This window comes from Peromyscus eremicus, chromosome 3 (assembly GCF_949786415.1).
Source record: "Peromyscus eremicus chromosome 3, PerEre_H2_v1, whole genome shotgun sequence".
Taxonomy (NCBI): Eukaryota; Metazoa; Chordata; class Mammalia; order Rodentia; family Cricetidae; genus Peromyscus; species Peromyscus eremicus.
Genome location: NC_081418.1, coordinates 66,641,597 through 66,713,685, shown reverse-complemented (window position 1 = coordinate 66,713,685; position 72,089 = coordinate 66,641,597). Strand labels below are relative to the sequence as shown.

At 43.8% G+C, this 72,089-nt stretch overlaps 1 long non-coding RNA gene across 2 annotated transcripts; it reads right to left on the bottom strand.

The window, feature by feature from the left end:
* Nucleotides 1-46,981: 46,981 nt before the first annotated feature.
* Nucleotides 46,982-62,430, bottom strand: LOC131906949 (uncharacterized). 2 transcript variants are annotated; one of them, XR_009378247.1, is made up of 6 exons: nucleotides 62,240-62,430; nucleotides 57,623-57,702; nucleotides 57,295-57,443; nucleotides 56,338-56,450; nucleotides 49,225-49,428; nucleotides 46,982-47,638 (listed from the first exon to the last, which is right to left on the bottom strand). It is a non-coding gene; the product is annotated as an uncharacterized LOC131906949 (long non-coding RNA). The 2 variants fall into 2 exon arrangements; XR_009378245.1 differs by lacking the exon at nucleotides 49,225-49,428.
* Nucleotides 62,431-72,089: the final 9,659 nt, after the last annotated feature.

Below are 72,089 nucleotides of genomic sequence, written 5' to 3'. Positions count from 1 at the left end.
CACTTCCCCGCCATATGCAGGGTCATGGACTCGATCCTCAGCAACCAAGCTTGATGAGACGTGTCTAAAGAGGAATTCACAGAAAAAGTTACACTAGTAGAGAGTATGCACGTGGAATAGGGAATGCCACCATTAAAAAGGGCCATCAAAGACCCCAGTGTCCACCTTAAATAAATAAATAATAAAGGAAGAAGAATAACAGTAAAGCCTGATGTAAACAAAACCGGGGTAAAAATTAAGATCAGAGTGGAAATCACTGAGGACTCGTACTAGAACTTTGTCTCTGTGATAGTGTTTGTCCCAAATTGGGAGGAAACTGGTCCCCTCCCCAATACTGCTTGGGGTTGAGGGTCGCAGAAACCAACTGAGGAGATTGATAAGATAATTGTCAGCCAGGCTGAAGAGGAGGAAGTAGAAGATGCAAAGGCTTCCACTAAGGGCTGGGAGAGGTGCCACCCACACAAGTTTGCAGCTCCCACGCAGGATGATTAGAAGACCCAGAAGAAATGCATGGAGTTTTTGATGGATTCACGATGTGCCCAAGGTCACTCAAGAGAAGAAATCCTTCATAGGCCTAATTGTAGTAACGAAATGGAATTTGTAAGAGTACTTTCCCATGAACACAACTCCAGCCTTAGATGGTTTCACTAATGATAGGACAAAACAATAAGGAAGAACTCATACAAATTGTACCAAAATTTCAAGTAAGAGGGACAAGTCCTTACTAGCTTTTTGAGACCAATATTATCTGAAACCAAAACTTGACAAAACAATATAGCAAACCATACAAAGTGCCGTTTCTCCCTAAGTTCATCTATAGTTTCTACTGTCTCTATTAAAATCCCAGAATTGGTTTTGTTGTAAGAAAGTAGATTCTCAGGGACTGGCAAGATGAAGCAGTGTGTCCAAACACGTGCTGCCAAGCCTAAGTACCTAGGTTCAATCCCTAGAACCCACAAAGTGGATGGAGAGAATCAGGTCCTGCATGTTGTCCTCTGATCTTCCCAAATTTGCCTTGCCATATACATGCACACCCTCAAACACACACACACACACACACACACACACACACACACACACACACACAAATAAAACACTAAAAAGTAGTTTCTGATATTCATGGAAAAATGAAAGTCCTTCATAAACACAGGTGTAAAAGCTCTTAGGAATACTTTAGCAAAATAAATCCAACAATATATTAAAAGGGATAATACAACATGACCAAGGGGCGTCATGCCAAGGCTTTGTGAGGCTCTGAACAGATACTCAATTGTTTCAGCAGCATGCCAATTACTCTTTCTCTCCACTAATTCTTTTGCATTTGTCATGGATCCATTTTCCAGAGCAATATGGAATTATTTTGAACCGTTCATTTAGTTCCACTGATTTATTTGTCTGCCTTAGTTCCAAGGCTCCACTGTTTTCATTGCTATAAATCTGAATTTAGATTGTATAACACTCCCAGCTTTTTAAAGGTTGACCAATAATATCCAAATCAAAATAAATCTCCATGTTACTATTCTAACAAACACCTGTGTGTCTCAATATACACATAAAGAGTACTTAAGATTCGTTATTTTTTAAAATCTCATAAAACCAAAGCTAGAAAGGAACACCTCAACATGCTGAAAGATTTCTACTGCAGAAAATCCTGCCACTTAATTTTTATTTAGTATTGTCCTGGAGGTTCCACCTGGTACAATAAGCAAGAAAATAAAGTAGGTTGCCTCACACTTAGTCACTGCAGACAGGCAACATGGTTATCTACATAGATGATCCTATGGAGTCCTCAAGAAACAACCCAAGTAAGCTCTATGCGAGATCAACATACAAAACTTAGTCATATTTCTTTATACTCACGATTGAAAGGCAGAAAGTGATGATTCTGGATTCAATCCCTGGAACCCACAGGGAGGAAGGAGAGAACTGTCCTTGCAAACTGTCCTCTGGTCTCCATATGTCTGCTGTGGCACCCACAAGCCTACAAACACAATCATAATAAATAAAATGTGTTTATGACATTTTTAAGTAAACGAGTCCTATTTATAATTCTACCAGAAAACATAAAACATACAAGGGTAAATCTAACAAAAGATGTGTAGGACTATGTCTCAAAACTCCTGAAATATTAGTATGAAAATCAATAGAAACAAGAACTGGGGGTGTGGCTTAGTGATAGAGTGCTTGCCTGGAATTTACTAGGAAAATACATTAGAAAGGGTCCAAATAAATGGAAAATTACATTGTATCCATGGGTCAGAAGACTCATAATTGATACGATGTTGTGTCTCCCCAAGTTCACTGGTAGATTCGTCACTATCACTATTCGAATCCTCAAACGTTTTAAGAAAGTAGATTCTAAAATTCATATGAAAAAGCAAAGGACTGGGATAAACAAGATGGCTTGAAAAGAATTACTTTGAGATAAAACTGCACAATGAAACTGCTGTAGTCAATGCAAGTAATTGATTTTTTTGTCAATGTGTTCTACCACTGAGCTATATCCCCAGCAAAGGACTGACTTCTGTTTTATTTTGTCTGCTGAAGCAGGGTCTGCATATGAAGCTCTGGCTGACCTGGAACTTGCTATACAGAACACACTGGCCTCGGACTCACAGAGATCCTCCTGCCTCTGCCTCCCTGGGCCTAGCAGTACAGGCATGCACCACCACACACAAGGCACCAAGAAGATAATGTCCTACTCTATCATAGCCAACAAATAGCATTTGCTTGGAGAGGGATGTGGCTTCCTGGGTGGATAAATAGGGCAAACCTAATGAGCTTGTACATTTTAAGCACATCCAGGTTGTTCTAGTCCAGTTACACCTACATAAAGCTTTATAAATGTATGGTTTACCTGTTTCATACGCCTCTCCCACACTGCGCATGCTCCCATCGAGGTTGCCCCTCCCACCTGCAGTCCCGCCGCTCCCCCTTCGCTGTCATCCTGCTGCTTGTCTTTACATCCTCTCTCTGCACCCCCTTTGTCCTCCTATTTCTTGTATTGCTCCCCAAGCCGGATGGAACACATCCAGGAGTCATCCCAGAAAAGGTGCACGTGATATAAGTTTCCGATGACTTCTGAGGAAGAGGTTTACTTGTCCAGGACTCTCATCCCCTGAATTCCCAGGGGAAAGAACTGACTTCTTTAAAGCTCGGCTCACATAGACTGTGACCGATGCTTCGGGCAGTCAATGGTTTGCGTTGTTCTCCGATCACCCCAGGAGAAAGGCTGGTGCTCGGGAACCAGGAATGCCAAAGATTAAAACAAAACACTATCCCTGTTTGTACTTCCTGCAGCTGTAACCTCACGTCTTGGATCCTAACCCTTGATTTCTCTGAGGAAAGGTCTGTTGCTATCTCTAATCAGAAACAGTGTCCCGGCAGAGTGTCTTGGTTGGTGCCAAATCTCCTACAACTATCATTGCCGTTGTGTTCTAGACTCTGGCACACTTCAAGCTGCTTTATGTTTTCCTGACTCTTCGGTACAAATAGTCAGATACTCCACAGCTGGAATATCTAAGTATTATCTCCAGTCTGTAGTCTGAATCTGTCTGACTATGCTCTTCCCATGGTGTGAAAGGTAACGGGGGAACTTCATACTCATTTCTCAGATCTTGTCATCAAGAATTTTCCCAGGGAGCAGTAGCCCTGGTGTGTACCTTATCTATATATTTGCTGTTGTTTATAAAATGTTTTGGATATGTGAGAATCTTGTTTTTTCACTTATTTATTTATTTATTTGTGTGTGTGTGTGTGTGTGTGTGTGTGTGTGTGTGTGTGTGTACGTGGCATAGCACTCATGTAGAGGATGACCTGTGGGAGTCCATTTTCTCCTACTACCATATGGATTCCAGGGATTAAATTCAAGGCATGAGTGGCAAGTACCTTACCAATGAGTATATTGCTGGCCTATGAAAATCTTCAATTTCTGACCCTGCCAATCCCTCTATTCCACTGCCTCTAATATGTGGCTGACTATAAAATTCTGAACAGGAAACAGTTTCATTGTAGAACATTATTTTAAGGTGTATTACTTTTGTTTATTTTACATTTGTTTAACTCTGTGAAGCTGTGTTACTGTGCCTGTCTAAAACACCTGATGGTCTAATAAGGAACTGAATGGCCAATAGCAAGGCAGGAGAAAGGATAGGCGGGCCTGGCAGGCAGAGAGAATAAATAGAAGGAGAAATCTGGGAGGAGAGAGAAGAAAAGAGATGGAGGAGTGAAGAAGGAGCCAGAGAAGGAGGAGGACTCCAGGGGCCAGCCAGCCAGCTACACAGCAAGCCACAGAGTAAGAGTAAGATTTACAGAAGTAAGAGAATAAGAAAGCTGAGAGGCAAAAGGTTGACAGGATAATTTAAGTTAAGAAAAGCTGGCTAGAAACTAAGCCAAACTAAGGCTGGGCATTTACAATTAAGTATAAGCCTCCATGTGTGATTTATTTGGGAGCTGGGTGGCAGGCCCCCAAAGGAGAAAAAAACAAACAACAACACAGTTTTCCCTTTACAGCAAGTAAATCCGTTATCTGTACTAGTTCCTGTTCAACATTTAATTCTACCCAGATTTTGACTTTGCCATGCAGCCTGATTTTGTTGGGCTTTTTGCAAATCTAAAAAAGTATGCCTGACCCAGTAACCTGCAATTTCTCCCTCTCACACACACACACACCTTGACATAACCTTCAATTTCATACACACACACACACACACACACACACACACACACTTTGACATGGATCATTTTTCATCTACTAAAGTAAATTAAAGAACTTGGTTGATAGGCCCTTTCTACCTTGGAGAATCACATATTTTAGTTCTAGGAAATTTCCGTTGAGTTATTTTAAAGAATCCCTTCTCTTCCCCTTCTTCCCGACACCCTTGAGATAAGGTGTTGCTCTATAGCTCAGGCTGATTTGGAACTTGCTGTGTAGCCCAGGCTAGCCCCATACTCATGCTGTTCCTGCATCTACCTCCCAAGTGCTGGGGTTACAGTTATGACAAATTATCTCTGACTCAATAAAAATCACACTTGCTTCTTTGTTTTTGTTTGGTGTTGGTACTGAGATCAACACTATCATCTGTCACTAGAGCCCCGGCCCTGTGCATCTCTTCACTTTACCCAACTGTCACTCATATGCTAATGTTCAATTCCTGGACTAACCCTGACTTGTTCCATACTTCCCTGGTCTCCATGTCATGTTTTTCTCTTTCAATGTTTTAGATTTCTGAAACTCTGACTTCAATTCTTTCTTATGAAATTTTCATGTCTGATATCAGTTTTAATTTCCAAGATCTTTGTCCTTTGGCTCTTCTTTTAATGTAATCTCCAATTCATTGACTCATAAAATGTGTTCTTAGTTCTCTGGGGATGTTAATGAAGTGTTATTGGCTATTATTGGGTTTTTGTTTTTTTACATCTTTCTTCTTCCTGTATTGTCTCTGTTTCTTTGTTTTGGATGAGTAGCTTCTTTTTCAGTGTTTTCAGACAGGGCCTTACTCTTTAGCCCAGGCTGGCCTCAAGCCCATGGTTCTCGCACCTCAGTCTACTGTGTGCACAAACCTCCAAGCCTGGCAAACTCCTGTCTCTCATGTTAGAAGTCATTTTCAAATGTTTCTTGCTCTTAGCAAACCAGTTATGTTTGAGGGTGGGGCCCTTGACTCATAATTGGAAACTTCCATGGAAAGCTACAGCTAATTCACCAGCTCATCCTCTAAAGAGGCTGTAATTAAAATGCAAAGGACAAAGTTCCTCTGAATGTGCACCTAATTTTACATTCGAGTTCAGGGATCATGGATCCAGAGCTCCTTAGATAATAACACTAAATGCCTCTTGTTTTTTCGTCCCTGAAACTGGCTGGTGGACAAATAGTTTTCCATCTTTGGCTTACACCTTGAAGGAAAGGGAGTGCACCAGCAGCCAAGCTACCTGTGTTATCCCGAAACATTCCCAGCATCAAAATTACCTTTCTTTGTTTAATCTAAAATATACCTTTCCATAATTCTATCCATTTGTCTTATTTATGCTTACTGCATACATTAACATTCAATGGACTTAAAAATCTTTTTATTGATTCTTTGGTAATGTCATACAATGTATTTTGATCATAATTCACACCCCAACTCCACATTCTCTTTTGCTTTTTAAACAACATACTGACTCCAATCTGTGCGTCCATATAGGAATGGGGCCACCCACTGGAGAATGGTCGACCTTCCAGGACCCACACCCTTAAAGAAAACTGATTCTCCTTCCCCCCGGAAGCCATCTACTGTCAATAGCTCCGCAGTTAGGGGTGGGTGCTCAAAAACTGTCCCGCCCTCGTGGCGGATTGTTGATTGGACTGATGTTGTACAGGTCTTGTGCAGACAGACACAGCTGTTGTGAGCTCATGAGTACAGAGGTCCAGCTATGTCCACAAGACACTGTTTTGCTCTGGTTCTCCACAACCTGACTTGTGGTTCTTAGACTCTTTCTAGCACCTCTTCTACAAAGGTCCCTGAGCCTCAGGGAGGGGATATGATACAGATGTTGCATTTGTGACTGACGCCTCCACCGACACTTACTCTCTGCACTTTGACTAATTGTGAGTTTCTGCATTAGCCCTATCCACTGTACAAAGAAAGTGTTCTGGTGAGGTCTGAGAATGGCACATAGAAGCATGAACTTAGAAGGAAGTTTGGTACTGTGTCCATTTAGCAGAATAAGAGTAGTGGGTTCACCCTGGGGCCTGCAAGCTCCCCAACTGTAGAGTTTGGGACCAGATATACAGTACTCCCTGGGGAGCAGATGAAGTCCTAAGTGAATGTGTGCTGTTGACAAGAGCATGACATGTCCCAGGCCCATAGGAATGGCAAAGCCTTCCCCAGGTCATGTTTAGGGAAGTGGCAGAGCCTTCCCTGGTCTCTATGTGGATTTTGACAGTCTGCAGAAAGGATAGACTCCACCTTCCTCTTCCAGATGTATACAACCTGAGACCGCTCCACTACAGAGCCTACCACCAAGACTAGCTACTCCTTCCTCCTCACACTGTGCATAGCAAATGCAATGAGTTTCTGGGTTGCACAGTAGGTTCCATCCATCAGGGTGAGCACAGCCCACCCAGTCCCAACTTTGCTGGATGTATATCTGGTGTTTCTTCAGATCTGGCATCTCTTCCTTCCTGAGTTGCCCCAGTCATGTTTCCAGGAGGAAACCATGCTAAACATGACAGTACCGGGTCTGTGTTTCCTACAAAGAACTTAACTTCCTTCGTGGGGCTGTTTGACACAGGTGCAGATTATGCACCAATAATTATATTATCCAAGGATGATAATTCTATCATGATATAATATATGATAATATGATATGAAATCATGATATGATAGTTCCAGCATCCTTGGATATTACCATACATTCAATATTTCTGTTTCTCTGAAGATGTCTATGAAAAAAAACTGTTGAGATCAAAAAAAGAAAAAAAGTGTCCCTCAGCCAACCTTTCACAGACATTTCCGTGTCCTTGGACTTGTATTGTTCTTGAAATGTGGTTGTACCGACTGAAGCGACCAGAGAGCACAGGCTGGCTTATGTGTGCTGGCAGTAGATGCTCAGGGAAGGCCAGACCTGGTTAGACTAGGGTTAAAGAAGGGCTTGAACTTGGAGGGACCTCAGGCTCTCTAGACTTTTCATAACCTTAACCTTAGGTTCTCAGGAAATTCTTTGGCTTTTAATACTTCATAATGACTTAATTCATGTCTTTCTTCCCCAGCCACTTACCACTGCCAGAACTGAGAAGATCAAGCCTGCTGCTTCATAACCATCCACACAAAATACAGAGGACAGTTCTCCTGCCACAGGGCAGCCAAGGAGCTTCGTGAATTTTCCACAGACAACAAAATCCACTTTGTTGACTTCTCCACACAGCTGAGGAGAGGCTCACAATAAGCCTTCACCAGTCCACAGACTGTGTGCCTTCAGCAGAGGTGGAAAACTCCAGCATTCAAACCTATTCTGTAAGTGACCATTGTGGTTCCCATGGAGGCCGCTCCTCGGCTCACTCTCAGAATGGAATCAAGACTCCCTTAAGCAGTCCATTCCGTATGTCACACATTTTCTCCTTTGCTTTCAGATCACAATGGTGGATGAACTTCCAGCCTCTAGCCTGGCTCCCCACAGCATCTGGCTCGCCTTAAGAGAGCAGTGACCAGGAACAAACTCAGCAGGAGGCGCAGCACAGGGAATTGCAAAGGCCAAGACAGAAAAGTCTCCCCTCCCTCCCAAGGCCACAAGCTCTGCAGATGTCCCGGCTTCAGAGCCCTGCACTGCCAGCCAAGAGGCTGGCTCTGTCACACTGCCCCCTCCATGTTCTTGGCAATGGATCTTTTTGCTGTTATTCCACCTGGTTCTCTTCTGCTGCCTGGCCCAGTGTTTGCTTGTCCTGCATCCAAAGATAAACTTCCTGAGAAGGCCAGACCATAGACATCCGAATAGAGAGAGCATTGACTGAGGGAAGAGGAAACTTAGAAAGGACCTCTCCGCTTGCCTTCTCCATCACAGCTCCTTTGACTAGGTAACATGGTGCACGTGGATTCTTGTGGTCCCAGGGCTGAAAAGAACTATGGAATACATCAGGGCGCACCCATTTCATCGTTGAACTTCACTTACACCATTCCAGGTCTCTTTACTCTCATGATTAGCCCCAAAGTTACGTCCCCCCCCCCACTAAAAAAAGTACCATAATTGCAGACAGTGTTATTAGAATTTCCTTCTAAGACATTCACTGGAGGCAAGATGATTTTCATTTGATATGAAAAGGAGTGGAAGGTGTGGGTCTGTGTGCTGGAGACAGGAATTCTGTCTCCGTTTCTAATACTGAGGTTCCTATCAAGGAATTAGACTGCTTGAGCACTCTAATTTGTCAGCTTCTGCTGCATCCCCAAATCAGAAAGACCTTGCAGTTTGCCTCTTAGGGGACAAAGACAGAAGACAAAATGATAAAGAACAATATTATGTTTTCAGTCTGTATTCATCTGGGAAACATCCAGAAGAGGTGGTGGGGGACGGGAAAATTCACTGCAGCCTTCTGGAGAGGTCAGTCCCTCCCACATCAACCTAGTGCTTTTGGTCCTGCAGGCTGCTCGGCAGCTTTTGAAATGCAAGCTGTGTGAATTCCTTACTGAATAATACACAGAAGCAAACAACTCCCCAAACAGAGTAGGAAGGGAGGTGGGAAGGGCAGGGAGTGGGAGACACACACTGAAGACAAAACACAGCACAGAGCCAACAGTGACAGCTGGCTGCCAAGCCAGGGGACAGTAAAGCACACTTCCGAGATGTAGGAGAGCACGATTCCTTATCATCTGAGAACAATTTGCTCTTTCCTATCCCAGAAATGAATGTACATAGGGACAACCACTGCTACCCATGTGTTCAGCACGCCACTCAGAAAACCAAGCACAGAGGCAACACAAGGAGGTGGCGTGGCACTTTATAAATGTGCTTGTCTCTGCCAAGGGCCTGTGAGGACATAATGGATGCATCTGAGCCTCGTTTCCGCTTGGCCCAGTAGGTGATGCCCACAAAGCCAAGAGCCAGAAGCACAATGGGGATTGGATTGGAGAATGGACCTTTTCCTTCTGTTCTCACACCTTTCAGTAAGCAGCTGTGCCCTGGGAAAATGAGGTGATTTCAGATTTGGAAAGCTGCATCCCTGACCCCTGGGCAGAGCCTGTCCAGAAGGTAGGCGGCTGGCAGAGACAGGTAGATGTGAGTGTCTGAACCCCAAACACTAGCTCTGATGGCATATGGACCCTTGAACCAGCTGCTGGGAAGGGCTGCTGCCATGCCAGCAGGCAGCCGCTCTCTCAACATGGAAAGTCAAGGAAGCGCCTCCTTTTGTGAGAGGTTTCTGTTAAATAAGATAATTCTTAAATTGTAGTGTAACCTAAAATATGTGCTGCCAAGCCACCCGTTTCAAACTTATTTTTATTACCTTCTAGAACTTTCCTTAGAGACTTTGTCTCTATTCATTTCTACTGGTAGTAGGGTCTCAGACCCACCCCCACCACCCGCTCCCAATGGCAGTAAGAATAGAAGAACTGAAGGTGGACGGTGTGTAAAAATTCTCACACCAAAAGAGGCATCACATTCAGTTTTTTCTGGTACTAGAGACTGAACCCAGGACCACTAAGCTATATCATTGGCCACTTGTTTTAATTTATTCTATTATTTTACTTTGAGACAGGGTTGCCTCAAATTTGCAACTCTCCTGCCTCAGCCTAGGGTTATAGTACCTAGGAGTACAGGAATACTCTACTGCACCTGCTTACCACCAAATTAAGTTTATAACAGTTTCAGTCCTTTACAAAAGAGTATAAAACATTGTACTAGTTAAGCCATTTAAGTATTATCCATCAGAGAATCTGTTGTCCTTTCCCTGAAGGGCTGAGTCATCTCACTTCTTGACATGAGGCTTGGCCACAGACCGTACACAGAAATGGCATGCCATGCGTCCCACTTCCAGACAGATGATTGTCACTAGTGTGTGACTTGCTATGCTCTCTTTTTTTCTGACAAGAAACTATGCCCAACAGAGACTTCTAGAGTCCTCAGAATGAAGACAGTGTGGCTCATTGGATGCTTGTTTGTTTGTTTTAGTTTTTTTTTTTCTTGGTCATCCAGACAGCGGTTTCCTGAGCTCTTCTCTTGTACTATTATTATGTAGAGCCCATGAGAATTAATTTATACCATCTTCCCTCTGTGGCAGGATAAGTAGATAGATATATTCAAGTCTACCTTCCATGTGTTAGGTGACTACTTAACATTCATTTTCTCCTTCTGGCTTCCTGTGGCAATTTCTTGACCACCTGCCTGCTCCTCTTTATGTCCACCCTCTCAGAGGAACCAGCTTATGGAACTACACGGCTAGAATATAGCAAAACCAATTCTGCTTTGATATCATCTTCAGTAGCAGGGTGTTTGTTAGAGGAACTGAAGCTACTGGAAGGTCGAGAACACCCCAATCAGGAAAGTGGGGTCGAAGAAATCTGAGATCGTGGGTATCAGCTTCTGCAGCATGGATGTGTCGTTCTCAGGAGACTTGTGCTGTGGTTGAGATGTTACACTTGGGATTCGTTTCTTAACTCTTCGGCTGTCTCCAGTTTGAACGAGGAAGAGTCAGGAAACCAGAGCCTCTCAAACTGTGGATATCAACCGACATAGAGAACTTGTAACTGAAGGGGGTGAGGTGTGGAAAACGTTCCCAAACTCCCAAAAACCAGAACTTAATTATGAACGTGGTATGCTCCTGCAGCGTTCCCCAAGCTGCACTGTGCAGAGTGAGCAGAGCAGGGCCTTCTCCCAAGTTGGCTACTGGATTCCACCTCGAGGATTATAGATCATCTCTAGACCTCATTTCCCCCATCATCGGGAACAGAGGGACAACATGAGGTTACTGATCGCTGTGCAGCCATTTCTCAAGTGAAATACCAGAGGAACCACTTCCTGCAGTATCCACGGAGCTGGATCCCAGCATGCCCCATAGCAGCTCATCTGGGTCTGTGAGGCACAGTTCAAAATCCCATGAAACTGTCTGTAAAATGTCCCCTCCACTTCTAAAGTCACAGGACTCTAATCATTTTCCAAGCTTTCAGTCTGCATGAGTGAATGTTCCATGCTCTTCTTTAAAAAGAAAAAAACAGTGCTCTAGGGCCAATTAACGTTTGCAGACACACCTAATGAAAAAGTGATGGGGTCTGTTAGAAGTAAGCCAGCTTCCACATTTTGAAAGCACGCTATTCTTTGACCTAAAACTTAGGTTCCAAATGACATAATGCTCCGATATGTCTTTGCTCCAATAGTACTCTTCTGGCTGGAAGAATGCCACAGAAGAATGCCCACAAGCACCATAAAAGTAAAATGAACAGGTGCTTTCCCGGGGCCAGCAATTAGACTCAACCAGAACCTGTTGACATTGTCATAGGGGGACATAAAACCAACATTATTACCAAAGAGGGAGAGAACATCATAGCATTTACCAGCCCTGGCTCTGTTAAGTGGAGGGCCAGCCCTGGTTAGGGACCATTTGGCATAATGTAAGAGGCAGTTAGTGCAAGAAAACAGAGAGAAAAATGCATTATTGCTACAACTTTCTTTACAGCCATCTCATCGTCTGTTTTCCAAATGAGCTCTCATGTTTTCCTTTTCACAATATAACGACTTTACTGTTTGGGTTACTGTAAAGGCCGGACCTTGAAATCAGACTGAAATAGCCCATTGAGATGACAAGGTGACAGCAAGGAGCTCAAGAATGTCTACAGTTTTGACATGCCCCACCTGAAGCTTTGGAGTCTGGGGTCGCATCTTACTTAGGGATATTATTGCTGTGATGACCAAAAAAAAAAAAAAAAAAAATTGGAGAAGAAAGAGTTAATTTGCCTTACAGATCCCAAATCCATTGAGGGAAGTCAGGTCAGACACTCGAACTGGGCAGGAACCTGGAGGCAGGAGCTGATGCAGAGACTGTGGAGGGATGCTGCTTACTGACTTGCTCCTCATGCCTTGCTCAGCTTGCTTTCTTATAGAACCCAGGACCACCAGCCCAACATGGTCTCACGCACAATGATCAATCTCTAACTAAATGCTCTACAGGCTTGCTTACAGCTGGATCTAACAGAGGCATTTTCTCAATTGAGGTTCCCTCTTCTCAGGTGACTCTAGCTTGTGTCAAGTTGGCATAAAACCAGCCAGCAAAGGTAACAATCCCTCTGAGTTATTTCTCAGGTTGCCCTGCGGCCACAGATCCTCAAAGCACAGGAGTTCTATTTAACCATGATTGCAACTGTGCCTCTAGAGGCCACCAGCTTTTCAGATAATAACTGAAGCCTGAAGCCTGTGATTCTACCTGACTACCCAAGCCAGCAATGCCCTCTCCTTTTGTCTCATTGCTTTGCTGACCTGATTAATTCTCCACAGTGTTAATTCCCTTGAGGAGTGCATTCTGTCTGCTCGGCAGAACATTCTGATATGTATCACACACTTGAACATATGTATTCATACACTTGGATAGTCTAAGCTTCAGAATTTGGGCTCTGGCCCTGTGTCATGATGAGCTTTAGGGTTTTGTGTGTATAAAGGGGCTCCTCATCCTGGAATGTCCTAGAGCAGATACAAAACCTTTGGCATAAAATGCGGCCTACAGTAGACGGTCAATAAGTGCTACCCTCCTCCCCTCCTTTCCCAGACGAATCCCACGTGTTCAGATCTCACAGGTGGTCATTAGTTCTTGTCGCTGGTGATCACAAATTTAATAACAGTACCTGAAGTAGAGAGAAGAAAACTTACTGTGTCAGAAGATAAGCATATTCTTATCCTTCTCCTCCTGTTCTAAGATCTGTACTCTGCAAGATCCCAGGGCTTCTGTTTGAAAGATTTCCAACTGAACACTGAAAATGCTGCTGAGGTCGTTTAGTTTCTAAACCTAAGTTGGCCTATATTTAGGGGTGGGGAGCTGGTAATCGAATACTGCTAGTGATCACTGTGAGTGAAGACTACCCACAAAGAAGCGTACAAGCTTGTCTAGGCCTCCTCCTTTTCTGGGGGACTATTGTGTTGGTAAAACACAAGTTTTTAAAGCAAAATCCTACTGAGCAAGATCTGATGAAATAAAACCCAGAGTTTCCATAATCTCAGCTCAGGCCCCTCCAGGGAAGGAACCACCAGTTCAGATCCAGGAAGTTCAGAGATTTCCCTCAGCAAGATTTTCAATTATCAAAGAAACTATTTTTCTAGGACTTTCACCCAGGACTTCGCTGTGAATGTGTCCTTTCCTATGTCTGGAGTTGTCAATTTTGACACTGAGAGATGAACCCTGTAACAGGTGATTAGGCCATGAAGGCACCACTGAGGCTAAATGGATAAGACCTCATATATAAAGAGATGGTTTGTCCTAGCTTGTTTTTCTGCCTTCTGCCGTGTGAAGGCATAGCACAAAGGCCCTCACCAGACGTTGATCTTGGATTTCCAACCTCCAGAACTGTGAGAAATCCGCTGCTGTTACACATGCATTGCCCAGCCTCCGGTCTCTTGTAGCAGTGCGGACAGACTCACGTCAGGTTTCATCTGTTCAGAAGCCTGCTGCAGCATGCCCAGAAGACTTTGGAGAGCAGAGCCTGTTCCCTACGACCTTGCTTACCCTTGTCCTCTACACCTTCCTGTTGACACTTAGCTCAGTCTCACGGTGCTCTTTATTTTGTTTGGTTGATTCAGACAAGCTATTAACACCCTCTATACATTGTTGCCCATTAGGATACAAGGTAAGAAAAGTTGTTCCGGTCCAAACTCTTCATTTGATCTGAAACTAGAAGACGTAACTAGAAACAAAAACCCAAGTTTCCAGGTAGTCAGTGTCCTTCTCTCCCACAGCTCACATGTAGGCAGGTAAAGACACCCCAGAACTGACTTCTCTGTTTTGTTCTTTTTCTACTCTCTCTCTCTCTCTCTCTCTCTCTCTCTCCCTCCCTCCCTCTCTCTCCCCCCCTCTGTCTGTCTCTCCCTTTCTCTCCCCACCCCCCATATGTGTACTCTACATGTACCCTACATACCAGAAGAACATCTCATTGAGGCATGTTGTCCCTCATTCCTAAGCAGTCAGTCATTTCGATGTTCCATTCACAGAACTAAACATTGCTTCCCACCAAGAGTGAGACTCGGGAGCTGGCTTGAGACAGTCCACCCATGCATTACCCACTCCCCAATGCCTGCTGTGCTGGAAACAGGTTGGGTGCTGCAGACACAAAGACGAACCAGACACAGTCCAGCCTTCGAGCTGCTTGTGCAGTAGTGTAAGAAACAGACTTGCCGCAGAGATGTTCTGGGGAGTGACAGGGGGGTTTTAAGAGAAACAAATGTCTGCCTGAGACCATAAGAGATGGAGAAGTATATTTTCAGGCAATGATAATGTGAGCGCCTCCAAATAGCCACCAATTAACTTTGTTCCTTTTTCTCAAAAGCCAGAAGTATCTCAAATTTCAGTTGTTCACATTACTCAGAGCCACGACAGAGGCACTATGAGAGGGGACTAAGGAAAAAAGGCAATTCTGTGCCTTAGCACGTGTCCTGTGAGTATCCATATCCTACCCCAACAGCAGCTTGTCTTCCTAATTGTGTTTTCTCAAAGCAAATGCTAACATTGTGTTTTATCCCCTGAGCACACACCAGCTGGATAGTAGGAGGAAGCCAGTTCAGCATTAAAAATTGACTGCAAATATTTAGAGGGCAGACTAAGCCACAGGCAGATAACCTGGTGGAATATAGCATTATTTATAACCAGGGGCCAATTGTTCGAGCTTACCCTGCAGCCCATCCCCCATCCCTGCTGAGACTATGGTCCTGTTAGGAGTCTTAATTGACCCTTCTTATGAATGTATCAGTAGAAGTATAGAAAAGGTCATGTGGAATTTAGAGGACATTAGTGAGACCTGTGTAAATTTAGAGTTGTTAGATCATTTTCTAGTGAATAAAACCCAAAATTTGCCTTTCGCTTTGTGAATCATCTTCTCGCCAGCAACTGCCCACTGTAAAGATTCTCTAAGGCCCCTAAAGTGATGGGACATTAAGTGTGTTTCATGGAATAACTGCATCAGCTTAAATTGCTATTTACTTTCACCATAGAAGCTCTGGATGAATAGAACGGAAGACGGTGCCGTTTTCATCCACTAAAACAAATCTTTACTGAGGAGAGAAAGAGGAGAAAAAAAACAAACTGTCAGTCGCTGACACTGTCATTGGTCCACCACTCAGTAAATAAACATAACGTCTATTAGTTGTCATGGAAACGCTCTGTCTGATGCTGAGCCTCAACGCTCCACAATAAAGAAACCCTGATATTTGAAGCTCGGCACAAACAACTCCTTTGGCATTTCTCATGAGCTCACCAGCTAGCGTTTTTCCCTGTCGGCTTCCTTCCTGGGACATGAATGCATTTGCTCCGGAGAAAGACGTGTATCTTAGAAACCCATCAAAAACATTTGAATGCAGTACCTCGGCCATCTCTGCTCCTGCCACTCCCCCCCACCTCTCTCTTGACCTCTCTGCCTGAGAAGAATTTAAATGGCACATTTAGTCACTGCACATTGTGCTTCCTGTGCTCCATGCTGCATAAAAGGGATTGATTGAAGCATTTACAGTAACCGTGTGGGCAAGAGGGACCAGGTTTTCTGCTCAGCACCAAACGTTCTTAAATACATAATAAGCAGCCACGATGTGGGTGGTAGATGAGCATGCTGGCATTGTCTCTTCCTCAGTAAAGAATTTTTCGTTAGTACAGACTTGATGTGCATTTCCAACATTCAATAAGAAAGCAGCTCAGATGTGTGGACATAAATAAAGGATGCTTAAGCCTTGAGCTTCTGAGATCCCCCAGGGTCTCAGAAACGTTGATCAAAAAAGTCAATGTTTCTATAAATTTTTTTTTTCTTAAATCATAGAATTTCTAGCACATCACAAAGCAGGAATGGATGAGTTTTAAAGGTTCCAGCTGAGCACCACTGAAGCATCAGGGACTCCATTGTTAATAATCAGCTGAAACGCTAGCGCCAGCTCACATCTGAAAGCGGCGCGCAAATATTCAGCATTTCTAAAGCCCCCGAGACTTGACAAGCTGGGCATAAATCAGAGTGATTTGAATTCCTGATTTCCTGGCATTTTTCCCGTGATAATCCCCACACATCCCTAACATCACACTGTCACCCTGTCAGAGCTGAGGGCCAGGGTGGATCCCAGCAGCTGCAACCCCAAGTGTCGAACAGGAAAGACAGCTTCTGCTGCCCTCCAGGCCTCAGAATACTTCCTTCTGAACCCTTTAAGATCTTCCACTAAGTCTCCGTAAATGAAGCCAAGGGCAGATTTTATTTATCCCAATATTCTAATAGGCCTTTTTCATCATTGCATGTAACTGTCTCTAGATTTTTCTAGACCTTATTAATCCATCTCTGGATGTCCACAATGGTTTCAATGGCCCATGGTAAGGAAGCAATTGAAGAGGGAAAAACAAAGGGCTTCTGAATGATGAGGTTGGTCCCAGCTTCTTAAAATGAGCACAGATACCACTTGCATCAGGAAGCTGAATGAGCCATCTTGAACCAGAAATCCCTATGGAGATGCTTCATCAATTTGGCAAATGTCAACAGGGGAGCTAGGGAAAGTACCCTTAGTGTCTGAAAGTAGAGTCCAGGGATCTGCATTGTGTGACCACAGGGCCAGGCACATGTAGAGACCAGTTAACACGTGCTGTTCTGACCTGAATGTACCATTTGTTCTATGTGTTCCTCCAGAGGAAAATAATTGTTCATGTTGTGGGACATTTGTATACTGTGTGGAGATGTATTGCTGTGATTGGTGTAATAAAAAGTTGAATGGCCAATAGCTAGGCAGGAGAGTGTAGGCGGGACTTCTAGGCGGAGAGAGAACTCTGGGAAGAAGAAAGGCAGAGTCGGCAGCCAGACTCAGAGGAAGCAGGATGGACAGCATGGAGATGAGGTAACGAGCCGCGTGCCAGAACGTAGATTTAAAAATATGGGCTAATTTAAGTTATAGGAACTAGTTAGGGACAAGCCTAAGCTAAGGCTGAACATTCATAATAAATAATAAGTCTTCATGTCGTTATTTGTGAAATGGCGGTCACAAATGAAAAAGTACATCTACACATTCACAGTTTTATTTTCTTATTTCCTAAAAATTACTTCTCAGTCAGATTTGTCCCTTACTTTCCAGCGTTCTCCCTTCCAGGGAGATGACTTGAAGAGGCAGTGTTCCTGTCTCTGGACAGCTCTATAGAGGGTGCCACTCACCTCCACCAAGAGACGTCGGATGTCATGATGTCACAGTGTCACATCAGGAGCTTGGGGGTGGGACTTGGAACCTCCATGGCCTTGACCACACCTCTGAGCTCTAGCTTCTTCACAGTTAAAAATTTTTACACAAATTATGTGCCACATACAGCCAACCTCCTGGATTCTCCAATGCTGGCTAGTCATGGAGTGAGAAAGGGTAAGATCGGCACGTGCGCTTGGCCGGTTAATAAACCTTTACAGTACTCATAGAATGTAAAATTCAAGGTGTCATCATTCCGTATATGTTGTTTTATGTTGCATTTTCACCCTAGCCTAACAAAGTTCCCCGTATTTTAAAACATGCCAGGTAAGGGCTGGTGAGATGCTCACTGGGTAAAAGTGTTTGCCACCAAGTGAATCCTAATGACCTTAAGTTCACGCCTTAGAACGCACAGCAGAAGAGGAGAACCAAGTCCTGGTAATTGTCCCCCAGCCTCCACAAGTGTGCCATGACATGCATGCATCTACACTCATGTGTGAAATCATAATAAGTAAAATTTCAAAAGTTTAAATACAGAGGGTGAGAATAAGTATGAATAAACTAGAATGACATGCATGCATGAAAATATCATAACAAAATCACGACTTTGTACATTAACTTAAAAAAATCAATTACATGAAATATGGCTGACTCTTGACCATGGATGCCTCCAAGTCTCCCTCCACATTCCTTTATGATGCACAGTGTGGGCAATCTGGTTTCAGAAGAAACCTCAGGGTAAGAAAGATTTAAACGGGAGGGGGAGAGAGGCAGCCTTGAGGGAGCAAGAAGAATCAGACCCTCAAGAGACTGACATGTCTACACATTTCCCTCCTGGATGTAGCTCAAATGTATTGTGTGTCCATACCTTTTTGTTCTTTTCAGACACCATGGGAAAAAAAGATTTAAACAGCTTAGGGTGGTGTTTTATTCTGAATGCTCCATCCTCATGCATTTCATATGGAATGGAAGCAGAGGAGAAGTGGAATGGGGTGTTGGGGTATGAGGGATGTCATGGCAGGACCAGCCAGGCAGTATGGACTTACCATCCTCCTGGCTCGTGGGCCTGCCTTGGGACCCAGCACCAAAGCCAGCATTGGTTGCCTCCATCATGCAGGCCTCCAGGGATGCACTAAGCCTTCTCTGGGGCCAGCAAGGTGTGGAAACAGTTCTATCACCTCTCAGTGCAAGGACCGAGTGTCATTTCTCCAGGACTTTCCCTAGCAAAGTAAGGAAAACAGGGCCAGTTTCTACAAAAACATGAAGGCATGGGAGGCCCTTAGGTCCAGATACTCTCAGCTAAACTTGCCTCCCTTCTGAGTGTGGCTTACTTGGCACTGGTCCTGGGACCAATCTAGAACCTCTCCCTCTCCACTGTCTGGACTGGTTGTCTAACACACCCTCCATCTCTTAGCCAGGAGTCAAGTTGAATTCGCCCCACTTCCAGGCCTGGCTGGACTCTCAGCTTTCCCAAACATCCTTCCGGATGCCTTCCTGGAGAGATATGTGGGTGAGAAGGGACTTTGGAGACAGGCAGTCAGGGTTAATTCTTCAGTAGTCACTAACAGACTATGTGACCTTGCACAAACTAGTTACCAGTAGTCCCTGAGTCCCGATATCTTCCTGATAAAAGGAAGTGACTGTGCTGACTTCATGAACTGTGGCAAGATAAAGGAAACCTCAAACAGCCTCTTCCCCAGTCACAGGGCAAAAGTCTCTGCCTTCCCCACCTCCATCCCAGCCGGCCATCCTTCTGCCCCCCCATCCCCTACCCCCCCCCCAGAAACGTGTTTGGATTCTGATTCTCTCTTCATGGGGTGGCCTGCCCCAGTCCATGAATTTAGCCTGAAAAAAGTGTTCAGGGTGGAAGGAAGAAAGCCCAGTAGCTGGAATTCCTGGGAAAAAAATCAGTAAATCAAAATGAGATGAAATGACTCAAACTAGAGGTTGGAAGAAAAGAAAAAGAAACACAGTGTAAATGTGGAAATTTGAAGTAGGGGCCTGGAGCTCTTGACACAGTGAGAGCTGCAGAATGGGGGCTCAGTCATGAGAGGAAAGGAAGGATTATAGTGTGGATCTGAGAGACATGGACCCATATTGCCATGTCCTGCTTTTATGAACATTGGGAAGCCATTTTGCCCATAAGTCAGTCTCCGCACCCCACCCCCATGTGCGTGTGTGTGTGTGTGTGTGTGTGTGTGTGTGTGTGTGTGTGTGCCTTTTAAACAGGGTTGGAGACACCTTCTAATTAAATGGGAAAACATTGTAAAATCTAGACAGCAGCAGTATGAACCATTGTTCAACATCACTTTAATCACTGCTATGGCTGTGAATCACTTAACCATTTTGGATTTTTTTTTTTCAATTTTTAGATAGTGAGCCAAGGTGAGCTACAGGCTATTCATACACCCTGCTCTGCATCCCTCAGGGGATACGGAAGAGGTTCACACAGACTAAGTGCAGGCTGGCATTTCCCTCAGGGGATACAGAGCAGGTTCACACAGGCTGAGTGCAGGCTGGCATTTCCCGGGGAAGGCTTCCTACTCAAGTTGGTAGCATGGTGAGGATTTCTAGAGAAGCAGGTCTTAAATGGTCACACAATTCCCACAGGCATGGAAAGGATTACAGGACAATTTTTGTCATCAAAATGATGGGATGTAAGCTACTATTACACAGAGGGATTATTATTATCAACATTGTTGTATTACACAATTAAAAATAGAAGAGTATTTGAGTGTTCTCATGACAAAGAAATGACAAATGATAAGATGATGGAAACCTACGTATCCTAAATTGATTATTACACAATGTAAAATCATACCAAAAGTTCCACATAGCCATAAGGAAAAATAATCACTGATTAAAAACACAAAAAATAACTGGAGAGTAGTATTGGTACTAGAGGATGGGAAACAGAGGTTTGTGTGTGTGTGTGTACATGTGTGTGCATATGTGTGTGCTTGTGTGTGTACATGTGTGTGTGCATGTGTGTGCATGTGTGTGTGTGTGTGTGTGTGTGTGTGTGTACAGTCAGTAGAGAGCAAATGCTGCAAGGATTTGTACAGCAAATATCCCTCCATACATTCAAGCAGAACATTCTTTCTCAAGGAGGGACTAAAGGCCACCAGAGGTCCCTGCGGCCCTTTCAGGAATGACTCAAGGTCAAAGCGCTTTCACAGCAACACCACCGTGTTATTTTCACTTTCCACTGAAACCCTAAGACAAAAAGAACCGTCAGGTGAAATGCTGGTGCTGTGGCATCTGTGGCAGCTACTGCATGACATGCAGCTTTACTGCTGTTCATCTCGATTAAACAAACAACACAACGCAATTCCAGCTTTCATCCTTCATGAAGCATCAAAACACTGACTGAATTAATTCTTAACTCTTGGAAACACAACTTTTAAAATACAGAATGTTGTATCTGAAAATACCACTTTGACTTTCAAGTTCAACTGGCCTCTTTCCTTGGAATACCATTTTTTTCTCAAATAAATGACTGACAGATAGGCTACAATTACTTGTATTTATTCAGAGGAACTTTTTGTTTGTTTGTTTGTTTTTCAAGACAGGGTTTCTCTGTGTAGCTTTGCGCCTTTCCTGGATCTCACTCTGTAGACCAGGCTGGCCTCGAACTCACAAAGATCTGCCTGCCTCTGCCTCCTGAGTGCTGGGATTAAAGGTGTGAGCCAGCACCGCCTGGCCTAGAGGAACATTTTGAAGATTATTTCTTCAAGATTTCCAAGGAAGCAACTAAGTGTACTGGCTGTTGATAATAAAACTCAAATATTCTAGAAGAAATAAAAAATAAAAAGAAAGAAAGAATAAAAAAGAAGGAAAGGAAAGTACAAAAAGGAATTATAGAGAAAAGCTAGCTGCCCCAATGAGCCTGACATTGGCAGCATTAGAGCATTCGAAAGCCTTTTTTGTTGAAATCAGTAGCAATATTGACAAATGTCACATTGATATAGAATGCAATGTGTCAACACTGAGAAGCCTCGTGTACCTTAGTGAGCCCGTTTATAAATAACTAATGCATACTCCACAGTCCTGCATGGTGAAAAAGCTGCTCCATATGTGAAATAAAACCGCGGACTTCCATGTAACAGCGTGTTCACTGGTATGTGTCCAATTAACACTGGAAATAAAGGACCACGAACTGTTGAGTTGTATGTCTTGTCAAAGAACAATATCTGCAATGATCTGAAAACCAGGTAATCACATACTCTGGCCTGTTCCAACTATTTTTCTGTATGCAGCTTGATTTTCTTCAAACACTTCTGGCAAAACACCACATAACAACAGATTAAATACAAAAGGTATGAGAATCTAGTTGTCTTCAATTACGCCAAATATCACAGATGTTTGCAAAACTGGGGGACAACGTTACTCTCTTCATCAAATCACCACGCTGTAGAAGATATAGTTACTTTTAATACACATGTTATGGTGTTGTAATGGGATTGTTGTAGGGGTATTTGCTCCTCCCATGACCTTGGGCTATATGGCCCAGAGGAGGCGGTGCTTCCTGCTGTTGTACAGGACCTCTAATAAGGAGTTGGAGAAGGGTCCCATCCCCCTTCTCCCTGCTCCTGCCTGTGAGGTGGATTCGCTCCTGGTCAGATAGGAGGAGAACTTCTGCTGTCTACTCCATTCTGTAATCGTGAGTGTATTACCTCAATTTATATCTTAATAAATTCGGTTACCCATTTAATAGACTCACATGGATTGATCATAATAAATTGTTTTTAAGTAAAAAAATTATCATTTTTAGTTTTCATTTTTAGTACACTAAAATCATACTAATAGATATAAATCATATATGTAAATGCTATTAGAGACCCATGATAATTTTTAAGAGCATAAAGAGGTTCTGAGACCAAAAAACATGAGAACTTTTTTCCTGATAGAAGAAAAAAATATAATTTTCTAAGTGTAGAGCTTAACTCTATTTTACAGAGAAACAGAGAACTTCAGAATGTTCTACTGTACATGGATGAACTTCGAGAAATCCAGTGAAGGGTGAAGTAATGGTAGATTCTGTGTTTCTCAGTTTAAAACACGACCAAGTGTCACTGATCACTCCATGAACTCACACCAGCAGTAGCAATACTGGTCATGATGGTAGCCAAGCCAGCGTGTCCTTCCTGCACGTGTCTCAGCCCTGTGGTTCAGTGGATGCAGCGTAAGCATCCCGCACTTGACTTGGTCTTCTGCTGTGGTTGCGTGCAAGGATGTGCAGACTGAAATACACACTGCATTATTTCACTTTTTACGATTAAGCCATCATGCTATTTTAATTACGCATCTAGATAATTTATATCAGAAACCTCATGACCCGTACAAAAGGGTCATTAGGTCTGAGAAGTATCGGTTTCACAAGAAATGAAGGTCACAACAAGAGTTCTGAGGTTTCTTCGTAGAGGTGATAGCTGAAGCCACAGGGAAGGGTCAGCTTGTGAGATGTCTGGTTTGCAGTGGCGTACACCTACAAGTGATGGAAGAATGAATACCCTCCCTGGGATAGAGGCAAGTGCCAAGGTGAGCACTGCCCATGAGCATGCGTCCCGCTGCTTGTTCTCGGCCACAGACCGATGCCTCGTTAGCGCTCCCATCCCTGCTTGCTCACCAACTCCAATCACTTCCTTTCCCTCTCTGCCTCGTCTTACCTTTCTTGACTGAAAGACACTTCAACCCATCTCCAAAATACATTTGAAGTGTGGGAAGTGAGCTTGAGCTTAAATTCCTGTTACTCTCAGTCTCTCTTCATCACAGCTAAAGTCTCTGTTTCCTTCCGCCCATGAATTTTGAAATTCACTCAACCTCACGTTTTTATAAAATGGCCAACAGTGTCACTCTCTTCACCCATGATTAAAATCCAGTTGTTTATTTATAGGGCCATTTGTTGCAGAAACCTCTTCTTAAAAAAAAATAAATAAAATAAAAATTAAAAAAAAACTATAATTGCTTCTTCAGATAGTTTCCTTCTATCTGCCAGAAGATGTCATTTTGGAATAAGGCCATTCAAACGGGCTCAAAGCTGAGTGATAAGTCAGCCCAAATGAGGTCAATGTAAATGACTAGCCACGACGGGGGGAAATCGGTTAAATTAAAGCCAGAGTAAGGAGCAACATATCACGGAGTGAGAGGTACACGTGTCAAATGAAGGAGCGTTATGAGGATTAATGAGTCCGTTATTAAAAAACGCTTTGGGATTCCTGGATGAATGGCATTGTTGAAAGTGGGGGCAGGGCTGGCAGTTACAGACTGCCGTTATATCAAGGACTTAGAACAGACTCTGGGGAAATATAGAGAAAGCAAAATGGAAGAACCTAAAACATGTCTTCCTTATTGACTGTGGTCTTTCTTCTTTCTTTAAACTACATTCAGCAGCCTAAACACTTAATTCAGCAGAACATGCAGGCAGATGCAAAGTTCGACAAAGTGTAACATAAGCTGCTACATGGTGCTGCAGTCTATGAGAGAAAGACCCAACCAATTCAGAATGAACATAGTCTCATTCTCCACTACGGTTATATAATAAGCTCGTGTCAAATGGAGAGGGTCAAAAAGTTCTCTCCGATGAAGCACAAATGTAGCCAGAGGCAGGGGCACAGCCCCACCCAGGCTCTTCCCTTCTGGGTTGGACTGTCATCATTGCTAGTTCTAAGTATCTCACAGGTCTCAGCAAGCATGGGGGACCTGCCTTTCCCACCTGGAAGTTTGCACACTGAAGAACTCCCTCCCCTTTGAGAGTTGCACAAAACTGTGCTGAGGTTCCCGGTGCTGGTGTTTGCAGTTTCAAACACACTCCCTGCTCTCTGACGGCTTAATGAACAGTTTGTTGACGTGGAATCTTAGTTTGTCTAACTCCATTCGGTCTGTTGGGGCCGAGTGTAGAAGCTCAGCCTAAATCAATGGCCTCCCATGCATTTTATTTCAAAATAATGAGGACTACATCATGTTATCTATGGAATGGTCCAGAGAAATGGCACCAAATTACACCATATAACCCCTCCTTAACATGCGCACACTTGAGATTTTAAATGTTTCAGCAGGCCAAGAGTTACTTCACTGCAGGACACAACCAATTCCAGGATAATTTCCTAGGCTGCCTACTGGTGTACCCTGAACTCTTGCAACCCTAGCAAGCTAGGTCCTGCCACCTGTCTTCAGCCGGCCAGTTAAAGAGATAATCAATAACCACAGAGCAGAAGAGGGAGACTTCTTCAGTGGGGCTGTATTGGAAGGAGGAAGAATAAGGAGGTCCAGTGACTCCTCCAGTGTTGAAATGAGGTTCAGGTTCAAATAGAAGGCAAAAAGGATACACAGTTAAGCAGCCCCGGTCAAGGTGTGGTCCCACCCATCACGGACCCATCATAGTCCCAGCTCCAGTCTCGCCTGCGAGGTGGTCTACAAGTTGTCAGAACTGTGTGTATTCCCTTTCCCAGGAGACAAGTGACCCCTCTGGCTGGCACCAGGGTCCAGTCCCTTTCCTTCTCCCAGCATGGGACTCCTGAGGAAATCCAGTTTCATGGGTTCATTGTTGGAACAGTCCCAAAAGCCAAAGGGTGGAGTATTGCTTCCAGCCCCGGCAACTACAACACTGGGAAAGCAAGGAAGATTCCGAGTAAAATTTAACGCCAAAAAGGTTAAATGTCTGTTTGATGGAGATTTTTCTTTTAATTCCCAACATTTTATAGTTCAGTTAAATGTGTTGCTATTGATAACTAGGTAAAGTAATGTAAAGATTGTATATTTACATAACTTATTATATATATACTATTATAACATACAGCTTATATATAACATAATATAAATACGCAGATTACTTGGTTCAGCGCTACTACTTGCAAGGGATTTGTTCTATGATTACCCAGCCCCCGCTCCACAGGTGACTATAGTTAGCAAGCTCTCTTTGGTCATCTCAGACATTGTCTGTGGTTTGCAGACATAATACTGTAGCTAGAGTTTTCCTGCCTGGCCCACGGTCAGGGCAAATCTCTCTCACCCGCCAGTCCCACAGCCGCTTAGACCCGAAAAAGTAAACACAGAGACTTATATTGCTTACAAACTGTATGGCCATGGCAGGCTTCTTGCTAACTGTTCTTACAGCTTAAATTAATCCATTTCCATAAATCTATACCTTGCCACATGGCTCGTGGCTTACCGTGATCTTCACATGCGGCTTGTCATGGTGGCGGCTGGCAGTGTCTCCTGACTCAGCTTCCTGTTCTCTCAATGCTCCTCTCTGTTAGTCCCACCTATACTTCCTGCCTGGCCACTGGCCAATCAGTGATTTATTTATTGACCAATCAGCAACACATTTGACATACAGACCATCCCACAGCATAATACATTGCTTCTTTTAGAGAGCTTTGCCCATTCTATAGATTCTACTCTGTTTTGTTATTTCTTTTTTACATGTAACAATATTTTGAGATCAGCCTTCATCAGTAAATACAAACAGTTGCTTATACTGACTCCGTAATTTTGCACACATATATAGACCATAATGGATTCAATCTCTGATAGCATTTAAATTTTAATGTCATCTTGCTATAAATAATATTTTAATGAATATACTTGTGAATGAGGTATTTCCTACATGTGCAATGTTCATCTAGGACTCTTTGATTAAATGTCCTATACGTTTAATTTTATTAGATATTGTTCAATTACCTTCCATACTTAGCCTCCCAACCTTATGATGAAAATGTAAGAGTTTATCTATTATTTGAGGATAGAAAGGAGTGAATGGCACCTAAAGAGGTCACTGGAATTCCTGTAAAGGGAAAGTGTTTGCTCCTGGTGTGCAGGCCCCTCGAGGAGCCCTTGGAGGAAAACCTGATAAGTGCAACGATGTCGACATTAATGAATAGGTGAATGGTATAGTTTCAGTGGAGAGACAGGAAATAATCCTTGGCTAAATAGCAAAGCAGAGAACCAGGAGCTGGGGTAGTAGGCATGGAGGGAGATTTAGCCAACAGGAAACTACGAATGTATATTGTCTGTCTTTTGCCAACAGCCTATCCACTGTAATTATTACAGTAAAGAGAGAACTGGAACAGTGTCTCTTAGGCAGCATGTTCTTCCATGAGAAAATGTCAACTGTGTCATCCAAAAGCACCCACATTGACTTCTGCTGTTTTGTAGAGTAGGGGTGGTTAGCTGTAAAAATGTAGCCACTAGATCAAAATGTCAGCCCAGACTAATGCTCTTGGCTGCTCTTGGGAACAGGCTAATTGCTAGAACTGCCTTACTGGCCATCAGTCCATCTGACCATCACACTGGGAGAAATGATCAGATGGGTGCTTCAGTAGACAGTCTATTCTGAATGTCAGAGGCTACCCCAAAGTCACACAAGGCACAGAATATTTGGATTTAGTTGTTGGTTTAATGATCCAAGGAAATTAAGTAATTATTAAGAGGTAAGTAAATTTTCAAAAGAGAGCATACACTTATATAAAATATTATATGCATTATTATAGCACATACTACTAAATAATCTAATGAGTATATGAGTAGATGTACTTAATGAAATGCCACTACTTACAAGTCACTGTCCCCACTTGATTGCAAGACTTCACAATAGGTGTACTGTTATCTCCACTTTACAAACAAGGAGATTGAAGCCTCCATACATGAATTCTGCCATAATTAGTCAGCTAATGAAAATTGTGACCCAAGCACATAAGACTCTCAACCCATCCTTCTAGTGTTCCGAGAGGCTCTGATCACACGGGGAGTGAATGCCACGGTTCACTCAGCACTCACACCATTATGGCATATTTCTTTCTTGGAGCTGCCTCACTAAGTCAGTGGATGGCAGTGTGTATGACATGCAATTAAATCTGGGTCTCACATTCAAGCCATCTCTTCTAAATAACACGTGATCCCTTTTGTACAAAGGATGGATTAGACTTCAGCTCTGGGAATGGTACATTTGTAGTGCTGACTTTCCTTGCAGAACATATCTGATCACCCTGGGCGTTGGGGATGTTTCAACATTTACACTCGACATTTATCACAGTGTGGTTGTTGCCTGTAACACTTTTTTTTTTTTTTTTGTACCTGGATCATTAGAGAGACCACTGGACATTTTAAAACCAAATTGAGTTTAAACACATTTCCTTGACACATCTGTTTTGTTAAATGTATCCCATGAAGCCAGCATTAAAAGCAATACCATTAAGAGGGCAAAAGGTAAGCTCATTTAGTTGACCAAATTGTGTAACACAATGAATTAATATGGTAATGCGTCTTTGGAGACCACAGCAGATAATGGGGGTGAACAGAGGAGCTTGAGTCTGGTTTTGGAAAAGCAAAGCCAATTCATCATTATGCTGTAACAATATAAGGGAACATTTCTCATCTCCGGCACACCTCCCCCAGTTCTGAATGCCTGGGTTGTTCTTCTTGAACACCAACTTTGACCGATAAGACTTGGCTTCCTCACACTGCTGTGTTTCTGATGCCCAGGGAGCGCTCTCGTTTGTGTTTGGAAGCAAAGCAAATAAGGAAGATTTCAGTCCTAAGTGAGAGCTGAAAGGGGTGGGGGGAGCTGCCCCTCACCCTTCAGAACAGTTAGCATAACACTCCTCACACAGACAGAAGGCAGAGGGAAATACCACAAAAGATTCCAGCTGGCGGTCTCTTCCGGAAAACATTAGAAATCACACACTATGTGAACTGTCACTCATTTCTTGGAACCCATTCTTCTCTTAGCGGCTTGGGTTCTATTTTTACTTTGTCAGAAAGACCCCGATGAATGCCTACTGTGCCTAGTCAGCAAGGGTGTACCCATTACCCACCTCAGGGAGAAATGCTATCTAAATTCTGTTTTCTCTGGACTATAAAATCAAATATGCTCATTCGAAAAGCTAAGAAGACATGAACAAGTATAAGGGAGAAAGTACAAAATCATTGGTAATCCCAACTCTTAGAATACCAATGCTGTTTTAATGTATCTATCTCTATATCATGTGCCATTAAATAGTTTTCAAAATATAATTAAGTTGCTGTGATAAAATGGTTTCAAAATACTTCTGAAGTTTGAGCATTTGGGTCTCTGATTATCATCATCATCATCATCATTATTATTATTATTATTATTATTATACATTTTGCAATGAGAAAGTGAAGAAAAACACTCTGATATAAACATGATACCATATTGGTCTCTTTCAGGACAAATTTGTGAAATCAGGGTTTCTGGGCCAAGAGGCATGACCAATTGTGATGTTCTTCCATCAAATTCACTGGCTACTGCCCAACCCTTCTTCTGAAGGTCTCAGCAAGTTCTGATGCTTCCAACACCTTCCTGAACCCTGGTTCCTGTGCTCTGTGGTGCCCAGTGACCAGCCCTGGACTCTCTGCTTCTGTCTTCACAGCCCCTTTCTGGGACCCCTCTGTGTGACCATTGATGTTGAAGTTCCTTAGGCTCCTCCTCCTCCATCATGCTCAGTGAGCTCATCTACACCCAGGACTTGGCTTCCCATGCCAAACTAGTATGGCGGCACTCATCTGCAGTCCCAATATTCAGAATGCTGAGGCAGGAGGGTCAGGAATGAAATCTAACCTGGACTATGTAGTAAGTTTGAGTCTAATCTATGCTGGATAGCATTGACTCTGTCTCAAAAACAAACAAACAAAAAACAAAAGCAAAAAACGTAGAACAAGACAAAACAGGCTTTCCATTGTTAGCCCTGTCTTGGGCTCCTTTTCCAGCATCGAAGATTTGCAACCTAGACTGCTGGACTCCTCTCCAGCCAGTGTCTTGTGGACAGCTGCAATCATTGCCTCATCACACCAGTTCTGAGCTCCCAATGCCTTATTCCAGAAGAATGATGAACGTTGCTGCTGATTGTGTGTATCATGTCCCTGCTCCTGGTTTATAAGGACTGGATCCCTAGTAACACAGTTAATAGGATCTTGTGTATTGTCCAAGATATACTATACAAATGAAAGTCTCCCCACTGATATCTGGACCACACCATTTATTCTCTGGGTGTTAACCCTAGCATGTGGCTGGACCCTATGTCTCTGTTCTGCCAATGGTCTCTGCTCCGGGTGCTAAAATTACTCAGCTCATAATAAATATTATAGAGGTAACAACATCAAAGCTAAAGAGTGAAATAGACAAAGTAATACAGGGTAATAGCTTATGAGACATGCTAAAAATGATGAATTGAAGGAAAATCAAGTTTATATTTTAGCTAAATTTCCTCCAAGAACCAGGATCTGCAAAATTTTAGTCATAAATTAGACCTGGAAAAAACAATGGTAGAGAATGGAATTTGTAAGATTTGATATGGATCAAAATGAGGGGTGGATGATTTTAAAAAACTCAACAGTGCATTAAATATTTAAAAATAATTTCAGGTGAGCAGTGGTGGTGCATGCCTTTAATCCCAGTACTTGGGAGGCAGAGGCAGGTGGATCTCTGAGTTTAAAAGGCCAGCCTGGTCTACAGAGCAAGTTTCAGGACAGCCAAGGCTACACAGAGAAACCCTGTCTCAGAAAAGCCTAATAATAATAATAATAATAAAGAAATGAAAATGGAGAAAATGAAATCATTTTAACTATACCATGAAAACCCATTAAGAAAACAGATCTCATTAGATTCTTCACTAGAGGATAAATGATTTCCTGTGAATGACAATGTGATGAGTATGACTGTTACTTTTCCTCTTCCCACCCACATTCTACAGAGTGAGACAACCAAGCCATACTCAGCATCCATCCACAGGCTCCCAGTGAGGCTGAGTAGCAGGGTTGTGCCCCATATAGGAGATTCCCAAAGGCAGGGCCAACCAGAGCATCATCCATGCACTTTGCACAGCTCTCCTGCCCTCTTCCCTTAGTACCACACCTAAGCCTTCTATGAAGACGATCTTAAAACTAGGCCGTGAAAGCAATAAAGCTTCTTGGAAAACATCTGTGGCAGTTGTTCTCAAAGAAGAGCCACAGAACTGCAAAACCAAATGCCCACCCAATGTTGTCTGCAGAGTGGATGAATAATCAATACCTTACTCTTGTTGGTGCTGCTAAATGAACGGTAGTGTTTTCTCACTCTGGGGCCTCCAAATCAATAGATTCAAAAATTCCAATTATTGCCATGGGGGGGAGGGGAGTTGGGCATCATTTTAAGATTAAATGAAGTCTTCCAAGCCAAAATGGATACAACCAATGCCTTCACTTCACACCTGGCGAACAGGAAAGCGAAGCCCCTCCCAGGCTCACTTACAGACCTAACCACAATGCCTGCCTGAATATTCTTATTCCGGTTCACACACCAAGGGGTCTTTCTATCAGATTCATATCTAATGGAAGTCAAATATGAACATGGCCTTGTGGCTTCGATGAGTCTTGGTAGTGTCTATTTCCAACCTTGTTGGAAGCAGGAAACTGAGTTCTAAGCAACGGAAAGAATGGAAGCCACACCCACAAAAGATGTCTCTCCTGCTAAGAGGAAACAAGCTGCTTTGGAGTTTTGGTTTCTCTGTCTTCCATGAGCTGAAATATGAACACAACTATGACCAACGTGACCTTAGTAAAGAAGTTAACAGCTGCACATGATGAGGGAGCCTCTGAGTATCAGGCATCAGTCTAGAATACATTGTGGAAGCTCTGTGCAGACCATTCACTCTCAAGACACTGTCCTGTGGGAACTGTCATGACCCTCTGTCTTCAATGTAATCTGTGGAGTGAACACATAGCAACATCAGCCAAGATGTACTCAATTCTAGATTATTCTGCAGTGTCTGATGGGAGTGACTACTCTCGGGATCAAAAAGATGAATCTGGTTCATGTGATAAACCTAAGCTATAGATGGCAGCTGCCTGTTATAGGGATCTCTACTACATAAAAATACATTCTGTTAAGGGACTGGAGAGATGGTTTAGTGGTCAAGAGCATTCACTGCTCAGAGGACCTGACTTTGTTTCCCAGCACCCACACGAGGCAGCTCATAACCTCCTATAACTCCAGCACCCTCTTCTGGCTTCTGCAGGCACCAGCACTCACATGCACATGAGCACACACACACACACACACACACACACACACACACACACACACACACACGCATAGTTTTGAGAAATAAATCTTTAAAAATATTTTCTAAATAGCCTGTTCTCATAACCTAGTGAAAGAATTATGTGAGACGACAGAGAAAACACAAGAACTACGCTGTGCATTCGTTGAAAACTATTTATAATTCAAGACCTTGATAACATTTATTCAAATCATATCTGACAGTATTAAAATATTTTCGTTTTGATCTTTAAACACTTCCCGCACTCTCTCTCTCCTATAATAAGGTTTGTAAAGGACTTTCTGACATACGAGAGAAGAAAGGGAGTTCAAAGTCCTTTTCCCTTCTTACTATGTTTTTCTTGAGCTCCCAACTCAAAGTTACACTTGGACTTCTAGCAAGAAGCAGTGAGTTGGGAGAGAAGGGACTGTAAGCCTGAGTGGCTGAGTCCTCCTGAGAAATAACCTTGCCTTGGAAACTCCTTTGCAGGCCGCCATCAGTGCCCCTGTTGGCCTCCCAAATGAAGGACTTCCCACCCAGCTGATGCAGACCTAGGAATCTCAGAAAGCAGAGAAGGGACAGTTGTCTCCTTCTTCATCTTGCCCACACACAGCTACTCTGTCCTGGAAGGCACCACGTCCTCTCACTGAGCCTCCCAGGGCATCTCCACAGACTCAAGGATTAAATGAGGCCTCCCATTCCTTTCTAGTTTAACAAATTCCATTATGTATAATAGGATTATTTCTCCCTTAAAATGGGAAGCGCTTATGTCTGCTGAATCTCTCTTTTCCTGTCTCTTATGTCTGCTGAATCTCTCTTTCCCTGTCTGTCTGTCTGTCTATCTGATGAATCTCTCTTTCCCTGTCTGTCTATCTACTGAATCTCTCTTTCCCTGTCCTGTCAGCTGGATCTTTGTGCCTTTCTTTGTTGATTTTCAACTCTCACAGTTCTCAGAAGAATTCAAGATGGCCAAGTGGCCTCCTCAATGCAGGGAGCCTCCTTTTGCCCATACCTACCCCATAGACCAGAGAATGTCCCTTTTCAGATGAGCAGCCAGTCAGCTGGAACCCGGACCATTTTCTGTCTTCAAAAATTTGTTGCAACAGATAGAACTCCAATAAATGGTCTTTGGATTTTTTCACAGTTGGAATGAGTGACTTATGTGCATAGATATATGAATACAATTTATATATATATATATATATATATATATATATATATATATCAGTATATGCTTTTTAATTGTCTTACTACATATTTCCATACCTACTATTCTTTCCATGAAAATGTTCTATGCTTATGATTTTTTGTATTGTGCAAAAGAATTCAAAAGGTGAAGTTGACTTAGATAATGTGTATTAGCATTTCTAAACAAATGATATGAAGCAAAACAAAATTTTCCTTAAAAAATGTAACTTCATTGACTTCAATATGTGAAGAGCTCAAATCAGTTCAGTCCAGGAGCTCCACCTAAAATACAGAGCTGGAGATGATTTCCTGCTTGCTCAGCCTCTCCACTTTGAGCCAAAGATGTTCTGAGCTTTTTCAACTACTGCTTGAGGAATTTAAAGTCTTTCACCAAAAGTAACCTTCACCAAGCACCATTCTTGTCTCGGCATTTACCAATAATCAGCACTTCAGTTTTGTAGTCATGAAGCAATATTCATTATTTTAAAGCTGTATTATAAAAAGTAATAAACATTTAACAATTTGAAATACATTGCTTACTAAAAATTTGTTCACATTAACTTAAAGCTTGACTTGGCCTAATTGTATCTTCAAAAGAACAGTACCTCGGGCTAGGGAGATGATTCAGTGGGTAAAGTGTTTACTCCATAAGCACGAGGACTGGAGCTCAAATCTCTAGCAGTTCAGATGATAAATACCGGGTGGGTGTGATAGCCTGCGTGGGAGAGCCTGTGTGGGATAGCCTGTGGGTGGGATAGCCTGCTCGTAATCCCAGTGCTTAAAAGAATGCAGATGAGCCAAGAGCAAGCCTCTCAACATGAAAAGCTGGCTATGGCAGTGCATGCCTCCATACTGATGTGCAACAGCCTGTACACATAGATGTGCACACACATATACACATATACCACACACACACACATGCAAAGAGAGAACATTAATTCAGGCTGCAATGGTTTTATGGCTTTGTAATAAGACAAAGTTGTGAAAAACTTTTCCACGGTCACTTCTGTCCTAAAATCCCTCCTTACTTAGAGACAACAAACTTCATTGGCTTTAATTATAATGATTCTCCTCTAAAATTTTTATTATTGGCTTTTACATAATATAAAGACCAAATAAAACTGAAATCTCACATCACATTAAATTATTGTAAATCCTGAGGAAATAAGCAGGTTATAACTTTTAATGGTGCATTGTCTTGATGATATAAAAAGACATGTAGATACAGACTTAAAATGTATTTATTTATTGTAAGTGTTCTAATGTGTATGTAAATCTGATGGTACATGAGCATGGTATTGTGGACATGCATGTGGAGGTCAGAAGTTGACAATGGATGTCTTCCTCCATCTCTCTATATCTTATTTTTTGAGACAGGGTTTTCTCTTGGAACCTGGAGCTCACAGATTCGGCTAAATTGGTTAGCCAGTAAACTGCCAGGATCCTCCTGTCTCCGCCTCCCCAGGGTTAGGACTATAGGCATGTCCTGCCACACCCAGCTTTTCATGTGGGTGCCAAGGATGGAACTCAGGTCACAGTGAAGCGTTTTACTTATGGTGCCATCTCCCAGACCCCAATTAATTTATTCCTTTTCAGTTCCTAGTCATGAGACAAATGGTTTTTTCCACTGTGTGCTCCCTACTATAAGGTAGTACCTCAAGACAGGCCCCAAACCAGGGGAGCCAGCCAACCCGCACCTAAAACCCCTAAAACCATGAGTCAAATCTTTTTTAGTTGGTAAGTTGTTGTCTCTGGTATTTGTTACAGTGATTAACAGCCGACTAACGGAAGAGCTGAGCTAAATACCAACTTAAACACGAGAATGCCTTCCTCTTCTACAGGAGGCAAAAGTTAACACTGGCTGTCTCCTGGCTCTAAAATACATAGAAAAACCAATATATTTTTGGAGACCATCTTCAGGGAAAGTCAACCATTGCTTATCAGTGTGTGGTGGTTCAAGCATTCACTTTCCTGCATGGTTCGACCTCAAAATGTTAAGGATAAATATGTGATGCTCCTTCTGGACAAATGAAATTTCGGCAGACAAAATTGCTTTATGACCAAACTAAAGTCTATTTAATAAAAAATCTTTAATAAAGCTGTGGTCTAAACCCAGTCCGAAGCAATGACAAATAATAATGTTCTACTTCTCATCAGAACATTATAATCAGATCATAGATATAAGCCAACACTGTCCCCGTGGTTTTAACGTTTAAAGTTTACATGGTGAAACTCCGTAATGTGACTCAGAGCCATGGGAAAATCAATATAGAAACACAAAGGAAACAACCCTGATTTCCTTACTTCACACAGGAGGATGCTGGCTGGCTTTGCTCACAAAGGGCAAGGGTGCCCATGAGCACACACTCACACAGAGCTAAGTACACCTTCAAATTTACTCTAGGAATGAACTGATTTTAAACTAAATTAATTTAATTTTAAAGTTTCAAGTTTAAAATGGTGAATTCACTAATCCCTCCTCTCTATATTTAATGACTAAAAGACACTTATGATCGAAGTATGTGGCTGTTCATACAGGTTTCAGGTTCATCTAAAAGAAAAGCTTTTGCTGTATCAGGACCGCAGTATGAACATAGTTGATCTCCATCTTGAGGATTGTAGATTGTTTACTGGATCAGAAACTGGACCAGAAACAAGAATACATGTTCATAATGGCCTCAGCCATACGCTAAGCTGGCTCACTAGGTCAGGGCATTTCTCTCTCTGTGCTCCTAAGCACATTCCTAAAGCTGCAGTGTCACCCCAGAACCCATGTGTTGACACTTCCCATTCCTTCATGTCATCTGATGCCAGTGGCTTCCTTTAATCAGTCACGTGACTGTGTAGACCATTATGCTCTGATTCTCACAGGAGAATTATACTTCTTGTTCCCTTGTTCCTACTTCTTGACAGGTTTTTCTAGGGGAATTCAGAAAAAAAAAAAGTTTTCTGATAAACATCGGGAAATGTCCCCATTTGTAAACATTGGGTTTGACAGGAGAAAAATTTCAGGAAAACAACAGAGTGTTGTGACAGCATTTTTTTCCATTTTCAAACAATGCCCAACAAAAAGACTCTCGAGTCATTACCACGAGCTCTCTGCCCCACCCCATATGGGTGCCATATCCTTTCTCTCATTCCAAATCCCCTGGCTGCTCAGCTCACATCTAGCTCCCCCTTGGTCACATAACTGACCCAAAGAAGGCTAGGACTAGAGCAGAGTGCTCAAAGCATGCTTAGGGCAGCTCCCCAGGTCCTGAGCACGCTTGGAGAGCTTCTCAGATTAACAAAACCCATCTCTACTCACAGACACTGCAGCGCCACATCTAACGGTTTAACCTGGCTTTTTCCAAAATAATGTTTGTTTGTTTAAAAGAGTCGATTTTACTGCTGACCAGGAAGTAGAAAAGGCTTAAAACTTTCTGACTTTGATAACTCTGCAATTCTTGGTAACTCCCAGCGGGGCTAATCTCCTGGGGCCTAAAATCCAATTCACGTGTGATCATGGGAAAGTGGTACCTGAGACCCTGGAGGCTGGCCAGGATGGCCTCGGCTCTGCTCAACACACAATTCAGCCTTCGGAAGCCCATCCACGGACAGTGCCAGCCTCCCGTTCTGTCTACCAGAAGCCCTGCAGGAGCTGTGGACAAACTCTCTCCTGCTTTTTTTTGTTGATCTCTTCTCCTCAGAATGAGTTCCTGTGCTGCTGGAAACACTTCCATAGGGAATGAAAACTGGACCCGGATTTTCTATTTCCTGCTTTTCTCCCTCCTTCCTCACATCATTTTCTTCCTATCATCCTTCCAGTAGTGTTCCTTTGCGTAACAAAGAGAATTGTTTCGGGATCTGTTCACAGCCTTTGGCTCCCCACCCCCACACCCCCACCCCCGTTTTCTTCTGAAGCAGAGAGCTCAAGTCATCACCCAGTGTGCAGGGCACTTTACCAGCTCATCGGCGGTGTCTTCTCCCGCCCTCCTTAGAATGCACGTCCCCAAAGCTCTGGGCTTGCCCTATTCAGTTCCATGGCAGGCCTTCAAAAAGGATTTCCAGCTACAGAGCATCTTTGCTGGAATCGAAGTTCTCCTAACATATGAGCTACCCATGTCCCCCAGAGTCACTGTTCAATCCTTTGAATGTAAACTAATAAGTTCCAGCATATAACATTCTGCTCTATATGTAAAATATTCCTAATAATTATAAGAAAGGAATTCAACTGAATTGTCCATTACCAACACATGAACGATGTTCTTATATGCAAGCTTGGAAAATAAGTATTGTCTAGGTAACAAACAGGAGACAGAGGAAGTATATCCTAGAAAGTTTATGTTGCCTTTGGTCTTAAATACAAAGCATGTTCCATCTCATACAGGATATATCTTTTAAAGGATCTTGAGTCTTATTCAAGTATAAAAATGCTTCCAGGTTTTTAAAAATAATTTCATATATGCTTATTTTACAAATTTTTCAAATTTCATGCTTAGCACTGTCAGAACAAATCTCATTAATAACCTTACTTTCCATAGTGTAGAACATTCATAGAGGACATTAGCAACAAAAAACCAAGGTAACTAATAGCCTACATGTTATCAGGGATTTGTTCCCTTGTTCTACACTTATTGTACCACCTTATTAATTTGGAACTTTATCTCCAAAGTGATAAGTGAGGTGGAAAATATTCCTTCAACATACACTAGACTTCAGAAGCACAGGCACTGAAAAACTCAAAACAAAACTGCCTTATGAAACTGGCCATTTAGGTAATAGAGATCTACCCATTACTTTCTTCATCACTGTGACCAAATCCCTGAGAAGAAGCCACATTAGGGAGGGTGGGCATCTTTCAGTTCACAGGTGACAGGAGACAGCCTATCGCATCAGAGAAAGCATGCTGCAGGAGGGTGAGGCAGGTCACCAATCGTGTCCATAGTCAGAAAGCAGAGAAAGATAAAGGCCAGTGTTCAGCTCCCTTCCACCTCACTATCCCGACTCACATCCCAGCCGTCAGTGGTACTTCCCACATTCAGGATGGGGCTTCTCTCTTCAGCTCAACCATTAGAGACACACCTGGTTGCTGTGGGATGTATGGCAAATGTGTTGCTAATTAATCAATAAAACACTGATTGGCCGTTGGCTAGGCAGGAAGTATAGGCGGGGCAAGGAGAAGAATAAAGCTGGGAAGTGAAAGGCTGAGTCAGAGAGACACTGCCAGCCGCCACGATGAGAAACAGCTTGTGAAGATGCCGGTAAGACACGAGCCATGTGGCAAGGTATAGATTAAAGGAAATGGATTAATTTAAGCTATAAGAACAGTTAGCAAGAAGCCTGCCACGGCCATACAGTTTGAAAGCAACATAAGTCTCTGTGTTTACTTGGTCGGGTCTGAGAGGCTGTGGGACTGGCAGGTGAAAGAGATATATCCTGACTGTGGGCCAGGCAGGAAAAATTTAGCTACAAATGGCGTCCAACGTGGTGGCAAGAGTTTCCACCTAAAATCTGAGAAAAAAGATTCTAAAACGGAGCTAAAAACAGTTCCTAATTGTCTCTCTCAAATGAGCAGCAGCTGCCGGTTTGAGCTACTGGTGGGTTCCTAGCATGTGTGCTCGACCTGCAGTTTGGCGGGAATGAGGCCTCTGCAAGTGGCACATTAAGCTGCATGGTGGATTTAGACTTTGCTAGTACAAAACAAAAAAAGAGGTTTCTGGGCTACACGCTGCTTGGATAAAAGCATAAACCCACGATAGCTCCCAGAGCTGGCGGTAAACGTAGCCATGTTGGGAAGCTGAGGTGGGCGGAGCCAGCAGCCACAGCTACTGCAGGTTAAAGCAATAGATTCACAATAAGACAGATTCAGATGTAATAGTTTACAATGTGTGTAAAAATGTACATAGGCTTGAAAGAGAGAGAAAAAGGAATATATACAGTTATATAAAGAAATAAATGGTTTTTAAAAATAAAGTCTTTCAAGAGACAGTAAAGGTAGTATTAAAAAATAAGCCACGTAAAAATGGATATTACACAGAGAATCTGGATTGTGTTGTCTTTGGGATTTTTAACTGCAGAAAAACATTTGATTGTAAAAGCTGTTGAGTTATGCCAAAATGTATATTTTAAAGGTACCTTGACTTCAAAATTTGGATATAAGGATATGTTACTTTGGAAAGGAGTCTCTGCTTTTGTTCCCACAGAAAGCCAAAGGCTATGGAATTGTTCCAGATTAAGATACATCAGGTTTGACCAGCCAAGACGCCCTGAAGGTCTCCAATGACACCATGGCCCAGATGATCCAACATCCAGAATGGTTTGAAGGCATCTGGCTCAGACGATACAGCCTCATGGACTATTCCATAATTCTAAAATTTTCTTTGTTTCCCCATAAGATACAGCGCCCCCTTCCAGCAGGAAGTAGTAAGAGAAGCTACGCCCAAATTCCCAAATTATATGTAATTTTACTTTGTTAAGGTTAAAACCTTCCTTTTTGAAAAAAAAAAGGGGGGGAAGTGCTGTGGGATGTATGGCAAATGTGTTGCTAATTAATCAATAAAACACTGATTGGCCGTTGGCTAGGCAGGAAGTATAGGCGGGGCAAGGAGAAGAATAAAGCTGGGAAGTGAAAGGCTGAGTCAGAGAGACACTGCCAGCCGCCACGATGAGAAACAGCTTGTGAAGATGCCGGTAAGACACGAGCCATGTGGCAAGGTATAGATTAAAGGAAATGGATTAATTTAAGCTATAAGAACAGTTAGCAAGAAGCCTGCCACAGCCATACAGTTTGAAAGCAACATAAGTCTCTGTGTTTACTTGGTCGGGTCTGAGAGGCTGTGGGACTGGCAGGTGAAAGAGATATATCCTGACTGTGGGCCAGGCAGGAAAAATTTAGCTACACCTGGTGGTGTGTTCTCATGGTGATTCATGGGTGAAAGTGAGTAACAATCACAGAGGGAGAGGATGGACCATTGTTACAACTAAGAGCTTTCAAATAAAGAGCCCAGTGCCAGATGTGGGCTACCTCTCCTCAGTTGTTTGGGAGGGGTATCCTGGGAACCCACAGACAACACAGGTCATTTCTGTTGCTTTTGGTTGCCCACCAGATTTTAGTGGTAAGAATCTATTGCTGAATATACACACACCTTGGTAACAGGACATGGAGAAGTCAAACTGGTACTAACCAAGGAACTTCCTAATAGTTAGCTTTCATAGTGCCAGAAGGTGCTACACAGGCTGCTGGGGATGGAGAGGGGAAGTCATCAAAAGTCTTACTAAACTGCAAACCCTGTAACCTGTAATAATGTCCAGTGTGACAAGATATCTCCATGGGTACACTAGTCATAGAAGTGAATGAAGTAAGTAACTAAACCCTTTCTGATTGGATTTAAGCCCATTACAAAGGAGAAAATGTATGCCTACTACTGTAAATCTGGCCAAGACCCCATGGTTGAAGAGCTGAGAGGCTCCGGATGTGAACCTACTACTACTACTACTACTACTACTACTACTACTACTACACTGAATGGACACAGTATTAAACTCATCTCTAATTGATGAACTCACTACTTATTTTGCTTCATTGGCCTAATATCAAGATGACCTTTAAATTCATATCAATACCCACATATCAGTGCAGCTCTCAGACTTTATTGCTTTCTCTCTGCAGTGGATGGTGGCTAATGAAGAAACTCACATCTGGCCAGAGTATAGAGTAAGTTGTCTATGGAGTATTCTGCCACAAATGGGACTTTTATATCATGCCTTGTGCCCACAATACTAAGGGACTATTGAGGAAAGGAAGCAAAAAGAGTGTAGAAGCCAGAGGTCAGGGAGCACTGGAGTGAAACTGTGTCTTCTGGACACAACAGGATCACTGTGCTCACAAACTCACAGTATCTACAGTTGTTTTCCAATTGATATTCCAGAATAAAGTGGGGAGAGGTCCCAGGACCCACCCCTAGCTGGAGAGCTATTGACAGTTGATGATTTCTGGGAGAAGGAGTGTCCATGTGGTGGTTTGAATAGGAATGGTCCCATTGGTTCATCTGTTTGAATACTTGGTCGCCAGTTGGTAGAACTCTTTGGGAGGGATTAGGAGGTGTGGCCTTGTTGGAGGAGGTATGCCACTGGGGTTGGGCTTTGAAGTTTCAAAAGGTTCATGCAATTCCCAGTGTCTCTCTCTGCCTCCTGGTTACAGATAAAGATGTGAACCCTCAGCTGTTCTTCCATTGCACCAGTATGGACTCTACCCCTCTAAAACCATAAGGCAAATCAAGCACATTCTTTTTTAAGTTGCCATAGGAAGGGAACTAAGACAGTCCATTTACTTTCTGAATGTGACCCCTGATGGGGGGACCCTGCTCTGGTGGATAGCCCCCACCCATGAGTATGTAAGAAGCACACACTGGACTCATCTGGTTATTTTTTAAAAAGAAGATTCAAAGTTGGAAGGGTAGAGAAGCAGAGAGTGGATCTAGGAAGAATTGAGGGGTGAATTTGATCAAAATAATTGTATGTCTGTAAAAATTCTCAAGGAATTAATAAAAAAGGCTACATTAAAAAAGACTGAGATCTTTGGGTCAGGTAAACTGATGTGTATCTTGGGTCTACCATAGCTAGCTGAGGGACCACTTGCTAACTCATTCTTCCTCTATAAAGTGACAATAATATCCACCCTGTAGGGCCATCATGACAGGTAAACTAGGTCTCTTATACACTCTGAGAGAATAGACTACTGTCTTATTTACAGTCATGACCTCAATGCCTGGTAAAATGATCAACACATAGTAGGTATTCAAACAAGTATCTGGGTACTCATGAAAATGGGTAAGGTTCTCAGGAAATGTTGGGAAGCAATTTCCACATGGAAACACTAGATCTCACAGGAAACAGATCAGTGAAACAATACAAGTTCATAGTGACACTTTGCTCTATTTAAAAGTGGTATCCTACAAAAACACCACGGTGATGGGACATGGGTGAAAGATGAACCCTTGAGTATGATGCATTGGGTATGTTCAAAGGGTTACATGATGCTTTCAATGTACACTTCATGAAGAGAATGAGTCACTTGGCAGATCCAGCGCTGTAGAGTACATGCTTCATTTTTAGGATGTTAGGCTGACCTTGGTATCTATGGACGGTGTCAGGTGAAAGGATTTGACTCTTAAGTCAACATAATCCAGTCTATGCAGTGCTTACAATGATGAGCTTTCACCAAACTTGGCCACTGGGAGAGCAGGGCATTCTGAAGAGGGTGGTTAAGAGCCGCTTCATCAGAGACCTGCCCATTTCTTGCTGCCCTACTTGCAATTCCTGTGGGGCTGCTTACTCTTCCTCTGTGCATCGCCTCCTGCTCAGTGGTCACCAGCACACAGGGAGGTGAAAAGAGAGACAAGGAGCTGCCGTTTCCTCTGCAGGGTTTTGGAAACTTATTTTATTCCCTTAGCAACTACGGAGCACCTGGGGAGCCCCACTGAAGCAGGGTCTGCAGACAACAAAGGTGGAAATAAATGGGAGAAATGGGGGGCCAGCTCTTCACGTTGCTCCCAAACTGGAATGGACTCTAGAGGAATGGACTCTATTCTTTCTTTGACATTGGTGGAGGAGTACAGTACAGGTATTCACCTGCCTCTGCATCTCTCCCTCACATGCCTGGCATCTGAAATAGCACCACTTCACTAAAGAAGAACTGCTGAGGTTAACAAGCTTGAGTTTCCCATTTTTAGCAGATGTGACACAAAAGTCCACCGTGACCTACTCCCTACTGACGCGAATGCAGGGCCACACCCCAAACACCATGGTTAAGTTCAACCCAGACACAAGGCCCACAGACTTCTTGTCAGCCTTCTTTAAATGATGCAAGAGTCATTGGTTGGAAATAGTCTGCAAAAGAGGAGAGACTTGGCCAACAAAGAAACGAATAAATGAGTAAACATGGCCTATGATTTCAGCATTGCCCACCCTTGTGCAGCTCCTGTGAGTTGTTACTTTTCTGCTGTTCTCATCCCTCAGTTAAAGTAATCATTGATCGCAGAGAGGGAAAAAGTTTTCACTCTAAAAGCAGTTTGGGACCCAATTATTCACCTAAAACTAAAGCAAGCCCTACTGTAGCAGATAGTTTAGATATAATTGTACATTTGTCTCTCCCACACAGTGTAGTTTTAATATGGCTGGAAGCATCATGTGAGCTTATGTAATGTGTATATATTTGTCTGCATCGGGCACTTGTGAGTACAGTCTTGCATTTATCCCGTTCTGAAGTGTAACCAAAGTCATGAGAGGTGATTTGCAGCAAAGATGTGAACCAGGCACAAACATGATCTGTTATGTTCAGAACTCACTTTCCCAACACATTCACGCAGACACGAAAGTTCATGTCCTTCAAAGTCTGGAACACTTGAATTCAATTATGGTTGCTCTCAGCCAGATAATTTGGAAGAGTTTACTTGGTGATATCATTGTCACACTTGTGACTAAACATATGAGAGGACTCGGACAAATGTGGCAGCCATAAACTCTGGTGCTGGAGCTTTGCTGTGACTATGTTTCTCAGAAAGCTCCCCTCTCAGGTCAGGGGGATTGTAGTAGGACAGGCCCACAGGGTCGAGGAAATTGGCTCAAACAAGTTGCCAAGGCATGCACATGATGTAGTTCCTTATGAGCCAACAAGATTAGGATCCAGCAACAGGGAATTCTCTAAACCACCAGTTCCTCACATGCTTGAGCCAGAGCCCATCATTACCAAGTTCACAGAAGAACTTTCCTCACCAGCAGAGTTCCCTTGAGAGACCTAGTAGTAGTTGTGGCTTAAGAGTCTCAAAATACGAAAAAATGTGCAGTTTGCACAAAGGTTTTGGACAGTGTTTCTACAGGTGAAGACAAGTCCAAGATTATAACAATCCCTACAGTTGAGGGGCCAAAAGCATACACAGAAGAGGGACTCTTAAGAGTTCTCTAACATTCTTATACATGTTCAAGAACAGCCTTTTGGACAGGTCTAAATCCACTGGAGAGTGAAGTTTAATTCTTGTTTATTAGGAAACATGAGAAGAGTTGTTGAGTTGGAACAATGTGTGTTAGTGTTTCAGGTTGGATGACTTCATCTAATACTTGGGCCTAATTTTGAAAGCAGTCATGAGAACCCCTCATCTAGAAATGAGCATAAGAAGGGAGGGTGTTAAGTAACTTACCTAAAGTCACACTGTCGTGAACATAGTGAACGGTGGGCCTGCAGTCTGCTCCAAGTCCTTCATGGAAGATGGCGGGCTTGCCACTAGAGGAAGAGCCTTCTTGTATTAGTTACCCTCTGTTGCTGTGATAAACCCCATGACCAAGGCAACTGTGGAAGAGTTTATTCTGGCTTACAGTTTCAAAGGGATGAGTCTATCACGGCTAGGAGGCAGAGCACCAAGTGACGGGCAGGGCAGCAGGAGAGAGCAGAGAGCTCACGTCTTCAACGCAAACACAGAGCAGAGGAAGTGAACTGAAGTAGAGCAAGGCTACAAAATCGCAAAACCAACCCCTGCAAGGCCACACCTTCTCAACCTCCCCAAACGCCACCACCAACTGGGAATCAAGTGTTGGATTACCTGGCCTATGGAGGAACATTTCTCATTTAAACATACTGCTTGTGCCTCCCTTTATTTCTTACGAGTTCTCAAAAGATCGTCCCATTGCTCTTGACTTCCATATCCTTCTGAATATCCACAGAGGATGGATAAGTGTCTCTGGGAAAGTGGACTCTTCTAAGATGAGAACTTGGTAACCTGGTGTCTTCTATAGAACCCCTGGGACATGTTGCCTTGGATAACCACTCACCCTCATAAAGCTTTAAGATCCAGAGTCCTTGGTTTGGAGATTAAGGTTTTTTCATCAACACTGAAAGAGTCATTGCTATCCCAACCAAAACTGCTACCAAAATGTTTCTCCCTTAAGAAAGATTATCTAGAGGCTGGAGGTGCAGGTTACGGGAATAGCATTTGTCCAGCATGTACAAGACTCCAGGTTCCATCCCCAGCACTAGGAGGAAGGACAGAAAAGAACTGACATTGTGCACTAGTTATTTTTGTCAGCTTGGCATGAACTAGAGACATCTTGCAAGAGCAAACCTCGTCTAAGGAAAGTGCCTCCATCCGACTGACCTGAGAGCAGTCTGTGGGACATTGTCTTGAATGATGATTGATGTGGGAGACCCAGCTCACTGTGAGCAGTGTCATCTTTGGGCAGATGGCTCTGGGTTGTGTAAGAGAGCAAGCTGAGCGGTCCAGTAAGCAGCATTCATCCAAGGCCTCCACTTCAGTTCCCGCCTCCAGGTTCCTGCCTCAACTTCCCTCAGAGACCGACTGTAGTGTGGAAGTATAAAATGAAACAAGTTGCTTTTGGCCCTGATGTTTATCATAGCAACAGGACACAAACTAACAAATGCTGACAACCTCGCCACTTGGTGGCGTTATACATGATCTCCCACTGAGCGTAGCCCTCATGGCCATCCTGTCATTCTTATATTAGAAAGGGGGGAAATAAAAAGGGAGGTGCAGAGATACTAGCCACACTGCTTGATTATCAGCAGAGCTTAGATTCAAACTGTGTTTGAATACAAAGATACATTTCTGTGTGGAAGGACAAACACTCAAAAGTGAAAGGTGATGGACATGCTTATTATCTTGTCAGCTGTGATCTTTAGCCCTTAATGACCAAATCATGTCCCCAGCCCTACACTTATTTTTTTAAACCATTAAATAGTTTACATTTGTATCAATATATCACACCGTACCCCCATATATATGCATAATTGTTATGTGCCTATTAAATCTTCTAATTAGGACATTTGAAAACATTAAAGTAAAAGAAGAAAAGCCCAAAATGCCAGTTGTGGAAGAAAATCTTCCCAGTGAAGCACCAAATCCCTCAATGAAAGGCAAGCCTTGTTTTCCTCGGCTGGCTGGTAGAACTGGCTTGGCCGGGGATTACACCTGGATAGGAGCATTTGCTCAGAGTATCCTGTGTGATCATATGCAACTCCCCTGACGCGAACCCATCAACAGAGACATAGCTAGACCGGGCCTCGTTTCCTTAGGTGACAACCTGTTAGCACTGCTCACTGGCCACACTAACGCAGGCCTGTTTGTGGGCTCCTCTTGCCTGCTCATGTGGCTCCCGGAGAGCGGAGAGCGCTGCTTTCATCCTCTTGCATGAGAAAGGCTGATACACTTGCCCGTGCTCTTCAATGCAGAATGAGCACAGCCCACCCAAATCCAGCCTTCCTGTAGCCATGTCCGTGCATCTGTCCTTCCTTCACTCCGCTGTTATCCCAGCCAGGTTTCCAGAAACAAGCCTTGCAGAATGTAGCAATACAAGAAACATCCACACACAGCTTCTGAGTCACACGAGCCACATTTCAAGTACTCACTAGCCACACGGGGCTACTGAACTCCTGCCCTGGTGTGCCTCCTGCAGCTTTGAAAAGATACTGAAATACTGATCAAAACCAACTTGGGGAGATATTTAATATTACACTCCTAGGTAACAGTCCGTCACTGAGGGAAGTCAGGGCAGGAACCCAAAGCAGGAACCTGGAGACAGGAACTGAAGCAGAGACCACAGAGGAGTGCTGCTTACGGGCTTGCTTGCCAGGGCTTGCCCAGCTCTTTTTTTTTTTTTTTTTTTTTTGGTTTTTTGAGACAGGGTTTCTCTGTGTAGCTTTGCGCCTTTTCCTGGAACTCACTCGGTAGCCCAGGCTGGCCTCGAACTCACAGAGATCCGCCTGGCTCTGCCTCCCGAGTGCTGGGATTAAAGGCGTGCGCCACCACCGCCCGGCTCCAGCTCCTTTTCTATACAGCTCTGCCTAGCGATCATACAGATCTGTAGCATGAATTGTTAGATGGTCTTATTAATAAAAACAAACCTGGAGCCAGGTATTGGGTTGAATGCTGGAAGATCAGAGAAGCAGAACAAGCCACAGCTAACCTCACCTTGCCAATTCCTGAGCTGATCCTGTTTCCTCAGACTGGAAGCCTCTGAGTCCTTATCCAAATGGATCTCAGCTGAACTGCTGCTCAAAAGCCTAAAAGCTTAACCAGGCCAAAAGCTTCTAGTTTTTGGTCTTCAAGCCTTAAATACCTTTCTGCTTTCTGCCATCACTCCCTGGGATTAAAGGCGTGGGTCACCATGCCTGGATGTTTCCAGTGTGGCTTTAAATTCAGAGATCCAGAGGGATCTCTGCCTTTGGAATGCTAGGATTAAAGGTGTGTGTGCCACCATTTTCTGGCCTCTGTATCTAGTGGCTGTTCTGTTCTCTGACCCCAGATAAGTTTATTAGGGTGCACAATATTTTGGGGAACACAATACCACCACACAGATCACAGTGGGCTGGGCTCCCTACCTCATTTAGCAATTTAAAGAGTTCCACAGACATGCCTACAGGCCAATCGGACGGCAGCAATGGCTCAATTGAGATTCCGTCTTCCCGGATGTTTCTAGTTTGTGTCAGCCTGGACAAGGAAACTAACATGACGCGTCTCTACAGCACAGCTTGATCATCACGTCCTGCTGTGGCGTCAAACCCACAGGCTCCACTGAAAGATGAGGAAGGCGAGAAAACATTAATTGCCAACTGAGAAATTTTCTCTTCCAAACTGTTCTTACCTGGGAGCTTTTATGTTCATCTCATCTGTTGGCGATGCATCGCGTGACCGTTCCTAGTTTAGCAAGAGAGTTGGGTAGCCGGTTGCTGACCTGCACCAAAATGGGGTGTGTGTGTTAAGAAAGAGGGAAGAATATCTGTTGATCAGCTAGGTAACTAGTGGTCTTGCTGGGCTCAAAAGTACATGTGAGTTGTGCTTTTACTTATGGTCAGGTATGCCAAAACAGAACGGAAAAGCCAGGCAGTGAGCACCTGTCATGGACACATGCCGAGCCAAGGCACCTCAAGCAGCACACAGATGTAGGCACCCAGCTGTTCTTTTCCGGAGAGAGCAGGCAACAAATTAGAGAGAGAAGGTGTGGGTATCTAGGCTTGTCTGTAAAGAGCCTCATTCTTGAGGTCCATGGGGCCCTCACCACCTAGACAACAGACTGCAATGAGCAAAGGGGAGGGCTACCCCATGTGGAAAGGCAGTCCCACTGAGCCATCCATGGGGGCTGGGCCACCAGTGGTAAGCTTAATCAACAGCCAAGTGGGCAACCATCATTCTCTAAGGCCCCCTGTGTAGCCTGGGGTTACCATGATGAAGGGCGTTCTTAAAGGGATGGGCATTTTAACTGAGCCAGAACTGTATGTGGCCTTGAAGATTTGCTTAATGAACCAAAGAGATTTCTCAAAGCATTCAGGCTCCAGCTGCCAAAGCCCAAACCCTGACAGCAATGAATTAGAGTTTGAGCCGGAGCTAACAAACATCTGGCAGCCTGAAGATGCACAAAGGAATGTCTCAGGAGAATGGAATCAAGAGGGGGGGGGGTACAGCTGAGAAACTGCAAATAAACTGTGTTTTGACATTTTGTCTCTGGGAAGTACTTCCGGAGAAAATACAAGAACTGTATGTAAATATATAAAGATAGAAAACAATATGCCCATAGCTACCCCCTTATAGCCACTACCTCTCTGCCTGACTTCAGTTCTGACACAATGCTTGTTTTTACTATTGAATAGACAGAAGAAAGACTGAGTTTGCTATTCATCAGGAGATGAAGAGAAGGATTTGGTACCCTGAAGTCATTTTCCATGGAGGAAAGTAATAATGAAACTTAGGTACTCATTGTTTACAAATGCCACCCTGTTTCCAAAGAGTTGCCCAAAGATGGAACGCCAAACTGGTACCCCATGTCAACGCTCATGTTGGCAGCTCTTTCCAAATGAGAAGATGACAGATGTCAAAAACCATTTAGAAGATAAAATCTGTCACTTTCTTGGAAAATACTCAGCTCAGAAAGAAGCTCAGTGTGGGATTCATGGTAGAGAGAGGCAAGGGGAGCATTCCCGTGGGACATGTGCGGCAAACTTATGACACTTGGAGAAAAGAAGTGCCCATTTCCAAAGCTTACACTCACAGCCAGGGTTAAATCACCTTTGAGGACAAAGCATGGTCGGTTCTCCATGCCTTTGGTTACTGGAGCCGCAGTAGTGAATAGCACGGACTGGGTGCCTTGGACAATGGAACTTAACTATCCCACAGTTCTGGATGCTGGAGGTCCATACTGTAGCCTGGTGTCAACAAGGCTGGTTGAGTCTGGGGGCTGTGGAGGGCCATCATTTTTCCTGAATTCTGATAGTTCTGCGCCTGGTCACCCTTGGCATTTCTTTGGTTACATGATTCCAATCTTCCCATGGTGTTCTCTCGGTTTCTCTACGTGCCCGACTTGCCATTTTCTTAAGAACATCAAGCATTTGATTAATACCTACCCTGATGACTTCATCTTTACTTCACCATCTATAAAGACTGCATTTCTAAGCAGGACCACATTCACAGGTACTAGGGATTAGGATTTCAAGATCTTTGGGAGATGCAAGAAAACCCATAACACTGATACATTAATAGTCATTTTAGTTTCTTTTGGAATGATTGGCACAGAAAAACCAAGCCCTGCCATTTTCTGGATGTTTACAAGCTACACATCTTGCTTTTCACAAAGTCGAAACAAACTCTTCCTGTCTGACCCGCAGCTTTCCCCCCACACCTTTACTTCCGAAGACAGCCAACACCTTGGGTTTAGACTCTGCTCCTGAAAGTGTAGCGAGTCAAAACTTTAAGACCTTCTGTGATCTCACTCAAAAACTGGAAAGTCTGAGTACTCAGTCCAACTCAAGCAGCCTTTCTCCAGAAATCTCCCTGGGCCATGTGCTGGGCTGGGAGTACAGGGCCAAACTTCAGGATCTGCCCAATGACACACTGACCCAAGGCCAGCCCCGAATGGACAATTGTTCCTGACCCAACTGCCCAGGGGAGTGAGCGGAGGACAAGACAGAAAGTTCCACTTTTAAATAAATTTCTGAACTTTGAGTGAAGTGATCTTTTTTTAAAGGTGAGTTTATTTTTAAAGCCCAGAAATCCCCCAGCCCCATGTCAACATTGACAGCTCAAATTTCCTGTCCCGTGGTTCAAAGTCTGTTCATGGAGTCTGCTGCCTGGAACTGCCTACCCTCTGCCACATCCTCTCCATGTTCCACCTTCATCAACCCCAAAGAAGTAAATAAATGAAAAGAAAACACCCCAAAATCTTTCTCTGTGAAAAAAAAATCCGTGAGGTTTGGGTCTAATGAGTGCTAGGACTAGTGGGTTGGGCTTTTTCTCTTATGATAGTCATCGGGTCTTAGAAACTGCCTTGAGCACTGTTATATCATTATTATATTATTATAGGTCATTATTCCCCTTTCAAAACTACACAGCAATTTCCTTAACCTTTTCTCCTGGTCTGATTTTATAAGTTCCCAATATTTGTGTTGCACTCCTGGACCCTTGATTCTTTATATTTTGAGTCAAGTGATGCTCTAATGATTTCATCTAGAGCTTAACTTTTATTATGTAATATTTAAATTTCTCATATAGCTTTTTGACATTCTGCTTCTTAACAATAGGACCCAAAGAGAAAAACAAACAAGAAAACTAAAATAAAATTTAGTCAAAAACTGTATGCTACAGTGGAGTATATGTTGAACACACATGTAGGATGCTCCAAAGATCAATATTGTGGTAGCTGAGGAGGTACAAGGGTCAAGGGCAGGGAGGTGGGGAGTGGTCTTACACTAAATGCAGTAGTGTAGGATTACACATACTTGAAAAGTAAGACATGCTCCATACATGTCACATAGCACAAGCCCTGGCTGGACCATCATCTTCCCAGAAACGGGTGTGTTGATAAGGCACAGGGAATATGAGGACGACTCTCTGGTTTAGGAACATCCTTGTGTCACAGGGGTTTAGGCAGCTTACAGAAGATGTCCTGGCAAAACGCATTTGCTCACAGGGCTCTATTTATGACATTAATCACCTTTCCTTCGGGACAGGAATTCGACGACAGAGTGCATGGGGTCAGGGATTGAGTGGGGTTGCCTGCGGGTTTCTTTGAGGCTCTCCAGCAAGCCACTTGAAAACAGAGATGGTAAGAATGTGCCACCCTGATGCTGTCCTGCCATGAACACCCTCAGTTCAAGACTCTACCCCAGCCTTAAATTATGTCTCATCTGAAAACAGTTCCGCACAACTTCCTCCACGCTGTACGTGCCCGGAGGCTCACCCTGCCTGTCCACTCCATGCCCGGGAAGGACCTGGTCTTTCTCACTGCAACACCAAGCTTTCTCCAGCCTCCCCCTTTCTTAGCTCTGAGTCACCAGTGCGTCCTTCCCCCAGAGCCTGCTGAAGGTGCTGCGTGGTGTCACTGGCTCCAGTCCTCTGCTCTGCCTTTCCTCACTCGCTTCCCAGCCTGTTTTCTCCCTTCAGATGCCTTCTTCTCATTTCCTCCTCTCTTCAACATAAATGAATTGATGGAGAAAAAAATGTCCTCTTCAGTCTATTTTGTATTTAGGTTACCACTAATGTATTCTCCAAACTTCATCCTCTCTCCTACCCGCCCATCTCATCTCCTCATACACCTCACAAGCAGGTGTTCTTATACACACACACACACACACACACACACACACACACACACACACACACACACACACACACAAGCTCCAAGGGCTTCTTTTGTAATTGTAATCTAAGCTGGGGAATAGATCGTCCAAGCATACACGTGCTCCTCTTTTCATGCATTCTAATTCATAAGCCCCAGTGCATGAGGTAGGCAAGGGAAATGGCATCTTGGGTAATAACAGAACATTTCATGGAAATCCCCAGGCATTGCAGGGCACATCTACTAAAAATAATCAACTCCTAGAGCCACAAACATAGGATTTGCCAGGAGAATAAGGGTGATAAGAGAGGCTGCACTGATTTTTCCTGATACAAACAATTTTATTGACTCTGTAAGTTTTCATTCCAAGACCTTCCAATATCATTCCGCATTTGATGAAGATGAAATGGAACAGGGTCACGTGTCACGTCACTTATGATAACTTAGCATTATGGCTGGTTGGGAAATAAGAGCAGGCATATGCGGCTCACAAATTTGCTTGCTATAAATTTCCAGCTCCTGTTTATAATGCACCTTTACAGAGAAAGCGGCGCCAATAACATTATATAGCATGGCTCATGAATGCTATTAACCACCCCTATTGCATGTTGCAAATTTAAAAGGGTTTTAACTTTACAGACAATCCATAGGTTTATGAATTGAAAGCCACTAAAATAAATCATCCGCAGTAATGAAAAGGGAGGAGGAAGGCCTGATATAATTTCTGTTTGTCAAGGTATAATGATGTCACCATGCATTATGCCCTGCACTTAAAGGTGGAAGCTATTCAACAAATCTCTCCTTGGCCAAATACGTCTAGATCCTTAATGGACAGCAAAGCATGGGCTTCTGGGTGGTTCACACACTGTTCTCCAATGAGGACAGAAGGTAAAAGTTGTTTTACCCCACCCTACACAATTCATTAGACTAACAACCTTTAATATAAGAAGTAATGGTGATGCCTTAAGATGGAAGGCTCTGATGGGTTTTAAATGACCTCTGAGTACTTTGTGGATTACACAGCTTGGACTGTGTTGGTATTATTTTAATCCCTAGCATTGTATGTTTATTGTTTCTTTGATCAAGAATTCATTTTTATCACTAAAAGGGCAGGTTGTAGAGTAAGGGACTATTAGTCTAGTTTTATCTTTAATATAACATATCTTTACTTACAAGGCTGTCACGGACAGTTGGGGGGGCAGTTGTTTATAATTCAAGGTACCCAGTCGAGGGAGCTATAGGGGTTAAATGTGGGCTCTGGTCTAGTTAACAACCTTTGTGCCCTGGGAAGCAGCCACATAGGTAGGAGAAAGTACTAGTAGAGGCAGAGATTGGTGGTAGCCTTTGTGTTTGTGCGGTCCTGGATGGAGAGTGAACTTAGGTTGGCTATCTTAATTCTTTCTATGTCAGCAGAATGACCACCTGTGTGACAGAGACAGAGGTCTCAGCACAGGGCTATTACATAGCATCATTCCTCACCTCGGGATTGTGGAAGCTGGTTTTCAGGTTCCTCGTGGCTTTACCCAGCAGGTCCTCATAGAGAGGATGATTAGGACCACGGGCCTGAGTGCAGGTGTCTGAGATGGTCTGCACTTGGCTGTGCTGGGGGAGTGGGGGTCTTTTGCTCCACCCCTTGGCGTCTCTATAAATACCCTGGGGCAGAGACAGCTGGGGCTCATTGGAATAGGTTCCAGGCCCTCTCGGGGTTATCCTTTATTTTCTATCTGTTTATCTCCACAATCTAAATCCTTCTATCTAATATTTCCTGCTGCTCGCACTCAAGAAAACTCTGGAGAGCTGTGGGGTTGGAGGGTAAACAATCTGCACGGGATTCAATGCTGATTGAATCTGGATCAAATCAGCCCAAGAGTTCAGAGAAGGCCCTGCCCTCCTGAACAGGCTGCGGATGGTTGTTCTCCGTTATCTTGGACTCAGCTTTTGTCCCTGCATAGACAGGAGAATGGATTTGAAGGTACCGTGGCCACTGTGGCACTTGAATAAGCTCCTGGCAGGGAAGATCTGAAGCCTCATGACAAAGCCAGCCCTCCTGGTCTAACATGCTGTCAAGGGAACTTCACCATGTTGGCCTTTCTGGTGCCAGAGGTTGGACATCCTTCAGTGTCTTCCAGGATTCTACCCAGAGATGAATCCGGACTCCAGGAATGTCCCCTACTCTTTATTTCTGGAGTACACTTACAGTGTGTGCTGTAAACATAGTATTTGGATTTAATGTGGAAATGAGGATCTCAACCCTTCATTCTGTGTGAGTTGAGTATCGGTAACTCAACACAGGAATGGCTTTTTAAGGTCAGCCTGCCTCTCCTCACTACCGTGTGATCTTGGATAAGTCTTATAACCTCTGAAGTATGGTGACAGCAGTACTCGTCTCACTCTTTCACAGAATTATAAGCATCTAACGAGGCACAGCATTGAATGTATGTTATAATGCACACAAATACAGGTCTTGGGTCTTCCAGTTGTTATAATTTTCTTACCAATAATAAGATTTTAAACAAAAAATAATGCTGTGCAATTCTAAACTACATTTGAGTTTGCCTTGTTTAATGCCTTCATCTCCTTGCGGTACATAAATATTTAAATGATATACTTTTTAAAATATATCACCAATTGTGGTGGTGGCAGATGTCAGTAGGATATGCCGAATAAAAAGAGGCCAGAGAATCATGAATTCAAGGCTAGCCTGGGTTATACATTAAAAAAAAAATAAAGTATTTGATTTTTTTGTGTTTGTGCGTGCGTGCGTGCGTGCGTGCGTGCACGCCCATGGAGGACAGAGACATCAGATTCCTGGGAGCTGGAGTTGCAGGCAGTGTGAGTTGCCCCATGTGGGTGCTGGGAACCAAACTCAGGTTCTCTGGAAGAGCAGCATATGCTCTGAATCACTCAGTCAACCTGTAGACATTTAAAGATATATTGAGTGTACCTGATAATTACATGTTGATTTTTTTCATATATCTAACAAAAATTCTCTCTTATCTATGGCATTATACACAGGATAACATATCCACTATGGAAATGGTAAGTGCAGACATGGATTGGGATGCACACATCCCCTATGGGGATAAACTGTCAAAAATGGAACGAAAAGAATGCTCTCAAAGGAGTTTACACTGCTAAGGAGAACAGGCATTCTGAGCCTGTGACAGGTGCTTATAAATAATCTGTATATTAATTATAAGTCATCTGAATATATTAGATAGAGCAGGTCACCCAAGGACTTTGTGTTTGTATCATTTGTCTTTGATGAAAAAAATAAGAAAAAAAAATGTTGTAGAAATCAAAGACCTTGCAGTGCTCTCAGGAGCCTACAGAGTCTGCCCAATTATGTTCTGTAGTTTTTGCTCCCGTATCCATTCAAGTCACATTGTCTTCCTTAGTGTTCCTTGACTGACTTATCTGGAGACTTTGGCATGGCTGTTCCCTCTGTTTGGAGAGCTCTAGGGATGAACACCTGTGTGGCTTGCTGCTTCCCTTCCTGCAAGTTTTTGCCCCACCCCACCCCCTTTCCCCTTCCCCAAAAGTCCCACTCTCACCGCTCCGGTTGAATTTGGAGCTCTCTCTTTTACCCTTTGTTACCATGCTGTGGTACTTATTATCTTAATATATATATACATATATATATAACATAATATACTTTTCCATTCATTTCTGTCATTTACTAGTACACCCATGACATTCAGAAGTGTCTGACATACAGACACTCAACAAACTGGTTTGAACAAAAAAATGTGCCAGGCATGATGACTTGGGAGACAGTGGCAGGAAAATCACCACGGTCTACATATGGAGTTCTAGTCTAGCTGGGGCTGCATGGTGAGACCCTGTCTCAAAAAACCAAGCGAATAAAGAAAAACACAGATAACATAAAAGATGCTGTACTGTGTGTAATGTGGTACTTGACTTCAGATCTGGAAAGAGGTTACCAGAGAAACTGCAGAGGTGGTCTGGTAATGTGGCAGAATAGCAAGGGAAGACGATGGAGAAGGGGAAATGAATGGACCCTTACTCTGGAGTCCAATTGAAGGTCCACATCACTGGAGAGTCAAGAATTCCAGCATGATTAATATAATTACATCATTTGTTCTACAGGTGGCCTACACAGAGGCAATAGTCCTTTCAAATAAAAATGCTTCAAACAGGAATGTCAAAATAACAGCAAATCAGGCTTGAGACCTAACTGTACATAGACTTTCTTCTTTCCCGCCTATAAACCTGCAGTTTTCTAGAACTCTCTTAGGAATCCTCACTCACAGTTTATCCTTCAATTGCCTTGACCTCCCTGCCAGCCCCCCCCCCCCCCCCCCGTGGTTCCTGGTTCTCTCTTTTCATGTTTCAATCCCATCAAGACACCTCTAAGGCCAACCCAAAAGGCCACAGGGGAGCTCTTCAGCCACCTTTGAGGTGCAACATGAGAACCATCAAAATTAAATCTAGGGTTCCTGTGAAGAGCAAATCTCTTTTGAGAAGCCCACATCCTTAGTCCTTATTTCCTGCCACTTCTCAGTCGCATCCACTGCCAATAAGATAAATTTAATCCCGTTATGAATTACAAAAGTGGATTTTCAAAAAGGAACTAGGTTACTGTTGATCAACAGGTGATGAAATTCTCTGCATATGGTGGAGCCGTGAGATGCTTTTTACTCACCATCCTGGCCTGGGTGGACACCTAGCCCACACTTGTTCATTAGATGGCTCCATGCAATCGTGGTTGAAGTTCATAGCTCTTCATGTTAGCAGGAGTTATTTCAACAAGCTCACCTTTGAAAGAGAACATGACACCCTAAATGACAGTCTGTCCTGAACTGTTGGGAGCCCCGGTCACAACCACCAGAGTTCCTATGAGCAAAGACCTCTTGATAGATTAAAGCATATATCTTAAGCACCAATGTTAAAGTTAATGCAAAAGTTCAGAGGTGCAAAATAATTCAAATGTGGCCAAGTGGCAAGAATAACATCTCTAAAATCTCAGCGGTGAGTTATGGAGATGTGGAATATTAAAAATGCAAAGCTAACTCAATTTGCATTTGCAATGCCCCCTAGCTGTTACTGGGAGGAGGAAATTGCTTTCTGCTGGATTCAAGGGCAGACTACTTAGAGCTCCGTTTAAGTCAAGGAGGAAAATCACTCATTTTTACTCTACCACTTAACGTGTGCTTATGTAATCTGTCTGGCACTGGAGTCAGTTGTCTGATATTATTTTCAATCATAGAAAGAGAATATATAATTCAATCATTACACCTTTATTTTCACTTGCTTGGCAATCTCAGGGTACTTTAATAGTGCCAGTAAACCCCGGCCTGCCATCAATCAGCGCTCCGCTCCAGGACTACCCCAGACAGAGCACCAGCCGCAAGTTATCATTTTTATATTAAGAATAGGGTATTAGGAGAAGCAAGGTTACATTTAGCCATCAAGAGGGGGACAGAAAATGATTCCCTCATGACCAACACCCCATTTACCATTTACAAGCCATTTGTCCCCAGCAAGTGCATTTTCAAAGGATGGCTAGCTATGGACCTGAACTAGGAGCCAATACATTGCAAAACAACACCCCCTTCCAATGCTGTGTCTTCTGTCTCTCCCTTCCCTCACCTCTGCCTACCCTGCACTTTCACCTGGGTCCAGAAGATTTTTCTTAGCAGGATTTCATACTGAACTCGATGGACACTGTGCTTTGTGTCATGATACTAGCAGCATATACATCTCCCCTTCAGTGAAGCAGTTTGGAAAGAAGTGACAGCCTTTGGTTTCCTATGACGGAAGCCAGCAAGAGAGACAGCGTGAAGGACGTAAGCTGCAGGAGGGTGGGACAAAGACACAAATAATGCCGTGTTCTTGGGGCATGGCAAGAGGGGGTGGGCAACGCGGTGGTAAGCCTCATTGGCCAGAAACCCCATTTGGAAAACAGCATTCATTGTTGGTCCACTTACCACTGATATCTGTGATGTACGATGACACTGTCAGTCAAAAGTGGCCTTGTCTCCCCATCAGAAGCCACTGCTTGTCATATCTCGGGAGAATGTGACAAGAACTACTTCAGTCAGGCAGGGAGATAACTCAGAGGGGAAAGTTCTTGCTGTGCAAGAATGAGGACCTGAATTTGGATCCCCAACCTTGAGCCAGGCTTGGTGGCAAGCACCTTTGATCACAGTGCTGGGGGGGGGGCAGGGGTGTGACAGAGATCCCATGGCCCTCCCCAGACTGTTAGTCTAGCCAAATCAATGAGCCCCAGGTTTGGTGAAAGACCTTGTCTCAAAAATAAGGTGGACAGTGATAGAGAAAGACATCTACCCAGCAGTGATGGCACACACCTTTAATCCCAGCACTCAGTGGACAGAGGCAGGTGGATCTGAGTTTAAGACCAGCCTGGTTTACAGAGCAAGTTCCAGGACAGCCAAAGCTACACAGAGAAACCCTGTCTTGAAAAACCAAAAGAAAAAAAAGTGAAAAAACATCTGACATTGACCTCTGGACTTCTTCACACATACAGACATTAGTACAGTACAGACTTGCATACATGCATAACACACACACACACACACACACACACACACACACACACACACACCTACTGCAGTGGATCTTAAGCTCCTGGCTGTTAAGAACTGAAGGCGTCATATCCAGGGACTCTGAATCATTAGGTATGGAAAGGATTTAAGGGCCTATAGTTTAATAAGACCTCCCACCCACTCCCTCACAGTGGTGCTCTGGGTAATTTAGAACTCCTCTTTGTGAAATGACTTTCTGAGAGTGACAGAATTAAAAAGAATGCTGCTGTTTGTCTACTTAGAATAATCATCTCCCTCCCCCTTCCCTTTCCCCCTCCCCCTCCCCCACCTTTCTTTAGCCACACACTGTGACTAAAGGGACAAGGTTATTGCTTGATTGTTGTCTCATGAAATAAAAAAAAAAATTAGGAAGACCATCATAATAGGCTAAACATGTTACTTTTGGTTCCACAAACAGGCTGAATTACTCCCCAACATCAAAAGTGGGGCACAGAAGATCCCCTAGAGGGTAGCATTTAAAAAAAAATGAACTGTCGATCAAACCTAGCTTCATAAAGCAGTTCCCCTACTTCTCTAACACAGAGCTCCCCCGGCTTACTTGGTAGTTCTGTATGGAACACTCAGATGAATATGCAATTTAGGAGGTTGTTCTAAAGCTGAGGATTTGCTTCTGTGTTTATAATGCACCTGAATGCCAGGTGAAGAGACTGGGGATCTCAACAGCAGAAAGTCCATTTGAGCCTTAGAATTTCAAGTTCAGGGTTTCTCTATGTAGTCCTGGCTGTCCTGGAGCTCACTCTGTAGACCAGGCTGGCCTCGAACTAATAGAGATCCTCCTGCCTCTGCTTCCCCAGCGCTGGGATTAAAGGTGACTGCCACCACTGCCTGGCGCAAATATTATTAAATGACAATTCAGACTATTACTTTGGAAAACAAATTAGCTGGAAATGAGGATAGACTGGTGAGTGATGCTTCATCCCTACAGTATACAGAGCACAAGAAGGCTGCCCCTTTATCACTATAGATGGAGAAATGAGGAAATCCCCAAACCTCCAAAAGTAATAGTAGGATACCCAAGCTGAGAGTGCCAAGGTGTGTGTTGGTGGGGAGGGGGAACCTCCCTAGTAAAACACAATACTGCCCCCTGTGGTCTGTGCACGTCATGGCTTACCTGTTTCTCTCCTCTGTAAGAGGGTCCTGGGAAGTGGGTGATTTACTCAACTGAATTAAGTGACATAAAGAAGAGCCACTGGCAACTTTGTCTCCAGATAGGAGCTGCTCCCATCGCAGTTCCGCAAATCAATTTCTGACAAAAGCACCTCTTCTGACCACCTCTGGATTTGTAATCGAGAGGATTCCAGTTCGGCACACACACCTGTAATCTGGCAGCTGAGAGGTAGAACTTGGAGCACCAAGAGTTCAGGGTAATTCCCCAAGCTCAGGAGTAGTTGGTCAACACAGATCACACGCCATGAGCGTTTGTTTGCTGTGCTTTGTTTTGGATTTGTTTTGTTTTGTTTTGTTTTTTTGTTTTTTTGAAACAGGGTTTCTCTGTGTAGTTTTGGTGCCTGTCCTGGATCTCGCTCTGTAGATCACAGAGATCCACCTGTATCTGCCTCCCAGTGCTGGGATTAAAGGCGTGCGCTACCACCGCCCAGCCGTTTCGGATTTTTTTAAGGGAAAGAAAGAACATATAGTTGGGTGGGTAGGAAGGTGGGTAGGATCTGGGAGGAGCTAGGGGAGGGGAAGACTATGATAAAAATATACTCTATGGAATGAATTCTTAAGGGATAAATAAAGACCAAAAATAATTTAAAGAGCTGAATGCCCCCCTTGGCTACAAGAGGTCCTATCTCAAAATAAGTAAATAAGTAAATAAACAAATAGAAAAACAAATATACAAATTTATTTATAAATAAATAAATAGGCTGCCTCAGTTCAAAATGTTACTTCCCCGAAGTTGCTGGCCATGCACACTGATCAGGTGAAGTCTTTGTGAGAAAAAACAGCTGCTTGCAGGATAGGCTTTGGTCCCCTGGATCTAACAACATGCCCACACTGTAACAACATAGTACCATAACATCTGTGCAGTGGGAATTATGACACACAGCATGAAGCTCCATCTCAAAGAAAAAGAAAGGCTCGGCTACCGGATAGACCTTGTGACAATAACTCAAAGGATACTGCTTCAGCTAGGTCGGGAGAGTGTGGAAGTTGGCCCAAGGGGAAATGGTTACAACATAGATAACATCGGGTTAAAGCCACAGAAAAATGAAAAGAGGAAAATCAGACTGTTTAAACATTAAACATTTGTTTAAATATTAAAGTAAAGTTAGCCTGACAGCAAAATCGATATTAAATCAGGCCTGGAAAGTGTTTTACGACCTCAAACACTGGGCTTCTGAACTGCGGCTGTCATAAATGATGTCACTTTTCGGCAGGATGGTGGCGGCCAGGAGGCAGGTCAGAAACGCCAGCTCTAATTTTAAAATGTTAATTTGTGATGTAATTTAGAGTTTACTCTCAGGGACAAATGTCACTCTCTGGGCACAAGTCCTTCAAAGTGCTGTTGTGCACAAAATGCCCTCCGAGAGGAGATCTCTCCCCTGTAAGCGCCTGGCCTCCGAAGGGGCCTGTGGAGTCTCTTCTTGAGTTTGAATTAAGTGAAAACAATCATAAATGGTTTGAGGTTCTTTTCCAGCCACTGAAGACAGATTTTGAGGAAATTCTTCTAGAGCGGAAGGAAAGGAAGCTGTAAAAAGCTGTACCTGCTGCGGATCAGTTTGAGAGTAGGGCTGCAGTTCGATGCCAGCAACATAGGAAGGGCAGGATATCAACAGAGGAAGCAGCTTCCTGAACATGCCGCGGTACACTGTCTTTCTTCCCTGTCCCAACCCTACCTTAAACTTCCCTATGTCTGTCCACCGACCTGTCACAGGCCAGAAACACCTACTTTACTGAGGCACTGGAGGCCCCACTAGCACGCAAATGTGTTAGAGAAATACAAGGCTCTGTGAGGCTGCTCCATAGGTCACTGCCTTCTGCAGAGGTAGGGCTGCCGAGTGGGGACAGCTGTCCTTAGAGAGCTCACTTGGTTACATCTTAGTTGTGGATTAAGTAGAATGTAATACAGCATGCTTCACTCAGGGTAAACCACTTACAGCCTAGACATCTGATGTTGAACTAAGTTGTTATGAATTAGTCTTCATACAAGGAAAGCTAAGGGTGTGTGTGAGAGTTGTGCATGTATATGTGTGCATGTTGTATGTGTGTGCCTGTGTGTACATGCATTCATGCGTGTGTGTGTGTGTGTGTGTGTGTGTGTGTGTGTGTGTGTGTGTTAGGAGAAGAGTAATGATGATACTGTCTTAGCACACACCATAACAAAGTACCACAGCTTATCATCTTTCGGCCCAAACCCAAGGGCTCAGAGGGCCACACTCCCTCTGAAGATCCCAGGGAAGAATCTTTTCCAGGCCACTCTCCTAACTTTAACACTTCCTCAGCTGTATCTGCATGACTCTGATTTTTACCTAGCTACCTGCTCACCTGTCTGTCTCCATGTCTAAACTCCCCCCTTTCATAAGACACCAGTAAACCCACCACACTCCATTGTGATCTCATCTAAACTATGTCTGCAGCAATCTCATTTCAAAGTAAGGTTGCATTTTGAAGAAGTGAGAGTTAAGACTTCAGCCTATGCATTCAGGACACTAAAAAGCATAATTGTGGCATCAGGGGTAGGAGGCAGGAAGAGTCTATATAATAAAAAGCACTGATGGACCCTGAGGAAGAAGAGAGCAACAGCTGTCCACCAAAATCAAAGGCAAGCCCCACCTCTGGAAAGAGGGCTACTTACACTGAAGCCACAAGTTCATTCTCTAATAGCTCAGGGACAGCCAGTGAGGAAGCGACAATAATGTAGCCTTTGTTTTGTAGCTGCATTGTTACTGAAAATGGATTGGCATCCATCCATCTGGAAAAGCAAAGGATGTGCAGAATAAAACACAGCTTTCTGGAAACGAAATTGATGTTTACCTTTAGAAGTAAAAGCAGGCAGTCTGTCGTCATACCACACTGAATGCACCCCATGTCTGATCTCAGAAGTTAAACAGGGTCTGGCCTAGTAAGTGCTTGGAAGGGAGAAAGCACAGAGAAAATATGTGGAATTAGGAAACTCCCAGAATGCAACACTGCAGAGCTGATCAACAACCTCATGCAGAGTTCATGGTCAGAGACTGGGCTCAGAAGACTCCACTCAGGGAATCCTTGGCCTCCCATTATGAGGAAAAGGAGTCTTTGTCACCAAAAATCACAATCACGGTGTTCTGTACTCCCACAGACAACCAGAGTTTATATTATCACTTTTCAAAGCAAAGTCAATAGTCAGTTCAGTCCAAAAACTTGAGGACTGAAAATCTGTGAGGCAACTTGTACCCATATCATCTTCTACAGAGCTTATAACAGGGTCTACCCTCCAGAACGCACAGGAGACTTTCCTCCCATTTCAGCCATCTGTAAACTTACTGATATAATCCTTCCTGTAAGAGATGCATATATTCCTGTAAATGTGGGTTGCAATAAATTCCTCCGTTTTCTTTCTGTTCTAGTTCTGTCAAATGTACGTTCACAACAAGACATCGACAAGGAGATTGTCCAAAAAAAAGACATGATTTCTAATTAGGACAGCGTTGGTTTTGCAGGTTGGGAGCGATGTCTTCAATCCCTGCTCCAACCATTCCCCTGGAGAGATTTGCTCTCTGACTTTTCTCAGCTACAGCATGGAGGCTGGTGCTCCGCATGTGGGGCGTACACAGAAGGGCTACTGGAAGGAGGAGTCTTGGAAGACTTTTGTAAAAAGATTAGTATATTGGGGTCTAATACAACTTGGGAAGGTGGTAATACAAGGAAAGTTGGTTCATAAAAAGGTAGCAGCACAAGTCTTAACCATGAGTTTGCTTAAATTGTGTTGGATGTCAAGTTGTCCTTGACCCTAGGGATTTCTCCCACTCTCCGCTCATCCAGAGGAGCCATTTTAACTGCAGCAGACTGAACACATCTCCGTTGGCAAGAAGGAAGCTTCATCATAGACGTGACGGGGACGCTCAGTATCCCTCTAGGGAGCCACAGCGGCCCCTTCTATGAATTGCATCCAGGAGCATGCTGATTTCCAGTGTCTGGTGTCAAAGTAATACTGGGTAGGTTAGGACTTAAGTATGAGGTAGCCAAGGAACCCAACAGCTGCATCTTGCATTGGGTCTCCTAATTATCAGAATGTCCTCTGCAGTTAAACATCCTTGAAGCTGAAGTTAGGTTGTTCCTCCTACATCAGGAGCTAATACACCAGGGAGTTTTCCCACACCCATGCCCTAGTGAAGGGTCGGCATCCTCCAAAGGCCTGATGTTACTATTATGTCACTTGAACTATGGCTTTGACACCACTACCACCCCTCATTCGTGGGAATCCTGGGAAGAGGTACTTTCAAAGGGAGATCCCTTCCACCATGATTTGAGAGGGAGAAAGAGTAACCGTAGCTCATAGTATGTCACCCACCTAATAAATATTCATAAAAACTCCTTTACCACAATACAGAACCCTCTTGGGCTGCTCTCTGCCTTGGGGCAGGCCTCTCCAGTCCCTCTTTAGAATTTCTGCTTTGCTTATTTATTATTCAATAACTTATGCTGTTTATATCTCTTGACTTCCTTCTTTCCTTCAGGAACACAAGAACTGAGAGACATCCCTCCTTGCCCTTCTCCAGTCCTCATCCCTTAACAAGAGGTCTTCCCTGTTTACAACTGATTGGAGAAAGCATCCAAGGAAGAGGATGTTACCGACAGTGGGTAACTCTTCTGTGGGAGGACAGTGAGAAGAATCAAGGCCCCAAGCAGCCAATCTCTTCAACTCCCCGACTACGAATCTAAGGAGAGAAAAGGAACAAGTCTTCCCTGCGGCTGCAAAATGGGACCTTTGTCTTGGGCAAGACATCGGGCCACCCAGAGCCCAGGTTCCTTGAGTTGACTTCAAAGATCCCAAGTGGCCATAAAACTCCCCTTAGCTCTCAAGCCGTGGTTTGCAGTGTACCCTCATTAAAGTGGGCTCCTACAGCCAGAATGTTAGTTTCAACGGAGAACTCCTTTTAATTTTAACTAGAGCCCTGGGCATCAGAAGCAGTGGAGAAAGGGGATTCATTTATGAGTTCCTATGCCAGATTATGGGTTTTATTTGCTGCTTTACACAACTTTTCAGTCTGTCATTTTGGTAAGGTTAACCCCAGTGTAAAATGTTCCCGTAATTATGCTCGGAAACACTCCCAGCCTGCCGCGTGCCAATAAATGCCTGGAATAACTGTCAGGCTAAATGAATCCCATTTGGACAAAATGATTATTGAAAGTTATTTTAGTTCCCTATTAAGCAGTGGTGGAACAGAGCTGTAATCAAAATGTTTATTTCAATTAGAATTATTATGGTCAATAAAAATCTCAAGTAGAAAGCAAACTACACTTTATCAACTAAAGTGAAGGCCTCTGCTAGTTAAACTTTCTTCCCCACACAGCCTCTGTAGGAAGGTTTAACAAGAGACACAATTACTTGCCTTTTGCACGGTAAGTTCACGGTTTTATGGTTCAGCCTCCCCCTAACAGAGCCACTTGCCCTCAGCAGACAAACCCTCTACTCTTACTTGGTGGTGACAATGACAGGCAGCCGAGGAGACCCCCCTGTTTTTATGGTTATGTAATATGGGAGTGCCACCTCATGCCAGACTGGCTGACAGAAAAGCCATGGAGGTTACAATCCGGTGGGAGTACTGTTCCATCCCACCACCCCTGTGACTCAGTGTGCAAAAACACTCTCGTTCCCAGAGCAGCAATTTCCTTCCTGGTGTCCCAAAGGTGCCCAGGGGGGAAAAAAAACTTTTGTTTATTAAGCCAGGGTAGTCATCCTCACCAGAACATGGTCTGGGGAGAGGGGAATTGTAAGGGCAAGGAATGAAGCCTTCCCTTTCTACTTTCCCTTTACAGTGTGTCTTTGAGATAACGTCTTGGGCACATATAAGAAATGTTCTTTCTGTATATTATAACAGAATCATAATCCCCTGTGCCTAAAAGATGTGTGTGTGTGTGTGTGTGTGTGTGTGTGTGTGTGACAGAGACAGACAGACAGACAGACAGGGGTGGGATATGTATATACCCCATAGACCACCCCCAAAATCAATGCATGTAAACTTCCTGGGAGCAGGAACCTAATCACCCCGTGTTTAAGTGAGTCAAGTGACTCCAATGTACAAATTAATGACGCACACTCCCTGCAGGGCTGTAGTTGTGAATGTGACCCTTGAACCGGCAGCTTTGGCCCCATCCTAGAACATGTTACAACTGCACATTCCCAGCCCCCAACCTTCTGGGTACATGCGAAAGCGTGTTAAACCTTGAGAACCACCACCATATGGAATCATCCTTTAAAAACAGTGACAATGTTTGTAACGAACTCACCTGCTGAGAGAAGCTGATTAGCTATTAGCAGACTGCTGCCTGGACATTAAGATGAAGGAAATGGTAGAAGTGTTCAAATTACCAGGCAATTTTACCTCACAAGGAAGAACGGTCAATGTTCTGACTGAAATGTGAACTAGCTCCACAGGCTTATGTGTTTGGGTGCTTGGTCCCCAGCTAGGGATGGACCTGGAAGTGGGGCGGAGCTGGGGGAAGTGTGTCACTAGAGATAAACTCAAGGTTTCTCTGTCTGGTCCCATTTCCGCTCCAGTCTCTGCTTCCTGACCATGGATACAATGTGACCAGCAACCTTCTCTGACCGTGGATACAATGTGACCAGCAACCTTCTCTGACCGTGGATACAATGTGACCAGCAACCTTCTCTGACTGTGGATACAATGTGACCAGCAAGACCGTGGATACAATGTGACCAGCAACCTTCTCTGACTGTGGATACAATGTGATCAGCAACCATCTCTGACTGTGGATACCATGTGACCAGCAACTGGCTCTGACCATGGACACAATGTGACCTTCCCTCCATAGCTAGGTATGTCCCTTTGGAAATGAACCCTTCCTTCCTACAGTGGTTTTTGATTAAGTATTAACACAGCAATGAGAAAAATAGTAGTCTCTGCAAATCATTGTTGTAAAAGCCAGAACCGATTGGATAACTAGGAACATACTAGGAATAATGGTTTGAGACTCTGAAGCAGGATCTTTAAGGAAGCTAGAATGGACACAATAGGAACATGAACTTAGCCGAAGCCAAATCTTGGGCAAAGCAAATGCTTGCATTACCTCTTTTCCATATCTGTCTCCACTCCTTAGACAATTTCTGGGTTCACAAGGTCCTTGAGAAGTCCAGAGCACCTCCCAACAAAACAAGGAATTGCTCTGTGCAAAGATGTTAATGAATGACAATGTTTCATTCCTACTTGTCTTCAGATTGTTTGCATTTTAAACAAAACTCCAAGCTCAGAGGACTCAGCTGAACTTGGAGACTCATAGAGTGCTTCCTGAGGCGATATCCCAGGGGTTCCAAGCCCTCTGGGTCTATTCACTGGCTCAACAGTCATAAGAATAGTGTGAAATAGATACTAGTTTACACTACATTGCAGGTGAGAAGACTCGGGCAAGTAGAGGAACGCAGCACTCCTAGGTCACACAACTAAAATGTGGATCTCAACCCAGTGTTAGCTGAACAAAGTAGGTTAACTAGTATGCTATGCATCCTCTGAATCAAATAGACATGAAGCCCTGAGCTGGGAGGGTCTGGGGAGAAGCTTTGGGGAGTTACCCACTCCATACTGGGTAGTCAACTGCATCCACACTGCATATTCCAAGCTGACATACTATCCATCCTTGTGAATATGCTGAGACACGGTCTTCATAATTTTTCCTTCTCTGTTACTGCCATGGGTGTCTGACTAGTGGAGATAAAAAGCCCTGACCCAATTATGTTTGAAGGATTTGCTTTTATACATAATGTCACCCAAGTCAACAAAACATTTTTTTCCCAAACCTGGAAGTATCCCAGAAATAGCAAGTTGCATAAGCATCTCTCTGACAGATCCAACATCAGGACCAGACTCCAACTTCTGAGCAAAGCTCCTGTGGCCCATGTAGGAGAGGTATCAGAACAAAGCTGGAGCACTTCTCTCCCATATTTTCCCCCAAAAGGTTTAGGCAAGACTTCTCTATGAAGCCCTGAATTTGATGAAGCTTTGTGGACAATCTGTCCAAAACTGCCATCCAGTTTGACTTTCCTTCTGTCTGTAAAGACAATGGGATCTAGCAGCTCACGGTCACTCCGGGACAGACTTGCACTGCATAGCTGACCCTCCCTGGCAGAAACCTTCTCCAGCAAGCCGGGGGAGGGTCGGGGTGGCAGCTCTCAGTAATCCTCAATTTTTATCCCTTGACACTTTAATTAAGGTAATTTAACAGTCTGTTAAGCACAATATGAAGAATTTCCTGGGAAGAGCCAATGGGAATAGAGTTTGGGGGGTATAGGAAGATATTTGTGAAGGGAAACTCAGGCAGTCTAGAGTTGGAAAGAGGCCTGGCTATTATTTAGTCCAGTGACTGTGACTTTCCGAGGTCACACTGTTCATTAGTGCCTCCCCAGGTCCCATACTAGAGGAGAAGCTAGGATGTTAAGAGGGGTTACCTTGACATCACAGACTGTGAACACTCTTCCAGAGAATATCAGCGTCTGGGCTTCTCAGAAATTTGTGCTCACATCAGGAGCTCTCGAAGGGTCTAGGGAGATGATCAGAATGGTTCATGTTCCTGCTTGTTTTCAGACTGGGGACGATTGTCAAAGGCAGTGTGAGATCCTCCCTCTCATCTTACCCTCCTAGCATTATCACATGGTCGGAGCCGTGGCTTCCCACATGAGCGAGATCTTGGTGATGTAGTGGGATCTTGGTGATGTAGTGGGATCTTGGTGATGTAGTGTGGGCTTCCTCTGCCTTCTGGTGGATCTAGTACAATCAGAAATAGCACCAGTGTCATTGGCCATTTTATTCAAGGGACAATGGGCCTTGGTATTCAAATGTGCTATTCTTTTGCAAGACATTTTTTTCTAATACTCAAAAGAATTTTAATTCCACATTTTGGAAAACAAGCATTTTTCAATTTGATAAGTGAAATGCATTTCATCCTAAAAGTGGACCACATTTACCTTTTTCTCCAAATGTTAAACCCATGAGTATTTTTCCAGTATGCCAGGCACCATTGGGGTTTATTCTGATTATTTCTAGTTTGATTGGCTAGGTGCATACACGTAAAAACAATGCAACAGGTTAGATTTCAAGTTTATTTCTAATAGTCTGTATTTGAATTTCAGAGTACAAACTCTCAGATCCTGGGTGCCACCAACCTCTTCCCTCATGTTAAGAGTCACAATAAAGGACAGGAATGAGATGCTAAGTCAGAAGGCCAGAAGCCATGTGAAGGAGAAGCTGGCTGGGGGAGGTTATAGCAAGAATGTGAGAGGGTCATGAGTCTAGTGGGAAATGATCCGCCATTCAGAAGAAAAAGAAAACACTACTGTAACACGAATTGCTAAATGGTCTTAGTAATAAAAAACCCGGAGCCAGATATTGGAGTGGAAGCTGAAACATCAGAGGAATAGAACAAGCCAGCCAGCCAGCCAGCCAGCCAGCCACAAGTTCTTACCACTAGAAAATTCTCAGCCCAAGAGAGAGAGCTACTTCCTGTGTACTCATGCCTATATACCTTTCTGTGCTCTGGCATCTTACTTCCTCTCACACCCAGCTGCATCACTTCCTCTTTCTGCCCAGCTCTATCCCTTCCTGTTTGTACAGCCCTCCAGACCTCTATGGTTAACTAGTGTTGGGATTAAAGGCTAGTGCCACCACACCTGGCTCTGTTCCCAGGGTGGCCTTGAACTCACAGAGATCCAAATGAATCTCTGTCTCCCAAATGCTAGGATTAAAGGTATGTGCTACCACTGCCTGACCTCTATATTTAATATAGTGGCTGGCTTTTTCCTCTGATCTCCAGGTAAGCTTTATTTGTTAGAGCACAAATAAAATATCACCACATCCTACATGTACTAAAACTGAGAAATTAAGCATAAAAAAAAAGAAAGAAAGAAAGATGAATGTACAAAAGCAGAGAGCAGCATGGTTTCCTGAAGAGCTCGGCCGGATGAGGTTAATGCTGGGCAGGCAGGCAGTGGGAGGGGAAATCAGAATGTGATGGGGTTCGGGTGGGTTGAGGGGGTAAACTGGCATTTGATGGGGGGGGGGGAGAGTCTGCTCCCTGAAGCTCCCCAACCACACACAAACAGAGCCAGGACTTCTAGGACAGTCCCAGCTTCTCCCATTGGAATCTCAAAGTCACTGATGCTCAGCCACATGTGACAGGTCCCACACCATTGTGTAACCATACTTTTTGATATGTGTTCATTTGTATCTGCATTTCAACTGTTTCAGTGCAGTTAAAATGCAGGGGAAGGCTTTCTTTAGGCATTTGTACTTCGGTGAAACAGAAACAGACATGGTGCCTTGATTAATAAGGGCAATAGTTGCTAAGGGATTCTGGTTGCCAAGAGTTTCCTATTTATTTTTTTCTCAAAACAATCTTGTAACATACATCTCATTTCCATTTTATGAATGGGCAAATTAAAGCAGGAAATTTATCTAAGATCAAAGAGCTCAAAGTAGAACGACCAGGGTGTGATGTTTCTAGAGTTTCTTTTCAAAGTGCAGTTGTCCACCTGCCTAGCCAGCAGGGTCTTGAGAAGCCTTTTTTTTCTAACTTTCTTTTTATTTATTCTTGGTGTGTTTCACATCCTGCATCTCGATCCCATTCATTTCTCATCCTTTCATATCTGCCCTCTGCCCTTGTAAAACTCCCCACCCCCAAAAAAAATTTAAGAGGAAAAAGGAAAAAAACCTCATCATGGAAGCTGTAGTGTGACACAGTGAGTGAGTCACACGGTAAAACCCCTTTGTCCATATGTCTGTACTTGCAAGTGTTCATTGCACAGAGTCAATGGTCTCGTTCGAGGCCTCTGGTTTCTGCTACACTATCAATGCTGGACCCTCACTGGGACTCCTCTTTGTTATCCTGCTGTTGCCCTGTGTCATGGAGATCCTGCAGCTTTGGGTCTGCAGGACAGGCCCCTTCACGTGCTCCTGCAGATCATAGATGGGGTAGATGTTGGGGTAGGCCAACTCATAACCCTGGTTCTGGGCCTGGGTAGTTGCAGGGTTGACCAGCCCATCAGCCAGCTCTCCCCAGTCCTCACCACCAGGGGCCGCTCTCAGCATTGCCCTGGCTAGGTCACCCTTTGCAGCAACGAGCAAGGGGCAGGGTTAGTTCTGCTTTCACACCGTCAGGGTCTGTTCTCCCACACGGACCGTCAGTGCCAGCTCTACTGTGTTGTCCAGGCGAGGAGCAGGGCCCACTTCCCTGAGTGCCGCAGCTAGTAACGGAGAGGGTCGGCTCCCTCCTCTGTCTCCGGCGGTGAGCGGTTGGGGCAGGGGGCGGGGGGAAGGAACTTCTCCCCCTGCCCATGCTGCCACATGACAGATGAGTAGTGGAGACAGCTCTCCCACACTCCCAACCTTGGGACTGGCTCACTCACACCTCCACTAGCAGGGTTAGCTCTGCTGTGCTGCTCAGAGGAGGTGTAGGGCCCTCCCTCCTGAGTGCTTCAGCCAGTGAGGACCAGTTCTCCCCAGGGTTGCAGCCAGTGAGGGGCGGGGCCTCACGGACATCGACAGAGACTGAGGTGAGCCCCAGCAGCAGCCCAGGCCCAGACATCACCTCAGCCTACTCCTCACCTATTTCGCCTCTTCAGATATGCGTCTGTCCACGGGACATGAAGCATTCTGTCTCTCCTACACCACACCATACATTTGCTCACCATAGTGATGCTCATCTTCCTGACGCTGGAAGGTGCAGGAGTGGGCCTGTGTTTTCTCCTCGCCCGCGTGTGGGTCTTCTTCCCCTCAGCAGGATCACGCTTCCTCATAATAGTGCCCAGCTGCCTGGCGCCCCAGGCTCCTGGTTTGTCTGGAGGTATTGCTGGAGTCCTCTCACAGGCCCGGCCTAGAAAGCCCGGAAGAAGCCTTTCTTAACTGATGTATAAGTGGGTGTCATACAAAGTATTTTAATGTAAATTCTATTAACTGAAATCCTATATGAACTTGTGTAGTATTTGATTCTTCAATAGTGAAAAGACGTCCTTTGCCAAGTCAGCAATGGGCTCCGCATTCGGTGAACATAAAGCCCCTGGGCACTGTGTTTCTCACTGGGATCTGGGAAGCAGAAACTCTTTGCCATTACTGTGTTAAGTACAGACTCTGTCCAGACCCTGAGTTCTCTCCTCAATTCAAATGAACCTTCTCTGAGGGTTTGAGTTGTAACCTTCTTCTTGAGTCTTTAGATGATGTCTCAGAAGCATTCTGATCATGAGAAACAAGAAATCAATGCTTTTGAGTTCAAGAGGGAAAGCACTCAGAATGCTACATTAATGACAGTTGATGATAGAAAAATCATCAACTTCCCAATTCAGAAAACCGCCCGAGTGGGACGCCAGCCTCTGGCCATGACCCCCAAACCACAGGAAATTCTGAGAGAAGGGCCCAGATAATATTTGCCTTACATCTCTAAAATGAGGCTGTAGAGTAAACTAAACCATGGCCTGATGCTATTTATTTCCCAGCCAAACACAGGCACTTGGGAATGTAAACCCAACATGATTCATCCTTGGCTAGCGAACAAGACGGACATAAAAATGAGGGTGCTGACAACTCTGGTTCTAGACAAAGCCAGAGCAAGATAGAAGTCAGAAGAAAAGTCAGAGGAATGTGAGCGATGTGGTATTCCCACATCTTCAAGCTGCCATGGA